This window comes from Papaver somniferum, chromosome 2, assembly GCF_003573695.1.
Source record: "Papaver somniferum cultivar HN1 chromosome 2, ASM357369v1, whole genome shotgun sequence".
In the NCBI taxonomy this organism is placed as follows: domain Eukaryota; kingdom Viridiplantae; phylum Streptophyta; class Magnoliopsida; order Ranunculales; family Papaveraceae; genus Papaver; species Papaver somniferum.
The window spans coordinates 125,209,746-125,281,834 of NC_039359.1; the positions used below are offsets into that span (position 1 = coordinate 125,209,746).

Genomic DNA, 72,089 nt, shown 5'->3' on the forward strand with positions numbered 1-72,089 from the left:
TGCAATAAGAACTTAAATGAATGTGTAATACGACTTGTGTAACCGGAAGTTACACATGCATAAGGCACGTGTAATCGGAAGTTACACATCCAATCAGATAGTGTGACTAGCAGTTACACATTCAGTTAATATATCCTCGGACATGAAAAAAAACGTGCCTATGCAGAGGCACAAACTGATACACAAGCAAACCAATACCTGCGCTTACAGTCTCTGCGAGCATCATCAATCACAGCTAGACCTTCCTGCAAATTTTCAACAGATTGATTGGTTTGAAATGAAAACCAAGGAGAAATCATGTCAACTAAAACGTAAATCAAATGAAAACTAAAACGGAAAACTTACTTCGAGTATTCCAAATTAAAGCATCTGTAGCACGGCCGGATGACCAGGAAAAACGCCTCTCTACTTATTCAACGGTCACATAACCTTGAGACTAAGATTACCGAACATTTTAGTACTATATTTCTCAACCATAAAACGTACAATACCGATTTTATAGCCACTCAAATATATATATCTTATCCAGAACAAAATTCATACAATACTAATATATTAAATATAGGCAAACCATTGCATAGTCAAGTACATTATATCCCAAAACAAAACAAAAGGGGGAGAAAGAAATTTCTATCAGAATCTCGATACACTGACTAATGTGCCAGTGAACTTGTTTGTAAACATTAAACTTTCACCAACCGAACAACGAAGTTTAAGATTTCCCGACCGTATCATATCCTGAGTATCCCTAGGAAGTTAACAATGCAACGCATTTTAGTTGACAAGTTATGCTGACAATAAAAAGGTAAATACGTCTGAGAAAATAATATACAGTCATGTTCAAACAAGCGAATTGAGAAAGACCTTGTATGAGCAGCTAGAAGGGAATGACACAGATATAGTGCCTGTAGTTCTCGTCACATTGGTGGACTTATAGTGTCTGTAATTCTCGTCTCAACCTTTATTTCCTTTCAGTACCAGATAAAAACCAACAAAATACCATTTGAAACCAATAAATAGTCACCTGAAACCAGTATCAACTTTTGATTGTTCAAAATGCTCTAGCAAGATCATGTAAAGTATCTCCAACTTACAGTGTACAATATGGCTCCAACATCCATACCAAACTTCTCAGCTTCATATCAAAACACCACCACTAACTCCAAATCCAAATTATCCTCAAAACCTGATCCACCACCACCACTGCCTCCGCATCCTCTTCCAAAACCTGCACCTCCACCATCAACACCACCACAAATTCTTTAATCAAACTGCATATTTGTAGGCCAAGATTCAAGATAAGGAAACTAAAATCGAACCAGAATGAAAAGAATGCAACCTTAATGGAAAGAATGCAACATTTTCAAGTAAAAAGTCGAACAAAGATATTCTGACTATCGTCTGAGAAAAAATACACAACTCACTGGTTAACAATGTAACAAAATAATTTTACACATAAATTATTAGTAGTAACAACCATTACTATACGTAAGTAAAATCTATGTAAACAGAAGTTACACATTCAAACAGTATGTGTAAGTAAAAGTTACACATCTAATTAGCATGTGTAACTAGAAACTACACATTTATTTAGTCTGTGTAACTTGAAGTTACACATCCACTTAACTTGTTTAACTAGAAGGTACACAACAATATGGGTATTTCAGTAGAATTGTGGTTACCAAGGGATCTTGTTTCCAGGCGTTTCCTCTTAGATTTACCGATTCCAGTGAACTTCTATTTTCAAATAAGAGACAAGACAAGTTAAAGATCACCATCATTTCACCTATCAATTTGTTTACTTCACAGTCTTCTCGGTCTTCTCGAAATGAAATTGAAGTTTTCAGTTTTTGAGATTTATGAAAATATTTTTTGAATTCCATATTGAGATCTATCACTTAATTATTTTGATCGAATTAAAATGATTGCAACATAAGAAATTTACATGTTCAATAATTTCTGGTGATGAAGTCTTCTCGATCTTTCACTGCTGATGACTTTCTCGATCTTCTTTACCTCAGGAAGATGGAATTCAGGAATATTTGGGCGAGAACTGGAAAGAACAATAACAAATTCATAGGAAACAACTCCAGAAGAAAAGAATCCATTGGAAAACTTGCAAACGCTCAATCAATCGACTCACTTTTGGATGAAGGTAGATGCATTCGACCACAAGAACAGAACAGCCAAAGTCAATATAGAACAGTGGAAGACCAAAGTGAGCAAGTGATATTCCAAAAATTCAAATAGAACCCATGTAACAGTATCTCCACCAAGAACACTAGCCGAAATCTTCTTGTTCCTCCATAAGAAAACATCAGCAGCTGCAGCAACAGAAAATTCACAACATATTAATCATAACGAAAAATCTAAGCATTCACAAATCAACCAATCAATTTTACTAAAATAATTTTGGGCCAGATCGTAAAAAAATAATTTCTCAACTCTCAAATTCAAAAAGACATGTAGGTGGACTGTAAAGTAAACAAATTGATATGTGAAGTAATGGTGATCTTTAACTTGTCTTATCAATTATTTGCAAAGGGAAGTTCACTGGCATCAGAAATGTGTTTGTTGGATAAGCTACATGTTATGTTTCGTTAGCTATTGCGGTAATTCTATTCTCTTATGATGATTGAAAAGGAATACACAGATGCATGTCTTGAAGTTTACCTTCAACAAACTTGACTGTTTCAAATTTCAGTAACAATCTTACTCAAAAAAATAAGCTACATGTTCTGTGATTCTCATTACCTTAAGTCAATCTATACTTTTATACCTTCGCAAAAGATAATTTAATTCAATATAATCTTATAATGCTTGCCCATGAATGCAAGTTTCTGATTTTCAATTGCTAAGACATGAAGCAAAGTATATCTTCAGTGTTTCTGTTTTCAATTACTAGGACAGTATTGACCAAATGAATTTTCAGAAAAATAAGGCTCTTAATAACTATATACATTGTTTACGTGTATGTGTGAATTGCAGAGAGTGGTGTTGTTGATAATGATACCAAAAAAATGGTTAAGCAGATGAGAATGGTGTTGTCGAGTGAGCTTCAGGTAAACATGACTCCATAAAATTTGATTGTGATTGCCACATTTTTAGGTATCTATATATGTTGGCATATGGATGTCTAACTGCTAGTTATTCGAAACCTTTAACTAGCAGGATGTGTAACTGCTAGTTACACATCCTGGGATATAAATTTTATGTTATGTATATTGCAAGTTCTTATGAAAAGGTATATCATGCATATTAGAATGACTAGATAACATTGTTCGGCAATTGCTTTATGGCCAGCTTGTTCTCAGTAAAGGACCATCATTCAGTTTGGATGATGATCTAGCAGTAACTACCAGGATGTGTAACTGCTAGTTACACATTCTGGGATATAAAGTTTATTTTATATATATTGCAAGTTCTTATAAATACAGCTATAACAAGCTTGGTAATACCCAAATTCCACCTTCGTAAATCTAATCAGATCCACGAAATCAATCAGTTCAGCTACAAAGTGAGATACCGATCAATATAGCTTCAATTTTTACATGTTTAATATTTAATTGATTCATACATCCTAATCTAAGTATACAAAAAAAACAGAAATCACAGCCACTCAAACCTCGATAAGATCACAGACAAGCAAAACAAACTAAACATCTAGGAATTGACATCAACTTTACATACAAACCCCAATCAAGTGCATCGATCATGAAATTAACAGTAAAACAAATCATTATCCACCTCCAATAACATGCAACTAAGTCCACTAAAACCAGATCAGAAATTATTTCGAATCCAAACAAAATCAAACCAAATCTAGAACTTCAAGCTCAAAATTCAACCTCAAAACACCTAGATCAACCACCAAACTACCAAACAAATCTACAAAAAATCACAAAAAATCACAAAAAATCAGTAGTGAGATTCTTACGCTTTCCACCACCAAAGACATGATTAACAAGTTTCTTCCTTCCCAAGAGGCGATTAATAGCAGAATGAACACCTTTTGCTGATGAAGATTTAGGTACTGACTGATGTTTAACTTCTTTTTCATTATCAGAATCGGATGAAGACGATGATGATAAATCATGTGAATGAATCTTCTCTGATATCTTCTCCATCAACGATGAATGATTTTTACGAAATCTCCATTGAATCAAATCAATTCGCAAGGTGGAAAATGAATCTCAGAAAACCCTAGAAATTGTTTCTCCACAGACGAGAGAGAGGCAAAAGAGAGAAAGAAAATTTAGAAATGAAAATATCTAGACGAGAGAGAGGCAAGAGAGAGAAAGAAAATTTAGAAATGAAAATATCTACTGATTTTATTCTTGTTTAAATAGAAAAGGGTAAAGTTGTCATAGCGAAAAAACCATTTTCATTATGAAGCCCTAAAAATGAAAGTATTGGGCCTGGAAATATCAAAATATGAAAATATGGAGTTGATAGTGGAGGATCCATTTTGTGGGGCTTCTACATATTGAACCCATACAGTAGGGTGGTTCTAGTATTTTTCACTTCTTAAAAGTCTAAGTGCAGAAATCCAAGACAAAAATTTGATACAATCTATACAAAATATCAATGCTCAACGTATGCCCTGGTATACAAGTTAACATTAGCCGAAATTTAAACCGTCTATGACTAGACTTTGCAGTCATTCTCCAGATATATATGTGTACAGTTTTTTTCCAATGCTCACTTGATGGATTACAATAATGCCATGGCTTCTGCATATTCAGGATCTAACGTTGCTGCTGGGTAGCATCTAAATCCTTGGGAAATACCTGACTCGCTCACCTGTTCATTCACAAAAACGTAGCAAGAGAAAGGAATATCTACCCAAGGAGAAGATACTATAATCCACCGCACCTGTAGCATCAGTACTCTGTTGAAGCTTCTTCAGCTCTTCAATTATCTCAATGACTGATTCCCGTATACAAGATAACGTGACGGTTGAGAGTCAGCACTGGTATGCTTGGTCAAAGACAGTACAGACAATCAAAAACACAAACATGGTAAAGCAGCTGGAAACGATAGATGCAAATGCTAAACCAACGAGTACTAAACAAAGAAATGAAAGTCATAGTTGTATGGAGTGGGGACCAAAGTATACAAGGGCAGCTAGCTAGCATGCGACAACAGTCAGTCAAACCATCCTTGAGGAGCACAGTAACAAATGTCAAAGAATCCAAGACTACAGAAAGCGTTATCTGAAGGCATACGGACATCATCATGGGTTACATATGGTTCAGGAATATAATAATACAATTATTTACTTAGTAATATCATAATGATTTTCATGCTAAAAGTTTGCCAAAGCATGATAAAGACTTATTCAAAGATGATCAAACAACAACGATACGCCAATACATGATGCATGTAGTTCTAGAAGATTCAGAATATAAATCTAGAGATCATGGCAGTCAAACAAATGAATGAGAAAGTGATACTGTGAACTGTGAAGTGATGCAGGCATACTCCACTGATCATCCACCTGGACCTTTTGCTGCTATGTAAGAAAAGCCAACATCTGGGAACAAGCTAATACCATTTTCAAGCATCGAAACTGTATGCTAAGAAAGGCACAATAACATAACATGTTGGAGTGCCAGTAACAAAATATTTGGACAAAAAGCAAGATTTTTTTTTTAAAAAGCTTTTTATTAACTGGTCAAGAAGTATTTAGAAAACTCAGCCTTGTGGAGGCGCTCATATGCGGATGATTCAAAGACCAGTACTTTGTGAGGTCGCCCACAAAAATATTTAGGATGTGGAGCACCCCCATTTGGAGCAAACATGACCGGTGCTTTAGAGCGTGTCTTTTTAAAAGTCGATCTAAGAACCCACTCGAAACGGAAACGGGAAACATGTAATAAAGAATCTAATTGCTCTATGTATATGACTCTGTCAGGCAAACAAGACTACCTCAGTGATGACAGGATAGCGACCATGCCCAAATAAACCAATTCCAAAACCCATTATTATTCCATCCCTAAAGGAAATATATGGCACTTTGAAGTCAGAGATTTTGCATATCAGAGAATATTCTGCAGTAAACACCTGCAATAGAATTGTAACAGGAAATAATGTAAAAAGATAATTCAGGAAGACTGAATGCTTATTTATGCCCAAGTACATTAATGACCTTAATGTGCACAAGTGGAGTGCACGTGCGTTGCACGTCGGCAAACCATCATTTTTTCACACTCATCTTCCATGTTTGCTGAATAATGACACTCTGCTACCCTTGTTAGCCAATATTGTTTCTCTCTTACATAAAAATTAGTAGTGAATTAAAATGCAAAAGCAGATTGTTCAGCAAGATAAGAAACACCCAATTGCCAAATTAGATAAGTTTTTCTGTCACCTTTCATAGAAACTGAATCCACCGTATGGAAAACCTAACGGAACTGGATGCCAATAATTAAAACATAACCTCGGTATAAGAAGAAAGAAAGAAAAAAGAAGTGAATCCAATCAGCAAGTTGCTTCCATAACGCCAACTCTCCCGCGATCGGCCACACCAAAAGACTTCACTTCATGTATCCTAACAATGTGTGCCATTCTTTCTATCAGTAGCACGTCATTGGGTAAACAATATGCAAATCAACCATGAGCATGTAAAGAAAGTGCAGACTACGGAAAAACTCTTATATGCTGCGAAATATACTGTTCAACTGGAGGGGATTTGGTGAGACATGAGTACCGAGTTTGTTTGGTGAATATATTAGTTCCAACTTCGCAGGCATTTTCAAGAATAAATGTATACATCTGCATATAATATGCATTACGTCTTTCATTGCCACTGCAAACATATCACTCGCAGGGTAGTTTAGAATAACGGGACATCACACTTTTTCTTACTAAATCCTGGGAACTATAAACAATGCTAATGGAAGGAAACAAAAGATACGTAGAAATAATCAATGAACAGACGCAAAAAAATTCATTTCAAAGTGAATAAGGGGGTGTAAGTGAGAGACATATTACCTTATTCCAGCTTTATACGGTCTCATGGAAAGAAGAGCAATGGACATCACAGTTTCATAAATTCGTTCCCGGTCACAACCAAAGATTATTTCAGAACAGGACTAACGGCAAGTGCAATGCATGGTTATTGTTGCATTCTTGGATTTTGGGAAGCCGCAGCGAGAAATGTTGTTCTCAAAGAAGTCTTCATATGTGGATCTCAAAGAACAGAAATTCTCAGCCCTGTGGAAGTCCTTCCTACACGGATGAAACAGTGCAACAAATTTTCTCTTCCTCTTCCTCCTCAATGTTTACTTCTGTCATATGAAGAAAAACTTGGATTGACATATTTTGTTAAATTCACATATGTATCAGCTGTTAAATTGACATCCACATTAGCAATACCTCACAATTACCAATATGAAGCCAGTTGAAGCATCACTAACTTGAAAGAGTAAGCATCACTAACTTAAAAGAAGCATCCGAGATGATATATGTTTATAAATCAGAAGAACCAAAATCTAGCAATTCCTTAGCATTCTATCGCTGGAAGTTTTACTTCTTAAGCTTCTCATAAACAATTCCCAAATCAAAATCATCACCACAAATTTAAGAAACCCCTTTTTCAATCTCAACTCATTGATTTAAAACCTAATACTGAATCTATCAATGACCTAAAAAACTTTATTTTGACTCCCCAAACAATGAAAATAATTTCTCAAATTAAATTGAATATCAGTATGAAATTTCGAATCAAAATCAAACTCAAAGTGTCAATACAAATTTATTAATATTTGAGTAAATTAGTGAGAATCTTACTGTGAGGGAGAAGAAGAAAGTGAGAATCACACCACAACCTAATTTGTCATCAATTATATTATTTCGGAACCATTATCATCATCTGAAAATCGATCGAGAAAACATCTGATTTATTTTTGAAACCAAGCTCTAATTTGAGTTCTAGGGTTTTTTTCCAGACATGTGTTAATGGAGGAGTTGATGATTTCTTGCTGTGAGATCGAGTGAGGAGAACTACAGAAGAAAAGGAACAGAAATGTAATTAGCAGAGTAGTTGAATCGAACGTCTTTAGTGTGAAGATGAAGAAAATCCAACGGTGCCTGTCAAAACTACGTGCGGGAGACGAAAAATACGTGCGGGAGGCGAAAAAAACGTGCGGGAGGTGAAATTTTGTTAGCGTTTTCGGGAGATTCCTTGCTGCTATTAAAGGGGGGGAGATAACACAACTGATACACGAGACAGTGCCTACCACAATGAGGAGCAAAACTGTAAGGAGATCCGCATTCATTTTTAACATTACAAAGGCAGTACATCAAAGTTTATGCACAGACTGAAATCTGTTATAAACCAAACGAGTGAGTTATTCTACAACAGCATAAAAAATGTACAATATGTTCGTCAAGGAATCAACAATTATATGGCTATTAGCTTATCCAGATAAGCTATTTGTAAAAAGAAAAAAAAAATCAAATTCAAGAATGATGTAATGAGAAAACCTAGATTCATGGCATTGAGAGCTTTAGGACGATCAAGGACAGCAAGTCCATTAGGGAAAACACTTCCTTTTACTAAATCTTCTCCCATGGTTGCAAATGTTCGTGGAGGAGAATGCAAGAAAGATTTGAAAGGTTTTTTGATGATGAAAATATGAGAAAATCAGAAAATGGGTTTGATTTTGAATACGAAATCCAGGAAATAAGAGATTTTGATGACATAAGATTAACACCGTGTTTGTTTACTCCTGACTCATTTGAGTCGTCTGGATCTGAGTCATCTGGATCTGAGTGAAATCACCTGACTCATCTGGATCTGACACGATATGTTTGTTTTGAGTCAGATCTGACTCATCTGACTCAAAAATTTGTGAGTTAGAGGTTTGGTACCATGAGTCAGGAATATTTTGTTACCTGACTCAAATGGGTCCGAGTCAGGGGTTATGTCTGAGTCAGAGGTCGAGTCAGATCTGACTCAAAATGGAAAACAAATGGTCTGACTGCTGACTCGGCCCGAGTCAGGGGTTGATTCAGATCCAGACGCCGAGTCAGCTGCAAACAAACATGTTGTAAATCTGTTTTTAGTGTGAGATAGGAGATGAAATGTTCGCATGATGATTTGCTCAAGTTTTAAAGAAGTAGGGAGACTGGGTTGTTGACTTGACAGTCCCTCGGTTTGAGGAAAATTGATATTTTTTATTGTTCTAATTTGACATATAATTTTAATTTTGGGCAAAAATAAAACGGTGAAATATAATTTTTTCCTGAAACCGAGGGTAGAAAAGTTTTACTCCATAAACTGTGAAAATATAGGGAAAATACGCATTGGAGGACAACCTCTGTAGTTACGGGTTGCTGTTGCATTAGCAGTGACATTTGATAATGCAATTGCTTCCCGGTTTGCTAGTTTTCTAGTTGAAACATAAGTAAAAAGTTTTGAAGAAAGAAGAGCAACCAAAAAATTTGAGATCATATCTTCCTAGATAGCTTTTGCACGCCAGTCAATACTGCTTTGAAGACCTTGGAGGAGTCTGATCAGGTTGGTGTTGTGAGTTTCAATGTTGATAGAGGAAGCTTGAAATTGTAGTCCCCATTTCCACGCCTCTGTTGCTGCTGACACCTCTCCAACATCCTTATTCAGAGCCAAGATTTCCATAGTTCGAACCTCCCTGCAATAGCCCAAAGTATTTCTTAGAATCATAATTGTAGTTATCGTGTTAGTTGTTTGGTTCCAGTTTGTAGCGAAGTTGATTTTTGCAGTTCCGCATTCTGGGTTCTGTCAACTGTTTGTTTGGATTGGTGTCGAAGGCAGGTGCGAACTCGGTCTTATGCTTCACTTGGCCTGCACATTTTCCAGCTAGAACTGTTTGGCTCTAGAAAAAGTATGCTGGGGATTGAGATTGATTCCTCTAAAAGCTTTATCACATCTAGCTAGCCAGATGTACCAAATTACGGCCGCACAAAGAACATTCCAGGGATCCAATTCGTTATTCCAACCAACTGGATTGGGGCTCCAGCTAGTGATTCATTGCTGCAAGGACAAATTAGGGATGCCATGCACAAAAGGGTTTGCAAAGTAAGCAAACCACACACTTATAGCAAAAGGACAGTCCAAGAAAAGGTGTTTTATAGTTTCATTGGGCTGGGTACATAATGGGCAGATGTTTGGCAATACACTTGGTAAGTTTAGCAGCTATCGGAACCATATTATGCATACATTTGAAGACGAATAAAGCTACTTTTGGGGTTGTTTCCATACACCAAATCTTCTCCCAGAGGGAGTTGATTATAATATCAAAATGTTTAATACTATGATAGAGGGAGGCAGTTGTAAACTTCCCATTTGGTTTCAATTTCCACTTGAGTATGTCGTTCCTACTAAGCCAAAGGGGTATGTGACATATGGTTTGGACAGTTCTGGGTTCGAACAAAGCATTTTGGGTGTCAAGATTCCATATTTGATGTTCGACATCTATCATATGACTTACCAGATAAATATTTTCTGTCAGTCGGTTATTTTTAAGTTCTCGAATACCTGGATACCACTAATCCTCCGTAATGTGGATAGTTTGGCCATTGCCAATTCCCCAAATACAGTGAGGTTTAATAGCCTCAAGCTCTTTTAGAATACAAGACCATATTTAAGGCCCTGTGGTGCTAACTTTTGGGTCAAGTGGATGTTGGGATTTGCTATAATGACTGGATTTCAGAGTTTTTGCCCAGATAGGATCCGGGTTATCTAAAAGGTTCCAGGCTAATCTTCCTAGTTGCGCAAGGTTGTTTGCTTCTAAATCCCTAAGCCTAATCCTCCTAGTGCTATTGGGATGTTGAGATCAGGCCAAGCTTTTAAAAAGCAATCATTTTTACCATCCTTCTTTCCCCACCAGAAATTTCTTTGAAGGGAAACGATTTGGTTGGTAATATTTTTCGGAATCTTGTAACAGCCCATCTGGTAGATGGGCAGAGATTCAAGAATAGTCTTAACTATCACTGTTCTAGAAGTTTGGCTGAGATATCTCCCTCGCCAATTTTGCAGTCTACTCCGAAATCTAGCTATCATTGAGTCAAAAGTTTTTATTTTGGGTTTCCTATAAAAAGAGGTGTACCTAAGTATCTATCAGTGATATTAATTTTCTGAACCTTAAGAATTTTTATTATCATTTTGCCAAATTTATTAGGAAACCTATTACTAAAGAAAATCTCAGACTTTTGAAAGTTTATCATTTGGCCAGTTGCTAAGCTAAAGGTGTTGATGATGTTTAAAATGTTTTGCGCATCACTAATCGAGGCTTTAGAGAAGATGATGCAATCATCGGCAAAGAGTAAATGGGTGATATGAATACTATTTTGAGATACTTTTATTCCTTGTATTTGGCCTTCGGCTTCTTTATGCCTTAAAAGTCTAGTTAGTCCTTCCATGCACAAGAGGAATAGATAAGGAGATAACGGGTCTCCTTGTCTAATTCTCCTAGTGGGTATAAAATTTTTCCAGGTGAGACATTACAGAGAACATCAATGGCTGGCATGCTGATGCATTGATGAATCAGCGAACACCAAAACTCACTAAATCCTAATTTCTGCATTAGTTCCATCAGGTACTCCCAGCTGACCCTATCAAAATCCTTACTCATATCAAGTTTTATTCCCATTAGGCCACCTTTACCTTTGTATTTTTTTCATTTTATAGACTACTTCCTGAGCCATTATTATGTTACCTGTGATTTTTCGATTCTTCATAAAGGCATATTGGAAGGGGGAGATTATTCTAGAGAGAATTGGTTTGAGTCTATTTTCTAATATTTTGGATATTATTTTATAGTCGTTTTACACAGACTGATTGGACAAAAGTCAGCTGGGGAGGAAGGATTAGAGATTTTAGGGATGAGAGCTAGAAAGGTAGCATTTATTTCCTTGAGGAGATGACCAGTACGAAAGAAATGTTGTACCATGGCAACAAAATCCTCTTGCACAGTGTCCATTGATGCACAAAGAATCTAACATTGAACTCATCCGGGCCCGGAGATTTTCCAGTTGTTAAAGCTTTGACAACTCCAGCAATTTCAGAGCAGCTTGGAATTGTTGTTAAGGTTTGGTTTTCCGCGTCTGAGACTTCTGACTCAAAGAGGCTAGTGACAGGTTGAGAATTGAGGTTCGGATTTTCCGTAGAGATGTTTTTGAAATGTTGGGTGAGAATTTCATATATTTCCTTATGGTTATTGTGAGTGGTTCCATTTAGATCAGTAAGGGATGAGATTTTATTCCTCCTATGTCTATTGAGAGTACAAGTGTGAAAAAATTTGGTGTTCCTATCCTCGAATTTGAGGTTGTTTTCCTTTCATTTTTCTTTTCATAGTTATTCCTCTTGATTATAAAGGATTATTAAATCATTGATTTTCCTTTGGATGAGATCATCCTTGGTACCATCAAGATTGGAGTTGTTGATAAGGTTTATTGTTTCTAAATTATTTCTAATGGTTCTTTGAATTTTTCCAAAAACTTCCTTGTTCCATTTGGATATGTCTTTTTTTGACTAATTTAAGTTTGGCTGATATTTTAAAAGTTGAAGATCCTACTATTGGTTAGTTCCAGCATCTCTGAATAATTTCAAGAGCTTCGGGAATTTCCAACCAGAGGTTAAAGAATTTGTAAGGGATAGGGTTAGAATGTACATTGTCTTTGTAGTTGAGAAAGATATGGGAGTGATCCGAGCCTATATGGGGGGGAGATGGGTGAGAGTAGTGTTGTGGTTTTCCGCCAACCAATCAGAGTTGGCTAGGACTCTATCTATCCTAGCCTGAATTCAAGAGGGGGAATCTTGTTTATTTGACCATGTGAAGATTAGTCCAATAAAACCAAGATCCACTAAACCACGGCTTTCTATGATAGCTAAGATATTCGAAACTGAGTCCTGGTTGAAACGATTTCCACCAGATTTTTCCACCGCTGACAGAGTTATATTTAGGTCTCCAATGATGAGCCAGAGATCGTCAATTTGGTCAGCTAGTTCTTCTATATTAAGCCAGTATTTTATTCTTTCATTTGTTTTGGGGTTGCCATACAAGAGAGTAACGAAAGTTTTAATATGGGAATAATCAACAGGGTTGACAGTGACATGAATCATTCTTGGAGTTTTAAGGAGAATATCCACAAAGATGTTTTCATTTCATGCTAAACCTAGTTCCCTGAGAGCCCTATAGGGGAAACTAATGTAAAGTTACTGAAACCACATGTTTCCAGGATTTTGGAGACTCTATCGTCCTTACATCGAGTTTCCGAGAGGAAAAGAAAATACGGTTTGGCTGAGATACACAACTTATTTAAATGAGAGGAGGCTGTGGGATTGACAATTCCTTGGCAATACGATATTCATGAAAAAAGGATCAAGAAGAAATCTTTTAAGGAGAAGTCACAAGGGAGCAAGCATAGAGACTTGAGAAACTATAGGGATTAAAGAAATCTTTAAAAAATGGGTTGTTGAGAGAACTATCGAGGGAGAGAGCCTGAGCAGACTAAGAAGGTCATAAAATTAAGCTAAGAGAGAGTCAAGGGGCAACAAATTAAGCTAAGAGAGATTCAAGGATCAACTACAAAGTAAGTACTGAGAGAGGTTCAACAGCTAACAAATAAAGCAAATAAAGGAAACCTAGACTGAGTGGAAATTTACTCAAAAAGATCCTAGGCTAAGTTTAAAAGAGGTGTCTGACATGAGCAGACTTGGAGGACCAAATAAGAGCTAAGATCAAAACACTAATTAATAACCAGAAGTATATGTAGGAAAAATGTAGATAGCAGGGCGAGTAAATAGTTGACGAAGTGCTAAAACAGATACGCATAAACAAGTTGCATAGATAATCAATAGGGAAAATTAGAACCAGTAAATTGAAACATATAACCTGTAATTTGAAACAGAGAGAAATGTGTTAGAGCATAGCTCGGTCAACCTCGCATGCATTGTTATATCAAGCATGTTTGTCAATGTTAGTGATCAAAACTATAATCCTTGATTTCTAGCCTATTAGCTAAGTCTCGGACTAGGATAGGAAAAGTGTAGCTGAGCTCAAGGACTTCATGGTGATTCAATGACAACGATGAATATCTACACAAGTAACTGTGGAACTTCATCAACAAAAAGGTATGTGAAGACTTGAAATTATCTATCACTCAAAAGTCTATTTATTCTATCTCCTACTTCTTATGAGACAAAAGTCGTGTGCTATATAGACTAGATCATACACATTTGATATTTCGAGTTGAGTATTCATTGCTTATATTTTTCTCGAAATCATGTGTTGGTAAAGCATTTCGCTTTGATCAGGTTTATCTTCACCTAGTGACGCAAGTCATGAAAAGTTTCAATCTCTTTGAGAATTGCTCTGACGTGAAACGATCTTTTAATAACGGTTATATAACGTCCTCTGAGAATGTCGCAGTGGTTGGAATGAGAGTTTAGATTACATAACCATGTATTCCTTGAACCGAAGTTTTCGAACTTTGTTGATCAAGAGAAATCGGAAGGATTGTGGAATTGGCCTTGCCAAGTCTGCGAACTCAGTCCGCGAACTGTCGGAAATTCTCGACCGAGAATTTCTGCTGGGATTTTCCGAAACTCGTTTGTGTGCTAAGTCTGCGAACTGGTGGAAGTTCTCTTCCTGAGAATTTCTGCTGAGTTTGGAAAACTCCGCCGGTTTACTTAAGTCCGCGAACTTGTTTGTGAGCTTAAGAGGTTATGATCTAAAGATGTGCTCTGAACATAAACATTGAATTACTAAGGAATGCTTTATACAAACCGTGGCTATAATGTTCATGAGCCGATTCAATCGAATCGAATCATCTTTGATTCAATTGTGTCTTGTGTAGTTACATAAGATCTCATAGCAATTGAACAACTCTTTGACTAGTTCATTTGAGTCAACTGAACTAGTTATGGTGAAGAAGAACCAGGTTAATATAAGATGCTCATATGGTTAACCTTTTGGTTACTATGTTGAACCAACATAGGCGTACACGTTTGGGCATGGTTTTCACAAACCCAGTAAACGTTTACCAAGCGTGTATGACAAACTATGTTTTTCGATCTAACGGTTGAGAAATATTAGTTTGAATCTAAATCAGGTTTTCATCTAACGTTGGATATGGATTGCTTTGTACCTAAGGAAAAACCCTGATTTGAAGGCTATATATAGGAGACATCTAGTTTGAGCAAAAACGTAATCCCTACACGTCTGTGTAATACTAGTGCGCTCGCTAGAGTCGATCTCCATTAACCTTTGATTTTCTTCTCTCAAATCAGGTTAACGACTTAAAGACTTCATTGGGATTGTGAAGCCAGACCGATACTACTTTTATCGTAGTTATGTGATCTCATCTTGCATCTTCTATCGTACGAGTACAATCGATTGATCGGCTTGAGATCATGAGAGTTCTCCGATAGGCAAGATAAAGAAGTCACAAACATCTTCGTCTCACTGTTTGTGATTCCTTGACAAACCGCCTGTATAGTCAGAAAGGATTGTTGAGAGGTGATTGATTAATCTAGGCTGTTCTTCAGGAATATAAGACCGGATTATCAATTGGTTCATGTTACCTTGATTTCATATCTTAAGACGGAACAAAAACTAGGGTTTATCTGTGGGAGACAGATTTATCCTTTGATAGACTTTTCTGTGTGAGACAGATTTGTTTATTGTCAAAGCCTGCGATTTTGGGTCGTAGCAACTCTTAGTTGTGGGTGAGATCAGCTAAGGGAATCAAGTACGTAGTATCCTGCTGGGATCATAGGCGTAGGGGTGCAACTGTACCTTGGATCAGTGGGAGACTGATTGGGGTTCAACTATAGTCCAGTCCGAAGTTAGTTTACAGTAGGCTAGTGTTTGTAGCGGCTTAATACAGTGTGTATTCAATCTGGACTAGGTCCCGGGGTTTTTCTGCATTTGCGGTTTCCTCGTTAACAAAATTTCTGGTGTCTGTGTTATTTCTTTTCCGCATTATATTTTATATAATTGAAATAATACAGGTTGTGCGTTAAGATCATCAATTGGAAATCCAAACTTTGGTTGTTGATTGATATTGATTGATCCTTGGATATTGGTCTTTGGTACCGTCCAAGTTATTCCTTGTGTTTGATTAAAAAGACTCGCTATTGTTTTAGCTTGAGTATTAATAAAACAAGTGAGAGATATTAACTCCTTGAGATACTTTATTCTAGATTGAGTCAGACTGTCTAGTTGATTCTCTAGCAAAGTATTTCGGAGTTAGTCCATACAGATTTCTAAGCGAAATATTGGGTGGTGTTGTTAGACCCCTGCTTTTTCAAAATGGATGCAAAATTCTAAGATGGATGTAAACTAGTTTGAATGAACAGTGTTACTAATAGGCAGTGATATGTTATGTGTTTAGTATGAGCAAAAAGAGGTGACAGCGGGATAAAACCTAACTATGTTTTGTGGCTAGTATTGTTAATCCTAAGCTAATTCTAATTTTCAAGGATTTTTTGAAATATCCTTAGATTGCACCAAAGGAAATTGAAATATGTTTTGTGGCTGTTGTTGTAAATCCAAGTCTAACTATGTTTTGTGGTTGTTGCTGTAAATCCAAGTCTAACTATGTTCTGGCTACAAGGCGAGTCAATCCTAACTATGTTAGGTTGTTGCTGTAAATCCAAGTCTAAATCAAGTCTAACTATGTTCTGTGGTTGTTGTTGTAAATCCAAATCTTACTATGATGAACACAATATAAAGACAGTGATGTGCTAACTCGGGTGAGTCAAGCTCTGCAACTCAAGCGACTGACTCGGTGAAAATTTTCTTCATCAATCTCATTTTCTGTGTTCAGATCCATTAACTTCAGGTGAAAAATTTAACAAAATCCTTCTTGAATTAGAATTGTCTTATGATTAATAGTTATTAATTGGTGGTTTCATGGATTCTAGTCCTAAAACCACTGGTTATGGAGTAATGAATCCAGATATGTTAGGTTTTAGCAAAACTCAAAATTCACATGTAATACCATTAATCGAATTGCCCGATGATTTATTTGAGGAGAGTTTAAATCCTTGGAAGTTCTCGTTAATTGGAAGATTAAATTTACAACAAATCAAATTTGTCGATGCTGCTATTCTTCTTCGCCAACAATGGAAATTAACTGAGATTGCAATCTTATTCCATTGTGAAGGGGTTATTTTACAATCAAGCTTGCTAATGAAATAGATCGTCAACATATAAAGGAAGGTAAATGGGAAGTCACAAATCAGGTTCTGCAGTTTAGGAATTGGATATCTAATTTTCGACCAGAGAATCAAAGAACTTCTAAAGCTATGGTATGGGTTAGATTTCCAGGTCTTGGATTGGAATTTTGGAGTGAAAAGATTTTGTTCAGAATATGCAAGAAAATTGGAAAGCCTATTAAACTTGATGCTGCTACTACTAAGTGTGAGACTGGATATTATGCTAATGTTCTAGTTGAAGTATACTTTTCCAAATCTATTCCAAACAAAATTTGGATAGGTACTAAATATGGTGGGGTTTTTAGAGTATTTCAATTCCAGATTGTCCAAAGTTTTGTTCTACTTGCAAGATAGTAGGACATCTTATCATTGGATGCAGAGTTGAGAAGAAACTTCAGTCAGGAAGTCATAATTACAGTGTTACCAAAACTTCATCAGCATCTATTCAGCAACATATTCCTAAAGCTTCCATTCCTCATATCCCTTTTGATATTTGTGATAGGTCTGAAAATGAAAGTCAAGGTAATAATAAGGAGATGGGGCAAGCAAGTACTTCTAATTCATCTAGTAATACAAATCAGTTAGTCAATGATTCTATAATTTAAAGTATAGTAACTCCACAGAGTATTCATCATATTGATAATCCAGTACTAATACAAGTGGATGGAGGAAGATTTAGTGCATTAAACCAATTTGAGCAAAAAGAAGATGATGTAATTAGTGTTGATGAAGAAATCTTAGCTGAGATGGAACCTCAACAACTTCTTCAAGTAGCTGAAATAACAGAATTGGAAAAGAGTGTTGTCAAATTTGTAAATGTAAATTCAGGTAAAGTTACAGCAGAACCAGTATCATTTATTACTTGGTCTACTGTTCTTAAAACTCCAGGTAAAAAGAAATTATCAAATGAAGTGGTTAAGAATATTCAGTCAGTTAATAATAATTCAGCAGCAAAACCTCAAGCAGCAAGTAAATACAATTTTACGAAAAATGTTGGTAAAGGAGGTCCAAAAAACCTCCAACCAAAACAATGAAGGTTCTTTTTTTGGAACATAAGGGGTCTTAGGAGAGCTAGGGCCCATCAGAAGTTACAAGATTTAGTAAGACAATTTAATCCATCTTTATTGTGGATTGCAGAACCAAAAATTAAATGTTCTTTTTCTTTTTGTAGTAAGTTAAATCTTTCAGGTATGCAGAATATGGTGATCCATAATGCTTCAACTAATCATAAAAGCAACATTTGGTTATTTTGGATTAATTCCATTGCAACTCCTTCAGTTATTTCTATCACAAGTCAAATGATTACAGTAGCAGTGGGGGATGTTTTCATATCAGGAGTTCATGCTAGTGTAAATATGGTTCAGAGAAGATTTTTGTGGTCAGAAATGCAAGCAATCAGTGCTCTTAAAAAACCTTGGTTAGTAATGGGTGATTTTAATGCAGTTTTCACAATGGATGAGAAAGTAGGTGGTAACTCTCCTTCAAGAAGATCTATGTTGGATTTCAATGAGTGTTTAGATGAATATTATGTAACTTGGACAGAGCTGTCAGCATGACAGTAGAAGAATATTATGTAACTTGGACAGAGTTGTTTTTAACATGGAGTGGTTAAATCTTCACAGTGATTGGGGGTACAAAGTGGGTGTTAGGATTGTTTCAGATCATTCTCCTTTAATGGGTGGCAGTGTCAATATTCTAAAACATAAGAATGTTCCACTAAGATTTCAGAAAATGTGGATATAGCACCCTGAATTTATCAATGTAGTAGAATAGAGTTGGAATGAACCATTACAAGGAGATCCATCTTTCCAATTGATGCAAAAACTTAAAAGATTGAAAATTATTTTGAAAGATTGGAATTGGAGGGTCTTTGGAAATGTTAAAGAAAAAATCAAGGAAGTTGGGGAACTGGTGAAGGAAAAAATGTTAGTTTCAGATAGTGATCCTCATAATGAAGTGGCTTTAACAGAATTAGTTTATACTCAAAATGATCTCAATTCAAGAGAAACTCAATATAGTATCACGATGAAACAAAAATCAAGAATTCAATGAGTTAAAGAAGGATCAGCAAATAATAAGTTCTTTCATATAAATATCAAAATCAGGCAGACAAAGAACTTAATTTGTGAATTGGAGGATACTAATGGTAATATAGTCACATATCAAACACAAGTAGTTGATATCTTAGTTGATTACTTTCAAAAAAAAAAATCAATATCAAGAAGTCACTATAGATGAATCTTTATTTGAAGTAATACCTAAGATTATTACTGAAGATGATCAAGTTATGTTAGAAGCCACTCCAAATGCAGATGAAATCAAAAAAGCTGTTTTTGAGATGAATGCAGAAAGTGCTCCAGGTCCAGATAGTTTTTCAGGTATCTTTTATAAAACATGTTGGCATATTATACAAGAAGACTTTGTTAATGAAATTCAGTATTTTTGGAGGAGGAAGTACGAACCAAGAGGACTAAATTCTAATTTCCTTATATTATTACCTAAAACTCAAAATGCCAAGAAGCCCGGTCAATTCAGGCCTATTAGTTTAAGAAATTTTAGCTTCAAAGTGTTCACTAAGATCATCTCTACAAGGTTGAGTGGTTTTATGGGTAATTTAGTCTCCCCTCAGCAAGCTGCTTACATTAAAAGAAGAAGCATACATGAACAGGTGATGATGGCATCTGAGCTAGTGAATAAAATGAAACATACAAGAAGAGGAGGTAATGTATAGCTTAAATAAGATATTTCACAAGCTTATGATTCAAAAAATTGGACTTTTTTATTTCAAGTTCTTCAAAAGTATGGTTTCTCTGCCGCATGGTGTGATGGTTAAAAACTTTATTCTCTTCATCCAAAATTTCAGTTATGGTTAATGGTGGTCCACAAGGTTTTTTCTCAACGGAGAGAGGGTTGAAGCATGTTGATCCACTTTCTCCTATTTTATTTGTACTAATGGAAGAAATTCTTAGTAGAGGATTAAAAATTTTGGTGGAAAAAGGTAAATTACAGCCAATGGTGATCAGAAAAGGATGTTATCCTACTCATCTTTTCTTTGCAGATGATGTTTTCATCTTCTATAATGGTTCAAAAAGGAGTTTGGAAGAAATACTTACACTACTCAAAGATTATCAAGAAAATACAGGTCAACTAATCAACAAGCAGAAAATTAAATGTTTTGTGGATGGTTGTAATCCATTAAGGAAGGATCAAATATCAAATATGATGCAAATGGAACTTACAACTTTTCCTGACAAATACTTGGGAGTTATCCTCAAACCTGTAAGAGTTAATGGTGCAATTGTTTGTCCAATGGTGGAGATGATGCAAAAACAATTATCTTCATGGAAAGGTAAATTACTATCCTTTCATGATAGATTGATTCTTATAAAGTCTGATCTGAGTAGCATACCAGTTTACAACATGGTTGTACATAGATGGCCAAAATCAGTAATTAAAGTGTGTGAAAAATAATTAGGAATTTTTTGTGGACTGGTGATGGTGAAGTAAGGAAATATGAGACTTTAAACTGGAATAAAGTGTGCACTCTATACAATGAAGGTGGCTTGGGTATCAGAAGATTAGAAGTGATTAATAAGGCCTTATTGATGAAAATGATGTGGAAGTTACTAAATTCAAAATAAGATTGGTCTCAGTTCTTTGCAGCCAAATATAAAGATAAAAATGGACAATGGACAGATCAGTGGAAACTATCTTCTGTATGGTTGTAGATGGTGGATTTTCGACAAAGGCTAAAATCTTAAAACCATAATTATACATACTTTTTATCCAACAATCAGATGAGTATTGAGTCTCATGTCGCTCGTCGAAAGCATGAAAGCTCGTGCCACAAGAACCTCTGACTGAGAATACTGTCTCTCAGAGAATATGTGGATGTGCAGTCTCTCAACTGAGGCAACGGCATATCTCATAAATACTGAGCAATTTTAGTAATTACTTCTATATAGAATCGAACGATTGGACGGCTCCTAGATAACTTTCCAGCTAGTATAGAGCAACAACGTCTTCAGAATGCAACAATGTTTTTCCTGACTATATAAAAGAAATATGACGCTTCAACAAGCTCATATCTCTAAATTATCAAATAATTAATGCTCCTAGAAAGCATGCCTGCTAGTATAGAGCCATCAATTAATTATTTCTAATCGTTAACTGAATATTCAGAAATATTCTACGATTCTTCATAATATTTCATTACTTCAATTCATGGTTCTTCCCAGCAGAATTCCATGGGTTAGTAATAAATATTCAACGTACGGGCATCTGAGCCGCTATCGAGTAAGCCCCGACCAAAATGGTGTAAGTGTACTCAGCAATAATACACTAACGAGCACATGAATGCACGAACGAGCATTCCAAAACACGAAGGAACGATGAACCTATACAAAATAGGAAGAAAAATAATAATAATAATAAAATATTAGCTAAGGCGCTAGGGGACTGGGCCCACCGGCCGGGCAGTTACGTCGTGGCCAGTCCCACACCCAATTCTATATTTTATCATATTTTCATTATTTTCCTTGATCCCATGAAAATCCCTTCATTTGAACAACTATCCTTCGTTTTAACGAAACTCCTCAGTTTCATGGTGTTTCCTTCGCATCAAGGAAATAACATAAAATTGGGAAAGATGTCGTGGGACCACGTCTACTAGCCGTCCGGTTATGCCCTAGTTTTGGCTGGTCTCACACCTCATGATTCCTCATTATTTTATTATTATTTCCCCCATCTCATGAAAACTCCTTAATTTCATGATATATCCTTCAAGTCATGAAAAATAATATAAAATTAGGGAAAACTCGCGGGACTTGGCCCTAGCCGGCCGACCATGCCCTGGTCGTAGCCGGTCCCACATATCTCTTATTTTATTATTATTAATTATTGTTTTCCTTCATCTCATGGAAACTCTTTGGTTTCAACAAACTCCTTGATTTTATGATATTTCCCTAAAATCATGAAAAATATAATAAAATTAGGAAAGTGCCACGGGACCGGGCTCATTGGCCCTCCGGCCATGCCTTGGACATAGACGGTCCCACACTTCATGATTCCTTCATTTTATTGTTATTTATTCCTTCATCTCATGAAGTTTTCCCAGTTTCAGCAAAATCTCTGATTTCTTCGTATTTTCTCAAAATGTCGCTCAAACGCACACCAGAAAATATCAAAATTCTCAGGACTGAGACACAGACACTTTGGCAACATGAGCATGTTACCTTGACCGGCCAAGGTTGGCTCTTTGGCTTGCAAGGAGCCGGTCCCACGCATTTTCACAATTTGACCGAATTTGCGCAATTGCACGTATTAGGTCCAAAACTCTTCCAAGCAACTTGGAACTTCATAAAACGATCGTCAGTCGATACCATGACCAACCATGGCCGGTTTCATGATCCCTTGGTCGGTCCCTCATTACGTCATAATTAGGTTTTAACACCTAAGGCTTCAGACGAGCATTATTTTAATAAATGACTAAACCAGCATTTAATCATCCTTTCACCAACCGGTCTTCAAGAGACTTTGGTATTTTTCTCACTTGAGAATATGGGAGCTACATGGTCGATTTATCATCCCATGTAGCCGGTCCCTCCTTCACTTCGTGGATGATTTTCAATAAATCATCAATTCATCATCAGTTCATCAATTGATCAAAATTAGGGTTTCGAATCCAAGGTTCATCATAATTCTAGATTCAAACACTAATAATTTTACGTTGATCCCATGATCAACACCCTAATTAATTATAGTCGGTTCAGCTACCAGTACTTTAAATTAATATTTATCTTTGTCCTGTTACCAATGATTCATCAAATGAGCAACATTCGCTCAGATGAGCAATATTTTCTCACACTAAGGAATATTGGTTCAACTATCAATATTCAAAAATTCATCAAATGAGCAACATTTTCTCACCTTAACTATCAACATTTATTAGAGAATTATACCTTTGTCTCAACGGACGCGTTCAATTCGTGAATTTCAGAACATTAGCAAATCACGTTCGACTCAGAAATACAAGGACTCATCGTCCCATGAAGTCAACAACTGACTAAATAAAACCACGATACATCAATCGTGTCACATGGGGGATATTAACTAGGGTTGGTCTGGCAGTCTACGGCATGTGTGTTCATACACACGATGATAATGTGAGCAAGTCGTGCAATCAGTTGGAGGAGTTAACAAAGTAGTGGATGGAAAATCAACCAAGTCTCTGCACGATGAGAAACTGGTTTTGACACGATTTTCCACTTCCTCACTCTTTGACTTCAACAACTGTCACACTTCATGGGATCAAGGTGTCTATAATTCCAGCAATATAAAAGTCTCTGAATCATGATTGAAAAGGACAAGAATGTTCATACAGACAACCTTTCGTCTACAACAACTCATCGTCTGAGAAATCACTCTCAAATGAGTAAACTCAATCATTCAGAACTTTCTTACGCAGAATACACGACACACCTATAATCTTCGATCATTGATCTCACACATTTCTCAGCTTCCCTCCTACAGATCGACCCATCCTCTCTTGTGACTTAATTGACTCTGGAACGGCCATTGTCTTGGTTTAGGTCGGAGTCCTACATATTGATCTCTCGAATTCAAAGCACTCCCTTCTTGCAGTGTATCTGTGTGAGGTTTGACAGTTCGCTCGATTCAAGGAGGTTCCTACGCACGGTCATCTCCTCAATTCCGTAAAAACCAGCATCTCGTTTTGCCCCATCTACAATGGCCAAGATTAAAATGGGCTTGGAAATAATTGAAATTATACTTAAGATGGAATATTGGTGATGGAGGAAAAATATCATTGTGGTTTGATACATGGATAGGAGAAGGTCCTTTAATTAATACAATTGCTTACTATGATACAGTTAAAGAAAATTTGTACATGAAGGTGAATGACTTGTTGGTAAATGGTGAATGGCAAAGACCAAGTCAATTACAAAATATTATTTCTTCTACATTGCTATCAGTCAGTGGGGGAGAAGATATTCTTGTATGGATTGGAAATACAAAAGGAATTTTTTCTGCAAGTGCTGCAGTTGAAAAAATTAGACACAAGGAACCATCACTACACTGTCCTTCAAAAATATGGAAATCATTTCTCCAGGAATTGCCAGCAATATTTGGAAGATCCAACATGGAGTATATATGGATGATGTTAAGATGATAAGTAAAGGATATTCACTGGCTTCAATGTGTTGTATCTGCAGGCAAGAGCAAGATAGTATGAATCATCTTTTGTGGTTCTGCAAATTTAGTATCAGCATATGGCATTGGTTAGTAAACATCTTCTTCTTCATTTAATGATATTCTGAAGTTTGCAAATCAGAAAATCCCCATAGTTAAAGAAGTTTGGCTTACAACAGCATGTGCCACCATGAGAGAACTACGGTTCTCTAAAAACAAGATGTTTCATGAAAATATACATTCAAACTTGGAAGATTTTAAGAAAAGAATATTGCAACTTGTTTTTTATGGAGGTTACAGAATGACAGGAACTAGATGGGGACAAAACTATGATTCAATGGTGCTTAATTTTTTCAAGTTGGGTCCCAGAGATATTAAGTTCAAGTCTGTGATGGAATGTCAATGGAGTAATCCTAAATGTGGATATATTCTGTTTTGCTGCAATGGTACTACAGTTGGTGAACCAGTTAAAGCTGGTTTTGGTATTATGGCCAAGAATCATGAGAGTCAAGTCACTGGTTCTGTTTCAAGAGGAATAGGAGTTGCTACAAAATAATACAGAAGATGCACTCTCCATTGTGTGGGTTGTTGAATGGGCAATAAAGATGAAATTTAGCAAGATTATCATTAGAGATGATTCTAAAACAATAATTGATGACTTCAGAAAAGAAATAGTACCATGGTCTTTACTTCCAAGATGGCTAAAAGTTAGAAATGTGTTGTCTGAAATCCAGTACGAGCACTGCTACAAAGAAGTTAATTTTTCAGCTGCTGAGCTAGCAAGAAAGGGTGCAAGACTTGATCCAGGTGAAGTGATAATTCATAAAGGGAGAACAACTTCTCAGGTTTCAATAGAAATGCCTCATAAAAAGTATTACATATTATATTAGCTTGAAAAGCTTTGAAAAAATTGTTGTAGTTTTTTTTTTTTTTTGTCTTAAATTTTGTAATTGGTTGAGTTTTTCTTGTTAATAAAAAGTGTGATTCAGCAAAAAAAAAAGGCTGCAGGGTTGTTCTTGTGACCTAAAGTTTCAATCAAAGTTCTTGTCTAGGTTGGGCAAATCAAGGATGTTAACATCTCGATAAAGCAATGGAAGACTGAAATAAAGGGGATTAAATAGTAAAAATTAATGAAAGGATCACTCTTGGCTATGAATTGAAATTAGAAATTTAGGCAATAGTGGTTTACCATGGAGTCTTTCACCTCTTCTTTGTTGATTGGTTCTTTGCTTCTGCAGAGCGTGATTCCATATTCTCATTATCCAAAAATTGCTCTTCATCACCTTAAAATTCGATCCGTAGTGATCAATGGCTAGAGGAATAGAAGTGGGAGAATTAGAGTAATTGCTAGAGTTTTTTTAGTCCAGTTCTTATAAGTTCTATCAACATACGAAAGGATGGTTTAGAGTTAATCAATTGGTTCGGATTGTGAGTCATAACTAGAGTTTTCTGAAATGTAGATTGATTTAGAAAATTTAACCAACCATAGTGCTTGTTCGGAGAGTCAAATGATACACAAGTTTTTTTAAATATAGGAATCAACATATAATCCTCCCATCTTTATGTTTTATCAACTAACACTGAATAAACAGTTAGTTAGATCCCTACAGAATACTAGTACTAACGAATGTATCCTCTTTTTTGTTTATAAAGATATTCTATCAACGACCCAAAAAATAAAAAAAATCATAAATTTTAATACTATCTTCATTTTTGGAAAAGAGGTACTTTTATTTTTTCAAAAACGGAAGGAGTATTTTATTTTCTAGGGCTAAAAAATATGGGATGTGATTAGAGGGGGAAAAATTTTGATACATATCTTGAATCCAATCCTCCAAAAAAAAAATGTGTTAATTGCCTCATAAGTTATCCTTCTTCAAATGCTAGGCTCTTTCTTCAAACTAATTGTGCTTTATTCGCCAAACGTATTGATCTTCTTGGTCCTTGTTGTGCAATGTGCAGCTTGTTCTTGTACTCTTCCCTGAATACTCCTTGAGTTGATCGGTGACAGTACACTCCTCCCAACATAAGCTTCTATATTCCATCTATATGTTAGAATGTGGTGGATCCCGAAAACTTTACATTTTTGACTCACCAAGTCATATAATACGAAACAAGAATCCCAGGGACGTAATCCTTTCGATACTGCGAATAAAACTTCACCATTCTTGAATTCCCATAATAATTTCACACGGTGGATGGGTTTGGAACTACTGGCAACTGGGCAATGAACAATGTAGTCCAAGATTCTGTCACATTATAATCATTTTTTACGCAAACCTCAATATTATAACCACCATATGGTCGTAATAAGCAAAGGAATCCTCCTAAAAAAACACCCAGTGACTTCTGTTCACTATCATTCAAATCATTCAACGATTCATCAACTCGTTGGGTTAGCACTACTTATTTGAAGTTCTCACCACAAATATCGTAAAAAATGATACATGTTTTCCATGATTTAGAACGCGTTGCTATCCAGTGAATAGCTCCACGTACATATATTGCTTCAACCGCATAGTACGCACTTAAAATTAAGTAAGGGAGGACATTGGGTAAGGTTTTGCATGATTTGATCTTAATGTATAAACCTGAACTTGGTAACCACTTAGGCTACTGTAAAAGTTAGCTACCACAATCACGTAATCATCGGTATTACAATTATAACCAATGCCGCATGCAACACTGTGTACTGGTCCATCTCTAATTTTTGGAATTACTACTTCCTTAATATATGGGTTCCAAAGCTAACAATTACTAATCCGATAATCTTTTGGATCATAGCTTCTCATCAAAATCAAACCATTACAAGAACCAAGAATTTGACTATCTAGACTTGTATCTTTAAATGGTGAATCCTGCATCTTAACATACTCACAGTGATCATCTTTTGTGATATTATGCATGGAAAATCTATGTGCATCACCATTTTTTATTGAAAAACAATTTAATCTTTCGCTTTCAGTGATGTGCTTAAGACGATTATTAATAAAGTGAGGGTCTTTGAATAAGTTGTTGTACTAGTATTTACAAACACACCTGAATTTGCATATTGATTTTGCAGGTAACTTCAATAATACGTAGACAACGATATCATCCGGGAGGTTGATCGGCATGATCTTTTTTCGTCTTGTATTCTCTTTCTCGTGGTATTATTCTTCATACATCAAACGGTGATTATGAGATGCACAGAGAAACTAAGGGTTTTGGGTTTTAGGTTTGTCTATACTCGGTGACTTCTAACGTAGTGGGAATGTTATTATTACCCCTACTATCCATGGGCTTTGCACAAACACCCTCGAGGGGTAAAAAACAAGTCCAAAACAAAATCACAATTTGTTGAATTCCTGTTTTAACCTCCTACATCTTTTATCTCTTCTTCTTCATTTCTTCGATGAAACCAACAGAAGAAATATACCACCACGGTCTCCTCCTCTGGCTTAAACCCGCCGTCGAAACCAGTACCACCATCACCACATCTACGACACCACAATCACCATTGCCACCGTATATAATCATTATCAACAGTTTTAGCATCATCATCATCTTCTTCTTGTTGTTCTCGGTTTCTCACTGATTTACAATATGAGATTCAGTTTCAGGAGATCGGGAGATCTGATTTTAGGTTTCATTTTCAGGTAATTTCGATCCATCATGATACAAATTGATATTTAATCTTTGTTCGGTTCTAAAGTGGTGGTGGAGATCGAGATTTAGGTTTTCGATTTTAATCAGATCTCAAAATCAAACTTTCATAAGCATCTGGAAATCAAACTTCATAAGCATAATCAGATTCAGGAGCTCTTATTCTTCTTTTTCTTCTCGTTTTAACTGTAATTTCTACATCAGTTGAAGATTCAAAAGGTTGAGATAGAATTTTAGGTATTGGATTAATGTTTTTGAAAATTATAGATTTTGATTTGGTTCATGTTAATTGGAATTTAACAACTATAGATTTATTCATGAAATTTTTGTTACGAATCTTAATTTAATTACTTTTTCTTGATTTTGATTCAGTTGGAAATCAAGTATATGGGTTCGTTGTAAGAGGTTAGTGTGTTGAAACTGGAAATTGCAGATGGATTGTGGAGTGATGTTGGAGCTGGTGCAACTATGCAGTGGTTGCAATTGAGGTGAAGCTGGGGAAATAATGGTTATGAATTATTTATTGCAATAAGATGGAGGTGTTGGTGTCCTGAATTTCAAGAATCGAGTTGCACGGATAGATGTATGTTATGAGTTAACATTGCAGCTAGTATTGATGTGTAAGCTCTGCAGTTGAATGGGTTGAGATGATATTGATGATTAAAGTTAGATGATGGTTTTGCAGTGTCCTGATTGAATGTCAGAAATTGTAGTTCATAGAGCTGAGGTGAGGTGTTGTTGAGTTACAATTGCAGAGACTAAGCTGGTGAATGGAATTGGAGTAGTGAGCTAATTAATGAATGATGGAATGCTTGTTATTACTAGGTTTGTTGAGGTTATAGTGCAGTTGCAGTTAGGAGGTGTAGTTGATGGCCGTGCACTGGTGATGTTGATGTTAAGAGGCCGAGAAGATGATATTGCAGGTTTGTTGAGCTTCCAATTTGATTTGTTTGCACCAATGGTGGTGGTAGTGGATGTTGCAGTGGACTTGTGTTGGATGCGCTCAAACTATTGGATACAACTTGACCAAGTTGCTTCCGCTATTTAATACAACTTGAGCTAGTTGCTTCCTTTTTTTAGAGACAACTTGAGAAAGTTTCTTTCACTTTTGGATGCAACTTGAGCTAGTTGATTCCATATTTGAGGCAACTTGAGCTAGTTGATTCTAGTTTGGAGGCAACTTGGTTAGGTTTTTGGGTCATTCATTCATCTGAAATTATCTTATACATATATCTTAGAGTAGTTGTTGTGTTGAGTTGTTGATGATGGTTGTGCTGCTGATGCTCATGAAGCTGTTGCAGGTAGAGTTGCAGTAGCAGAGATGGAGGATATGGTGTTGTCTGGTGGTGGTTTGAATTGTTGGTTGAGCTCTGATGGTGTGGTGAATATGTGAGTCTGCTTACTGGGTTTGTAATTGAAAATGTGCTAGTGCAGTAAAGAGATATGAAGCGGGAGATGCTGGTACGTGATTTTGATATGTACATGTTACAGAACATGAACATCTGTGTAGTTTGTACTATATCTATTTGGATGTGATTTTGTATGTCATTTTGCATTAACAAACCTGTGGTGCAACGGTAGCACGACTGACTCCATATCAGATGATGCGTGTTCGACTCACGCCGGGTTCATTTTTTGTGTATACTTTTCATGATGTGGAGACAACTTGTCCTAGTTGCTTCCATATGTGGAGACAACTTGATCTAGTTGCCTCCATTATTGAAGACAACTTCAGCAAGTTGCCTTCAGATTTGGAGACAACTTTCAGCAAGTTGCCTCTAGATGGTGGTGGTGGAATTGGTGGTTGCTGGTGGTGATTGGTGGCGGTGGATGAAAGTGGTGGTGGTTGGTGGCGGTGGTGGGTCGTGGTGGTGGTTGTCGGTGGTGTATAGTGGCGCTAGTTGTCAGCGGTGGTAGTTGGCGGTGGTGGTTGGCAGCGGTGGTGGTTGGTGGTGACGGTGGTGGACAGCGGTGGTGGTTGGCGACGATAGTGGTGGACAGTAGTGGTGGTTGGCGGTCGTCGGTGGTGGCGGTTGTTGGTGGTGGACAGTGGTGGTGGTTTTTTCTTTTTCTTTTTTTTTTGTTGAATAGTGGTAATGGTTTTGTAGATACATTACATAAAAGAGAGTATTTTAGTAATGTATTATGCTTAGGGGTATTTATAAAGTTCAAAAGGGTATATTTGTTATGGGTCTCATAGTAGGGGTATATAGATAATGTTCCCCGCAAGGTAAGGTGTGCATTTCCCCCGTAGCAAACATTCTTTATAGCACTGGCCGCGGGTTGCTCAAGGCAGCCGACCTTGGGTTATTACAGCAGTTAAAAGACTAAAAAAAAAGTCGCTGCACACAAGGCAGCATACACATTCACTTCTTGGAATAGTACGTTCTATGCAAAACTAGATTGATGGAAAGAAGAAAATTACAGCATATATACGTATCAATCCAGTTTCCAACTTGCCTTTTAAAGAAACTGAATGTTTTGGTAAGACATGAGCATTGAAATTAATTTCTCTATAAGCATGCTCATATCTGACAGAATCGTAATTAGAGAACAAACAGCTAACCATCTCTGACGAATAGACCAAGGAACGTTATTGCCAATCAAAGCCTGAACTGCACTACGAGAGTCAGAATTACATTCTCTCGGGACAAAAGAACAGTTTCAAGAGGTAAAATTTTCTAAAAGTTTTAAACTGTCTACGACTAGACTACAAGTAGTCCAATTACGGCACTCCTTCCATTCGCAGCTTCACTAGATCTTGCGTCATTCTCCAGATGTGTATGTGTATAGCGTTTTTCGAATGCTCACTTGATGGATTCCACTAATGCCATGGCTTCTGCATATTCAGGATCTAACGTTGCTGCTGGGTGGCATCTCAAGTCATCGGTAAATTATCACAATTCCTTAAGTTGCTACAAGAGGGTTCTTTTGAAAAAGATAATGTGAAGATTGAGAGTCAGCACTGGTATGCTAAGTCAAGCACAGTACTAACAATCAAGAAACACAAACAAAGGTAAAGCAGCTAGAAACGATAGAAGTAAATACAAAACCAACGAGTACTAAACAAAGAAAGGAAATCATAGTTTTATGAAGTGGGGACCAAAGTATACAAGGACAGCTAGCTAGTATGCGACAACAGTCAGTCAAACCATCCTTGAGGAGCACAGTAACAAATGCCAAAGAATCCAAGACCACAGAAAAATGTTATTTGGAGGCATACGGACATCATAAACATATGAGCATGGATAACAAGTTGTATATGATGAAGACTTATTCGAAGATGTCCAAATGTGTGCTTAAGTAAAAAGTTTGTTATTTGATCAGTAGTGCTCAAGAGGCCTCCAGTTAGTTAGAGGTTAAACAGAATCCTGGGCCAGAAAGATGACTGTATGATTAACTTGTAAACTGTCGAGAATCAAAGCAGCAAATTGGCTTTGTAGAGGCCCTACTCCCAAGCTGCCCCTCACCAACACTGTCATACTCAACCACCACCACAATCACCATAATGAGGAACTTTCTCAAAGGTCTCAGTGCTGATATATCCAATCAATATTTCATACTCCAGTCATGGCCATGCATCCACTTCAGGTTGCTAGGACTAAACTGAATCAATCACCACTCATTGATGTCATAAGCAACACAATCAAAGATACGCCAGCGTCATGGGCATATGGGTCCTTATGTGACATTTAAGGATCTAGTTTAATTATCCAACTAGTTGACTAAAAATGAGAGATTTCCTACTCAAAAAGAGAAAGTGGAATGACAGTAAGTCTAGTCGAATCTCATCTATTTCTTCAAGTTAAGTATAAGTTGTTATTGTTGGAAGAGAAACCTAAAACCTGTTTTCAAGCACCTAAACTTTTCATTAAAATTTGCAAGGCAAACAACGATACGTCAATACATCATGCATGTTGTTCTAGAAGATTCAAAACATTAATCTAGAGATCATGTCAGTCAAACAAATGTATGAGAAAGTGATACTGTGAAGCCATGCAGGCATACCCACTGATCCTCCACCTGGACCTTTTGCTGCTATGTAAGAAAAGCCAACATCTAGGAAGTAGGAACAAGCTAATATCATTTTCGAGCATCGAAAAAACTGTATGCTAAGAAAGGCACAATAACATTACATGTTAGAGTGCCAGTAACATTTTTGGCCGAAAAGCAGGATTTTTTATTAAAAGGGAGATATTTTTTATTAACTGGTCAAGAAGTATTTAGAAAACAGAGCCTTGTGGAGGCTCATGTGCGGATGATTCAAAGACCAGTACTTTGTGAGGTCGCCCACCAAAATATTTAGAACCTGTATCACCCCCATTTGGAGCAAACATGACCGGTGCTTTAGAGTGTCTTTTTAAAAATCGATCTAAGATCCCACTCTTGAACGGGAAACATGTAATAAAGAGTCTAATTGCTCTATGTATATAATAACTCTGTCAGGCAAACAAAGACTACCTCAGTGATGACGGGATAGCGACCATGACCAGATAAACCAATTTCGAAACCCATTATTAGATGACTCGAATATAGAAGAGGTGAACATGATAGGAATATTAGTCGAGTCATTACCAAACACTTTGTTAGAAGATCCATTAGAGAAATGCCTAACTCACTTTGGGATTGATTTTGATAATGATAATGTGATTAATGAGGTGAATGCTTTGTTAGATTCAACCCCTTTGTTAGATACTAGTAATGGATGGAAACCTAAGTTCGAACCACTACCAGTTTCTAAGTCTACCCTAGTTCTTTCTTTAGAAGAGCCTCCTAAGTTGGACCTAAAACCATTGCCAGATACCGTGAAGTATGTGTTTTTAGGCCCGTCTGAGACTTTACCTGTGATTGTTTCTTCCGACTTGGATAGAGATCAGGAAAGTAGGCTAGTAACCGTCCTTCAAAACAACAAGGAAGCTTTAGGGTGGACCATAGCAGACATTAAGGGTATAAGTCCTACTATTTGTATGCATCAGATCTATTTAGAAGAAGACACAAAACCTTCTAGGGAGATGCAACGTCGACTAAACCCCAATATGAAAGAAGTAGTTCGAACTGAGGTTCTTAAGCTACTAGATGCAGGCATTATCTACCCTATCTCAGATAGTAAGTGGGTTAGCCCCGTTCAGGTTGTTCCCAAGAAATCTGGTATTACTGTAGTCCAGAATGATAACAATGAGTTAATCCCGACCCGAGTGACCACGGGTTGGCGTGTTTGTATTGTCTATAGGAAATTGAACAAGGTCACTAGGAAGGACCACTTTCCCCTTCCCTTCATCGACCAGATGCTAGAGAGATTAGCTGGACATAATCACTACTGCTTTTTAGATGGCTACTCTGGATATAATCATATCGTTATTGCCCCAGAAGACCAGGAGAAAACCACTTTTACATATCCCTTTGGTACCTTTGCGTATAGACGCATGCCTTTCGGGCTATGTAATGCCCCTGCGACTTTTCAGCGTTGCATGATGAGCATATTTTCTGACATGGTAGAACGGTTCTTAGAGGTCTTTATGGATGATTTTTCAGTGTTTGGTTCGTCTTTTGATGAGTGCTTGCATCATTTGTCATTAGTTTTGACTAGGTGTAAGGAAAAGAATTTAGTGCTTAATTGGGAGAAATATCACTTCATGGTTCGTTCAGGAATTTTTCTAGGGAATATCGTATCTTCGAAGGGTATAGAGGTAGATAGAGCCAAAGTTGACCTTATTAAAACTTTACCGGTCCCAAAAACCGTAAGAGATATTAAGTCATCCTTAGGGCATGCTGGTTTTTATCGTCGATTCATTAAGGATTTTAGCTTGATTTCTAGACCTCTTTGCAATTTGCTTGCAAAAGATGTTAAGTTTGTCTTTGATGATGCTTGTTTAGAGGCTTTTGAGAAGCTTAAGACTTTACTCACTACCGCCCCCATAGTCCAGGCACCCAACTGGAACTTACCCTTTGAGATCATGTGTGATGCTTCAGATTATGCTATTGGTGTTGTGCTAGGTCAGCGAGAAAACAAATTACTTCATGTGATTTACTATGCTATCAAAACTCTGAATGATGTTTAGTTGAACTATACCACTACCGAGAAGGAACTGTTAGCCATTGTGTTTGCCTTAGACAAGTTTAGACCCTATCTCTTAGGTTCTAAGATCGTCATATATACTGATCATGCTGCTTTGAAATATCTTTTGTCTAAGAAGGATACGAAACCTAGATTGATTAGGTGGATACTTTTGTTGCAAGAGTTTTCTCCAGACATTAGAGACAAAAAGGGTGTCGAAAATGTAGTAGCACCACTTGTTTAGGCTAGTTGTTGATTCCCATGATGAATCCCTTCCTATAAGGGATAGCTTTCCTAATGAACAACTGTTCTTTGTTACCCAAGCACCTTGGTATGCGAATATAGTGAATTATATTGTTACTGGTCGAATGCCCCAACATTGGGGTAAACAAGATCATTCTAGGTTTTTAGCCGAGGTTAAGCACTTCTTTTGGGATGATCCTTATTTATTTAAGTATTGTCCAGACAAGATTATTAGGAGATGTATATCTGAGAGTGACCAGTCCAGTATTATTTCCTTTTGTCATGATCATGCTTGTGGAGGTCACTTTAGTGCTAAGAAGACTGTTGTTAAGATATTGCAGTGTGGATTCTATTGGCCTTCGCTGTTTAAAGACTCTCACAGTTACTGTGTTACTTGTGAACGTTGCCAGAAATTAGGAACCATTTCTCATAGGAACATGATTCCCTTGAACCCGATTCTAATTTTTGAGGTCTTTGATATGTGGGATATTGACTTTATGGGTCTGTTTCCTAACTCTTTTGGTAACCTATACATCTTTGTCGCTGTAGACTATGTCTCTAAGTGGATTGAGGCGGTTGCGTGTAAAACCAATGACCATAGGTTTGTGATTGAGTTCTTGAAAAACAATATACTTACACGTTTTGGTACACCGCGAGCTATAATTAGTGATGGAGGGTCGCACTTTTCTAATGGACCTTTTAGGCTTCTGATGAAGAAATATGACATTACACATAAGGTAGCTACCCCGTATCATCCGCAGACTAGTGGTCAGGTAGAGGTTTCCAATAGGGAGATAAAACGTATATTAGAGAAAACAGTTAATCCTAATCGGAAAGACTGGTCGTCTAGGCTTATTGATGCCTTGCGGGCTTACCGTACTGCGTTTAAGACCCCCATTGGAATGTCACCTTATCGGCTTGTGTATGGCAAGGCATGTCATTTACCTGTTGAGTTTGAACATAGAGCTTATTGGGATGTTAAGCACCTAAATTTTTCACTTGACAAGGCAGGAGCCCATAGGAAACTCCAGCTCAATGAGTTGGACGAGATTCGTATAGATGCTTACGATAGTGCGAAGGAGTATAAGAACAAAATGAAACTTGTGCATGATAGAAATATTTTACGGAAGTCATTTTCTCCAGGTCAAAAAGTTCTTCTGTATGATACCCGCTTGCATCTTTTCCCTGGGAAATTACGTTCTCGGTGGACGGGTCCTTTTATTGTTCGCAGTGTCTTTCCTCATGGAGCTGTTGAAATTGAGACACCGGATGGTAGTAGTTCTTCGAAGGTTAACGGTCAGAGATTGAAACCATTTTTAGAACCCTTTCCTACAGGTGATGTTAAGGAGGTCCCTCTGGAGGACCATGTTTACCCTTGATTGACCATCGAGGCGATTGTATGTTGTATATTATATTTTGATTTCTCTCTTCACCCAGGTACTATCTTTCCGACTTCTCTCTTTACTGATTCCTCGTGTTACTTTACTTTTTGGTATTGCTCTTTCATTAGAAACATTGAGGACAATGTTAGATTTAAGTTTGGGGGTGGGGAAGAAACTTTTTAGCTTTTAGTTGCAATAAATAAACTCCAGAGCCTAGAAATTTATGCTTATTAAGGTTGGCACTAACCAATCTAAGTGGATGGGAACATCTTGGTTGTAGGAGTTGAGGAACCAATCTGATTAGATGGAAACATCTAAAGAGTCCATTCATAAAAGCACAGAACTCAAGTGTTAGAATTTAAAAAAAAAACATGGTAGTTTCGCCATATCTCGTTGACACCTAATCCTTCTGTTTTGATTTTTTAAGTGATTTGGTGGGGCACACGATTCAAGTTGTTACCTTTGCTAGGGTGAAATAGGGTGATTGAGATACCAACAAAAAAAATAATAAGAGAATTAAGACCATACCATCAGACCAACCGGAATAAATTCAATAAAGTCGACCACTGGTCCCCTTGTATATGCCAGTTGTGTTGATATTAGTCAAACCGGTATCTCAGTCCATTAGGATAGGTCCATCTTGACAGAGGCCTTCAGACAGATATGGGAAACACCGTTCACTTTAAGCCATCGATTTTTTCTCTTTATCCATCTTCTTAATCTTTCCATGTGATTGGTTGACTCCGGTTTATGATGTCCAGAAACTATCTGAGTAGAGCTCTGTCACTTTATATGAATTTTAGTATGCTTGAGTCCAAACTCGTGTACAGCAATTGGAATTTCGCATCAGGATACTTCCTCCTGTAGTCAGTGATTGTATGCCAACCAAGGAGATTCTTTAGTGCCTTCCAAGGTTCTGCGTAGATAGCTAGGGTCTGGAGTAATGGTTTTGTGGGTACACCTCTGGTAAACCCTCCCGAGATTAACTCGGTTTTATTTTTATTTTTTTAGTTTTGCTCGAGGTCTAGCAAATAATAAGTTTGGGGGTATTTGATAGACGCATTTATGTGTCTAATTTGTCCTCAATGTTTTGTCTTGTTAGTACTCGTTTTCGTCCTTATTATGGTGTTTTGTGTGTTTGTAGGTATTTTTTGAAAATAAACATTTTTGGAAAATTCGGCTCGAAAAGTTGATTTTGACACCCGGAGGACACGTGTTATTCGGACTCCCCTGCCTTGATAAGTGGCACCTCAGTTTATAAGGGGCACCCTAACTGGACAGCTGATATTTACACTCCACGGACGGATAGGGGGCAACCCTTTCTTCCTCATTTGAACGATGAAATTGGCGGGAAAAATAACTTTGAGCTACTGTAATTAGGGTTCGCGATTTGAGCATGTTACAGTGAGACTAAAGGGCTGGAATTTATAGAACATGTTCCTATGGACGAGACAGGAATAGTAAAGGTGTTGGTTTCGGCCCAGTTTGGTTGGGTAGCTCGCAAGAAGGAAACAGGGGATCACATCACGCTGGACAAATATTCACGGGATTTCTTGTGTCTAGCGTATATCTGGAGTGAGTTGGACTCCTTCTGAAGATATTTCGAACGTGTTGGAGTGTGTATATGGCCAGGAAACAGCGTGATAATATCAAAAAGGGAAATTATCCCGTGGAAGATATTTCATTCAATGGAGAATATACGGGAATTATATGGAGTAATGGTCGAGTATTTGAGCTTCTGAAGTCTACATATAGTGTGAGGGGGACACATAGCGCGACACAGAGAGTTTGGGGAGAGAAATAGAGCACCACAGAGTCGAAACACCAAGTTGCAGAGAGACCTGCTGCTGCTGCTGCCATTGAATAACACGAAGAACTGACCATTCAAGACCGTCGTTTTCCAACAGTAACAACGACTCACAGCCGAGGGTCGTACATCAGAGGCAGACTTATTTGCTACAGCGTTTGCGACACAGAATCATGGGTCTTAGAGCAACAGTAACAGTGACACATCCTCTGTATCGTTTTTTTGGTTTGTAACAAATAAAATTGTTACAAACCCGGTTTTGAATTATTTCTCCATTTTCATCATTTGTAAACACCATCTTTGAGCATAAATGAAATCAACTTTTGAGCGTGTTTCCAACATGATGAGCGGCTAATTCTCCCACAAGCAAGGCAATGAGGAAGCTATTTACGCATGAATAATTGGTAACTATTTTATTTTCTCTAATATTTAATTATAATTCACTCAATCACTGCTTTTGCAGAGTTTTAAATTGTTTGCGTAATTTTCCTAATCAGTTGTGATTCAATTAGATAGGTTATGCTTTGTTTAGATAATCTATGCTTAAGGGATACAATTGATGTTTGAGAATTTGCTTGATTATTAGTGAGTTAAGATATAAAGGACTTAAAAGATAATTAGATTATTACCATCATTAATTCATGTGTAATAGTGGAATCAGTGTCTTGGTTATTTGCTATATTTTTATTTATAAAAATTAAGTTTAAGAAAAATCTTCCTTCACAAGTCTCAACGAACCTTTTTACTACAACATTATTGAGATCACATCATTGAACAATCAATTTTTTCAATTTAGAATGCCATTATTTGATCGCTACAATAGCTACAAATAGTTCATCAAACATACCTCCATTGCTTTTAAAGCTAAATTGGTTATAAACCATTATCCATTCTTTGCACACCAACAAACAAATCAGCAACCCCATTGCTCCACACATCGATTAATCTCCCTCAATTTTATTTCATTGGAAAATAAAATTTTGCTCAAGTAAATGAATTTTCACCTGTGACAATCATTTACATGTGAGCATTTGGAACCAAAAATAAGTAACGTATGCACTTACATAATTACTTAAAAATCAATCAAAATATAGTACTCTTTGTTTCTCTTGAGTGTCAAATAAAGATTCAAAATTATATAGTTATACCATCGTATATTTATAACTCTCTATCAAGCATTTTATCAAACATATGTGGTGCACTAGTTTGATTGCTAACAATAATCTTCCTTTTCATTACCAAAACAAGAGTACGAAATAATAAAATCAAAACATGATTTTTGAAGTAATTTCTTACATCTCTAATCTCTAATCTCAAGTACCATATACGTCTTATATTTTGGAAAAACATACACAACGATTTTAAAATCACTACGTCTCTCAAACTAAAAATCCAAATAGAAAATATCAAAATGGGTTTTGAAGATAAGTTTCTTATCTACAGGTTTCATATTATACACAAATACAAAATATTAACACAAAGATCATAAAAGTGAATTCAACAAGGACTAAATTTCTGCTCGTCAGAAATTTTCAGCAACGTTGTGCAGTTTTATAAAATACTTTAAAAATAGTTTTAGGACTCCAAAAATTCTGAAATTTCGCATGGATGACCCTCATGATGTCTAATATATTAGGTTAAAATTTAAAGACCCAATTCGTTTCCATATAGGAGATAGAAATAAAAATCAAAAGCATGTTTAAAAATATTTGTTTATCATCAATAACATTTTTCTATGTTAGGTTTTCATGATGAAAAATATCATTCATAATACAATCCTAGTCCATCAAAATTAGATATAAAATTAATTTTAGGTACTGGGTTACCTAAAATCTCAAGCATCATGTTCAATCACTAAATTAAAATTACACCGGTTATAATTCTATAAAACAAAACAAATGATACTTATCGCCTTTTAGCAATCGTTTTTCTTTTTATTTCCATTGCAGAAAAAACGTCTTAAAATTGTTTGGAAAAATTGCCGAATCATGCCTTCACAACAAATAAAATCAAACACGAAACAAATAACGTTATGGCTGAGTGGCGGACTAGGTCGCTATCTTTAAGACGTTTCGCGGCTCTGCCCAAGATTCTGCAAGCAGTTCTTCAATGGCGCGTCGTCCCCAGGATAAAACAGCCGAGATTAATCTCTTACACAATCGCTCTTGCACGGTGAGAGGATGTGAAACTTCTACACTTTATTCTTGCTCAGAAACTCATTTAGAAAAATAAGAGATGTTCGCACACTTATTTTTCTTTCTCTAAAAATCTTTTCTTTTGTAAACCCAAGTCATAAAAGAAAAACTCTCTCACAACAAAAGAATTTCAACAACTCTCCAAGTTCTTTTTAACACCAAAACATAAAAGAAAAACTCTCTCACTAAAAATGTTTCAACTACTCTCTCAATTATTTTCATCAAAATCTGATTTATAATAGTCAAAGAATTAAATAAGATTAAATGAAATGCATTAATAAATTGATAATTAGCATCATTAACCAATTCAACAAAAAACGATTTTTGACATTAAAAACGAAATTAATTTATTCTTTAAAGGAAGAATAAATGTCACAATAAAACCATTTAAATGAGACACTAATTTATTAGGAATTAATAATGTTTTTAAAACATATAATCCCAACAACTTCTTACCAGGTCACCAACAAAGCCTAACAACACGATTGAGTATAGGCTGTATAGCTGACTTATTTTGTCTCTGATATAAATTTAAGTGGGTAGATTGCTCATTAACAAAAGTGAATCTCATGCTCTTTCTCACATACATGACGGCACAAATTCAATCAAACAAATCTATCCGTGCTGCCTCATCTCCAATTCCTAATCGTCTACCACTAGCAGCATGCACTGCTCGACCTGTCCCTTACCTTAAACATAATCACGTCATTCTCTTAATACTTAATTTTATTTGTTTCCATTTTTTGATCATTGATCCATGGTGATTGATTTACATTAATGTTGACATTTCACTGTATATAAAGTTTCCATACTTTAATTTTGCGTTGTCCATGCAATGGGTTGACGTTGCCGGGGTCCGGCTACGATGGGAACGGGGCGCATGCTAGAAATATGCGACCCCTCTTTTCTGTTTGACACCTAGCGTTTCTCTACAGCTCTTAAACACTGTTTTTCGAAGACGATGGTACCCTTGATTTATGAGTTAGAAAGTGAAACACTGACACACTCCTAAATTTTTGTCAAGTCTTTACTATCTCTACTTTCCTTTTCATTTTATATTCTTCCCTCGTCTTTATCGCTCAATATAGATGCCATTGTTGATGTCTGGTTTTCATCATCGACTAGAGAGAACCGTTCTCTTCCACTCAACTTAATTGATGTTGATCCATCTATAGCACGAGTATAAACGTTGGCTGCCGCTAATTCTATTTTGACGTTCATCCATTGAGTGGGTTAATGTATGTGTTGACTTTACTTTGTAGGTGATTTATTTATATGTAAATTGTGAAACTTAGATGGGAAGCTGATCTAAATTCACCATTTACGGTACATATTTTTGTTGGCACACATAATTCGTTCTGCTTAGATTCAGTTCCAAGCTAATTTATTCCAAAAGCTCACCATTCAATCTTCTTTTCATGAAGCATATTGTTAATCCAAGAACAGAACAAATCAGAAGGATTTCCATTAATACAAAAGATATGACAAATAAATTAGATTTAGTTAATTTAGGCAATAATTGTGGGAGTAAATCCTGGCCCAAAATATAAACTTAAAAGGAAACTTAAATAAGGGTGTCATGGTAAATAACAGAACGCTAAGGTTAATCTATCTTTGGAAACCGTACATACAGATTTAATTGTTGTTGAAATACTAGGTGTCAGACAGAGAAGAGGGGGCGCATATTCCTGGAATGCGGCCCGTTCCCATCGTAGCCGAGCCGACATTGCCGTGATAATGAGGTTTCCATATTTTAACCACTGCCAATTTTATTATCTCACCATTCCACATTTCAGTTACTATATTGAGGATGAAATCGATATGTATAGCAATATTATTAGTATATGGATTCCAAAGCCAGTAAATTGGAAAACAATTTCAATTTGCATCGTAGCTTTCCATCAGAATCAAACCATTACAAGAACCAAGAATGTGAGTCCCTAAACGTGTATGCTTAAATGGTGAATCCTGCATCTTGAAATGCTCACAGTGGCTATCTTTTCTGATATTATGCATGTAAAATCCAAGTGCATCACCATCTTTTATCGAAATACAATGTAATTTTTCGCTTTGAATGCTGTTCTTAAGACGATTATTAATAAAGTGAGGGTCTTTGAATAAGTTGTTGTACCAGTGTTTGCAAACGCACCTGAATCTACATATTGATTTTGCGTGCAACTCCTATAGTATGTCGACAGCTATGATCCTTTTTTCGTCTCTTTGTCTCTTTCTCGTGGTATTACTTCAATAAGGGTTTTTTTGGCTTTAGGTTTGTAGTTATACACAGCAGATGTATATATAATGTGAATTTGAGAAATACTGGGTTTGGTCCGTGGGTTGTTAAGCTGTCGGAGTTTAATTTCTAGTTTAAGATTATGTAGGTAAAGCGTGAACAATCAGCTAGCAGACCGGCTTGCACGTCGGGTTAGAAAACTTGGTCTTAAGGGTCTACGGGTCTCTTTTCCTTCTTTTTTGAACTCTTATTACGAAGGAGAACCTAAAAGAAATCTGTACCTCTCTGCGGGTTGTTAAGCTGACAAAAAAAAAAACTCGGTGTTCAGCCTGGGATAGATTTGTTTTGGATGTCCCGGATCAAACATGCTTTTTGGATTTGGAAACAAAAGTAAAGCCGGAGAGGCGTGTTTCTATAGAATTTGAATGTGACTTTCGGAATTTGAATGCGACTTTTGGAACGGCTATATTTTACTTTATTAGGATCTTCCACAACTTTGAAAGACCATAAGACTTGCTCTTAAGAGCCCTGGAAGTCTAAAATTTTGTTGGGTTCCAATACAACATAGGGTCATCTTAGCATAGAACACCACCAATTCTCTTTGTAATGCAGTGTTAAAGACTTAAAGATAAAGTTTTTGACAATCGTGTTTAAATGCAAGAGTTCTCCTGTACCAAATCTCTTACTGGACAAATTTTGTCAATAAACTAGAAACAGGTAAATAGAGCAAAAGAAATTTATATTTATTTTTCTATTTGAGTAGAAGGATCAAGTATTTGAGTAAAATGATCAGGACCCCAACCCTCAATCACTACATGGGTTTCCATATGAAAAAACAGTAGATGGGTTTGAATGTGTTGTTCTCCACCTATTGATTTAATACACACAACCAATCTGTTTACAACAAAAATATGGAAGACAGAAAAAGAAAAAGCTATAAGAAAATGAAAAATGGAAAAAACAGGCTGAATCGGCTATATATATATATATATATGTTGTTCTTAGAATGTTACATCTCATAACTATGAGCAGCAAGGTTACTCAGCAGCTAACCAAAAACAAAATTTGGCCGCGACACTCTTTCCCTTTCAATTGCTTCTACTTTTAGGCTGAAAGTGTTCCGTCGTTATTCGGATCCCACTCTTCTTCAGCCTCTTTACCACTGACTAGCACAGCACCATCAATAGAATCGGCATCCACTTCAACAGCGTCTTCTTGTCCCTCTTCTTCTCCATTTTCTCCATTCTCTTCTTGTCCTTCTGCTCCGTTCTCCTTCGCCTCCTGAAAAGAAGATATAAGTAAATTGTACCACAAAGAGTAAATTAAGAGTAGGTTTATCAAATAAACTGTAGGGAATTCCATACATCATCCACAAATTATTAAAATAGACGGGAAAAGAAGCATTATACATGCAAAGGAAAGAAGGTACTACTATTACAATGAAAGATGGACATGTGCATACCTCATGATCCACATCTCCGTTTTCTTGCAGTGCCTCTTCTTCTTCTTCTTCTTCTCCTTCTTCCAGTTGCATATTTTTAAATGATTCCACAAGGTTGACATTTGTTCTTTCAGAATAACTTACGTATTCTACGGCAGGAGGATAAGAACCCCTATAGATAAACCAAAATGTTAATATTCAAACACAGTATTAAGCAAACATTGTACACATACAATATTAGCTAGGCAATTAATAGCCATATTTCTGATTTCTGATACTGATGCAACAGATATAACATGTCAGCAGAAATCTTTACACTACGATAATGTAAAAGAGCCTGCGCTATCTATGGCTCTCGTGTGGGGGTAAAGAAAACACATGGGGTAAAAACCAATCAGCTGCTACATTTTTCACAGTGTTAATGGTTCTATGCAGGTATATCTTTCCTTGTATCTCTGAGCAACTTGTAGAAAATGATAAATATTTGGGGGTGCCGATGAGCAAAAGGTACGATAGATCCAAAGACTACCTAGTTTATTGAAGTCTCTGTGTTTTCTTGGATGTAACATCAACTTTCAAACTCCAAGGCCCCATAAATGTGATTATGATATGCATGACAAACTTGCAGGCATATTCTTAATTTTTCATTATTAGTAACTAAAAGTCTAGAAACACTTATGCAGCACCTGATTAAAGCGTCGTAGCTTGACTAAGCAATCTCAAAACATGAATCCCAAAAATCAATGCCAAAAATATCAAAAATTCAAAATACAACGAAATGAAGGTGAAAACTAAAGAAACCTTTTCTCTGCAACTTTGGTTTCAACGGACAAGGCTATTTGCCAATCCTCGAACAAGTTAGAGTATTCCTCGGGATCAGCCAAGGACTCTGCAGCTTTTAGGTTAATCTGTGAACAGAACAAACCAGTTTGTTTACCTTTGCTTCATTACGGATATAATTTAATTGCAGCAACAAGACAAATGGATAAACCCAAGGAAAAAGAAAACATCTTGATCATTAGAGAGAAAACATAAGATAAGAATATCAAGAGCTTTTCCATCAAAGTCAAAGCAAACCTTATTCAGATCTTTTCTCCAAAGTGCTACTATCTCTGAAACCTTGCTAGGAAGATATGATCGCGCCATCAACGCAGCCTCAGGTATACGGTGACTGTAATAAGTAAACACCAACAAGAACATGAAGTTAGAACTGTTGCGAGTATTTTCTTGGTTTTCATCACAAAACAAATACAAGGACGAACACTTACCTGTCGACCAATAACTGGAGACACTCTTCTAATTTACCAAGCATAAATAGGCAAAGAAATGCTACATTGTTCTTCCCTTGCTCTTTAGCAAGTGATGCAAGTTCTGTTATTCCCTTTGAGTCTCCAAGAGAAGAATATAAAAGCAACAAACCACTCAAATCCATGGCATACTGCAAACATTCCTCAGCCATTTCCAACTGCAACAGGAAATATAAATTTTGCTCAAGACCAAGTGGAACTTTACAGAAGTGCAAGAGAATGAATCATAGATTTCACAGCCTAAAAGCCAACAAGAGTAAAATTCAGATGACATAATTATCCACCCTTGGTAATTATGTTTTGTAAAGTATTATTACAGAGGTGCAAGAGAATGAATCACAGATTTCACAGCGTAAAAGCCAAACAGTAAAATCCATATGACATAATTATCTACCCTTAGTAATCATGTTTTGTAAAGTATTGTTACAATTAAACAAAGGTAACTAGATTATTTTATAACTTCCTTCCTCAACTGCCACATTATTGGAATTACACTTTGAATTCAGTTTACCGTTATATATCTCTGAAAGATAATTTCTAAATCCTCTGAATTGCAACGCTGCCTCTGGTCATTTTTCATTTTCAAGATATCTAACAAGATATGAAATTGGCAATTAGTACCTTTCCGGAGGACATAGCTAATTCTCCCAATTGTTTCCATTTTGATTCACTCTTTACTTCAACAGCAATGGCCTACAAAACGAAATTTTGCACTTTATCACGATCCAAAGTAATGACCGCACAGATTCATTGTGCCAAGGACAAATGGCAATTTAGGCAATAGTTATGGTCAACGTATAAATAGTAACAATAGAAACTAACCTTTGCAACATCTAGTTTTCCAAGCTGAATAGCTAAATCAAATCTGTAATTTGGATCAGTAGCTACTTCCAGCGCATCCTCTAGCATACCACGAGATTCCAAGAAATGAGCCACACTGCAGCGTGAAATTGGTTCATTAGAAGCTCAGAAAAGATGACATACCTGAATTACAGGAAAACTGAAGATTATTACCTATTATGATGCTCCTTGGGAATAGAAGGTAGAATTTGACTGGCCCGTTCCAGATCTCCACGCATCACAAGAGTCTTGTACTCAATCAAACTGAGAAGTAGGGTATATCCAATAACACTGCATGTATAAACCATGAAGACAAATAATGAGCATGAGAGATGTCACAGATTTTCCAAGAGTCTTGTACCCAATCAAACTGAGAAGTAGGGTTATATCCAATAACACTGCATGTATAAACTATGAAGGCAAATAATGAGCATGAGAGATGTCACACATTTTCCAAAAAAGGTTTGCAATCCCACTCACTTGAACTGTTTGTCTATGAGATAAACCCGACTGTGACTTGCAAGATAACCCAGCAAATACATAGGACGATCCAGGTGGAACATGGTAGTTACCTGAAATAATTATAAAGTGAATAATGCAACGCATCATTCATGAAAATGAAAAAACACCCAGAAGGTGTATGCATAAGAAAATCTAGAGAAATTAAGATGTTTATAGTATACCTCGCCACCAACACAGTAGTTAAGTCTCCAAGTAGAGTTACTGTATATAAAACAATCCCCAACCCATAATCCTGTTCTGACCCGTTCATTTGTTTCGTGGAGAAGCTCAAAAGCATCTTCAACACCCTGATCATCAGTTGGTTTTCCACCATCCAAATATGAAGATACAATATCTCTCTGACACATTGAATGAATAAATCAGTTTAAAAGCCAGGATACTGAATCTTATACTACACAATAAGTGCTAAAATAGTGAATAAGAAACTAACAACAGAAAAGTGAGATCACTTAAATAGGGGGCAAAAGACAGGTCAGAGTAGTACATTGTACTTGAGGATGTAGAACGAAGCATCACTAGCAATTGCCACCAAGTCACCACTATCAGCCCAGTAGACGTTCTGCAACAGCCAAATTAATAAATGTAACATCAACATTAATGCAACTTTTCAGAATTAAGCACAGATATTTGGTGCAAGCTTCAGTACGTACTTTGACATTGACATCAATCCGGCGAATTAACCTGCATTCAGCCCAATCATAAAAGCAGATAAAGTCATTTGAGCACATCGCCAGCAAAGTTCCCCCAAAAATACGCTCAGCAGAAAATGTTGGTCGAATACTTTTCTTTTCCTGAAAGATAATAGCTTCATTAACCACTTCATGACTTCCGTTGCTTAGCAAGCACAATTATGGCAAGAATTGAAGTGCTTCGCCAACAAGAAAACATGGATTTAAAAATATTAATGAAACTACTGATAATAAAAACATATTTTGCCCATATACAAAGATGATTATTAGTGTGAAGCTGGATGCTTTAAACTTATCTTCAGTACTGCATTGATGAGGAGTCTTCTTAAACTGAAAACTAGGTGATCTCATGAGACATCTTTCTACAAGAGGAACATCAGATGTTCACTCAAGAATGAAACTTCCAATCCACTTAATGCAATGGAGGGACACATGATATATAAAACATCCAACCATTAGAGAAGGAATGGAAGGAGCTCCATTTTCAGAACAAGGTAGACGCTTCATCAGCTGAAGTATACAACATAAAGAGGAGGAGTGGGGAAAGTCGAGAACCATTTGATCTGGCTAACTCATCTACCACCTGGTCACTGCAGTATCCAGTCTTAGGAGGCTACAAACAGCAGAATGCATGATTGGTCTCGATTTTATAAAGCCTAATATTAGCCATAGCCTTTCAAGAATCTCAACTGTAAACACTAAGGATCTAGTGATGTAGTGGCTCAAACATCTGCCAACAGAAGACTTCGCTAAGGTCCATTAGTTACGCTTGTAGTCTTGCATAAACAAGTATGTGAAAAGCTACTATGTAAGTGGGACATTTTACGGGATCACTTAGCCATTTAATTTTAACTGATTACAACAAAAAAAAAAGAAGTCAGGTCTGTTGGGACACTGTATGGAAAGGTTCAGATGGATCTTCATTTAATAGGAAATAATTCAATATACTGGCACTGCTATACAGGACATGGTTGTCATAGGATGACAGACATCAAACCCAGGATCTAACTGAGAAACGAGATTCTGAGCAGATCACGCATGCAAAACTTTGAAAGTGTAGTGAATAGTTTGCCAATTACTTGTACAATTAGAAAGAAACTAAATTAGCAGCAACAAGAGTGTAGGCAAGATTTTGACATTCTTGTGCTGCCTTCAGTAAACAACAACCTCTCAAGTGACAGTCCTAAGCGAATTAAATACTAAATAATAGTATTAATATAATAGGAGCCAAACCTGAAAAGTTTTACTGAAGATCTTAATCCTTGATGTACTTTCTCTGACACAATACTCGCCATCTAGTGACCAGGCAATTTCCAATGCAGAGCCAAAAGATCTATTTCTCCATGCTAAAGCTGTATATATAATATACTCTCCATCCCCGCAGACAACAACAAACCTCCCGTTTGGGTTGTGCTTTAAGCTCTGAAACAAAATAGGGGGATTCCAATCAGTATCCATTACCATAATCATTTTTAATATCTAAAAAAACGGTCAATCTTATCATAATATCATCTTACAAACAACAAAAACATGATAGAAACTTTCAATCAGATACCTACCCAAATATCAAGATATTATATTTCATTCTACAAATTTTATCATGCTAAATCCCAGGAATAGCACAACTTAAAAAAAAAAAAAAAAAAAAAAAAAAAACTAATCTTCTATGTGGTGGCTGGCACCCAAATTATGCTATATCATCCTGCAATGACGATCATCATCATACTTTAAAGGGAACATGTTAACTAATGAAAGTCACGAAGAACTATGTTAAAATATTCAAAAAGACGTAGCTAAATTTATTATAGGAGACGACACTAGAAAAACTTACTTGGGGGTAAAGATCACATGTTCCCAACTCTTTTACAGCCAGAGGCAATCTTTCTCCATCAGTGACCTATAAACAGAACAGCAACACCAATAAGTCAAGTTCAAATAAAAGCATTCAGGTCCATAGCACATAATATATGGAATAAGTTGGTTGAATTAGTTTGCCAGACCTCAACATCTGCTCCAACACTTTTAATGTTCACTGTTTGAATTTCATTATGCTTAGCCCATATGATCTTCCCGCTACTGTCCATACTTGCAACTGGTACTTCTTTTCCGATCTTTATCATAATGGTGCCTTCATCATATCCGATTACAATTCTGCGCCACAGGAAAGAGGCTGAATCAGAATTATTAGGTACTATAAGAAATGGGAAGATGACTTCATTGACAATTTCATTACTTTGATTTTCCACAGATTCAAACTAGTAATTAGAATTGTTCACAGGAAACTGACTTCTAAGTCTCCACTCATCTTTTGTTTAGTGACTGAGAAGGAAAGTAGGTTAAGTGAATCTCAAGAGTTGACACTCAAAGACTGCTTAAATAGTGACATTGGGTCATTTTATCACTGGTGAAAACTAACAGGTACAAACAATAATAACAAGTTAACAGCCAATATTGAACACGGGAATCTACTGCTCACAAGTTCTTTTTTGTATGATATGCTTACAAGTTCAATGAATGGCTTGAAATACATTTTTATCCTAAAGACTTAACACATTGTATTGCTGGGATTCGGACGTATTATATCCTTCTGGAATTTAAGGTGATTCGTTTCACATAACTTGTACTTGGATACAGTAGAAATTGCCTTGGTGCTTTCTTATTTTCTGGTTACTTTTCTCATCAACTAGCAAATACTCTGTAGAAGTTGTGTCTCCATACTCTTCCATATACATATTCTACCAATTAAAATATCCAAAAATATGAACCACTTACCTCCGTGAATCTTTCATACACCCAACGGCCCAAACTCGCTCAAAACCATAGTTCAATGTGTTCTCAAGCCTGCAAATTTTAGCATGTGAAGGTATCAGCAAAACTGGATATGTACAAAGTACAAACACGCAAAAGCTCTGGACATGAACTTCAATCTTATGAAAGAACAACAAAATCATTGTTACATATTTAATGAATTTTAGATATGAAAGATAAAGATAAGGAAATTATATTATCAGTCTTCTGGATATTTATTTGATGAATATCTTGAGCTTCATTTTATGCTTATGAATTCTGATCTTGACACGCGTTACTACTAATATATGATAACAGTGGGAATCAAGAAAAAAAAAATATTCTGGAGTAGAAGCCTCTGAATTATCCAGATGTTGTTGGTGACATTTCAGCAAGTTCACACAACCAGGACTCTAGATGGTTCAGATTTTTAGATAACCATGAAGATGTTATATTCAGAGAAGATCCAACTCAAATTGAAACTATAAGGATTCTGAATAGATAGTTGTAATTAACAAGTGCAAAGAAAATTATACCATAGGACAACTACCTATAAGTGGTCGCATGCCATATCCGGACCGTCCCATCCTCGGACCCTGTAATAATTATGGGAAGTTCCGGATGGAAGGAAACGGCCGAAACATTGTGAGTATGACCTTCTAGTGTCTGGACACAACTTTTTGTTTGGTAATCCCACACCTGACGGCACAAAGCATCGAAGAGAGTGGTCAGAGCAATGACAGGAAAAGAAAAAATACGAAAGAAAGAGTACGAGATTTAGATTAGCAGACCTTTGCAGTTTGATCATCAGAGCCAGTAATCAGATACGGTTTATCACCGCCAGTGAAATATTCAACACAATTTACCCCTTTCAAATGTGCATCCAGTGTAAAATTTGGATCAGGAGAGCCAAGATTCCAAATCTGGATAGATACACGTCTTTCAGGATCATGAATAGGAAGCCGAACATCATATGTCTCATACAAAATAAAGTACAGTTTGGAACAAACGCACATTAAGCTTTTCAGTCAAACCTTTATTGTGCGGTCAAGGGAGGCACTTGCAAAAGTGTTGGTGTCTTTTGGATTAAATGTTACTTGCATCACATAGTGTGAGTGCCCCTCAAAAATCTGAGTGCACATCCAACCTTTCTCCCAGTCCCAGAGCTTTATGAGCATGTCATCAGATGATGATATCACATATGGAAGTGTTGGGTGGACGGCCACGCACCTAATGTAGTCAGTGTGTGCTTCAAACACCTTAACTTTATCCATTGTGTTATAATTGTAAACACGAATGTACATGTCATCAGCCCCAGCAACAACCCATTGCTTACGTGCAATAAATTTAGAAGATCGAACTGCAAACATAAATTGGTAAACATGTTAACAATATCAGTACAGTGCCAAATTATAAAATCAACGAAGTAACAGGATATCCTACAATACCTGGTAACTCGGTAACCTCGAAAGATTTTACCATTGTCTGCAGCAGAATTAAGCATTAACGTAAGTACAAAAAAGGTCAACATTTGTGTTCATCGGAAAAAAAAAATTTACCTGGTAATAACATTTCACTTTCAGGAAAAGATAATTTACAAGAGTTCAATGCTTTACTGCATGTAAATTAACTAAGAGCAATACTAAGATTTGTGATGGGACCTGTGGAGATGTCATACTAAGGTTTGTTACTATAGAGTATAATATTCAAACCACATTGCAGTTGCACACATACTAAGGGATGTTGGGCGTGATTGGTTACGCAAGGAGAAAAGGTTCCTGGACGAACCACATTGCAGTTGCACACATATTGTGTTATAGAGGGCAATACTATAAACCCTCATCTACATTTGAAACAACAACAGATCCATACCTGTGACTGGTAGTTCCAGATACAGACACTTCCTGAATAAAGACTCGCCAGAATCCTGCAAAAAAAAAAAAAAAGTTTGATGTAGTTGACATTTGGACTTGAATCATACATCATACCGAAAACACTTCATTAAACAAAAACAAAATCTCAAATAAAGATCGTAGTTACCATGGTTCACTAGGATGCAGATCAACAGACTTTACTCTTTCAGATCTCTGAGCTAGTTTTTTCTGATCCGAAAAATACAATCATCAGCAAAGATTCAGAAATTTCAAAAAAAAAAAACAGCAAAATGAATAAATTGAAGACCATTACCTTAATATCTAGTCTGAGAGGCTTCATAATCGCCAAAACGCAGAAAATTCACAAAAACAGATCAACATTAATCAGTGCCAACACGGATCTCACAGTAACTCAACAACTTAAACTAATTCAAATTCAATTACTCAAACATTAACCAAAATACATTGATATTATTACCACATTGGCATTTACATAGCCAGAAATTCACCAGATGTAGGAGAAGAATGAAATTACAATCATTGAATATAAGTGTGTATTAGGAGTCTTACCATTTTTTCTTCGGAAACTGTAAAATTAAGCTAGTGGTGATTGTAGATCGAGAATCAGTAACCCTAGAAATGGAGGTGAGATCAGAGAGAGAGAGATTGATGAATAGAAAACTACGGTTGGAGAGCCATCACTGGGGTTGGGAGGGAGGGAGGAGGGAGAAACAAAGGAAGGACTGAAGAAAGGCGTTTTTGCTTTGTAGTTACGTAAAATACACACGTTTTTTATGTATTTACGGAAAAGCCACTACCGAGATGCCAAAGGCAGCATCATGCTTGTCATCCCAGACTCCCGGTGAGTTCAAGCTAGTTGACCAACCTTCGGGACTCCCCATACACCCATTAGCAGACATGAAAAATAGGGGACGAAATTCTTCTTGGATGGAGTTGCTCTCTGATAGCGTGTTTGGACACCAGAAGAAGAAGAAGTTATAAGCAAAACATTTTGCCTCACAAAAAGTTAATTTTTCGATTTCTAGAAGTCATATTAAAATTGTGTACTCGAACTAATTTCTGACTTTTTTACTTCCAGAAGTCAAAAATCAACTTCTGGTTGTGTATCCAGACAACCTCATAGCGCGTTTGGATACTAGAAGCGCAGAAGTCAGAAGCAAAGATATTTTGCTTCACAAAAAGTTGGTTTTTTTGCTTTTAGAAGTCGTTCTAAAATTTTATACACAAACTAACTTCTTGCTTTTTGACTTCTAAAAGTCGAAAAGTTATTTCTAGATGTGTATCCAAAAGCGCTACAACAAAAAGGGGTGGGTTTTATCGCTAAACTAGACAGTGGAGCTTTACGTCATTACCGGGGATCCTAAAGTATTACTCTCTCCGTCTCTGCAAAAGTATTACTCTCTTTTGTATACCAAAGGTAGTATTACATAACTTTTTAGTTTATTTGAGGAATACTCACATGTTGTCACTGTTGTAACAAAATCAATATCACATATAATTTTTTTTACTGCTTAAAATTAATTTGATGGTTTTAAACAACAATCAAAACCTACAATTGTACAACGTCGAAGTCAGGGGGAAAATGACAAAAAAAAATAAAGTACTTTGATGTATCGTTAAATCACTTTTTAACATCAAAAGTGAATCGGGTACGAAAAATCCGATCAACAATAACGATTTTTATCCCCATTTGTTGTCTCCAAATATTATCCCTTGTGAGGTGTCATAAAGATATCGGTTCATGGATATTCAGATAGGACCCGTCGCGGACCTCTAAGAGTTCACCATTGTCTGATGAAGGATTTATAAGGATGTCCCCTCGTGGGGTCAAAATTGGAAAATGATACGGGAGACATCTAGCACTTCTGAAAAATCAATCAGATGCATAGGAAATGTAATCAACTATAAAATGTTTATCAAGTTGAAAATGGTAGCTTGTAAACTCATCATTTCTTAGAAGTTATACCTTTCGTGTCACTCATATTACGCTTCCTTATTGACCATGCACTCCCAATTCCTTGTGTATGAGCTTCATGGTTGCCTTTCCATAAGTTAGCAATGTTCGACTGAGCCTGATCTTAATTATTGTATATCAGTTTAACAGATATACAACATGTATATAACTGAGTATCAACATGTCGCCCTGGCCCAAGCTTACGCGTTATAAAATATTGTCTTTGCAAATCTACATGTTTCATACTTGGAAGATCCACTTTCCATGATCATAAATAATAAATTTCTTAAGATGATGTGACTATTTGTCTGATCACGTGTCTTTGATAATTGTATTTATGTGCTTATACTCTTAGTTTGTCAATTTTTTTATAAGAAGTCTCATGTATGTAAATCTAACACAGGTACTCTGTTGTTACTTGTTACCAAAGTCAAGAAGTTCATAATTGAAGACCAAGAACATTAGTCCAAGCTCAAATTCAGAGTATTCCACACTTGATTCAACCTTAATACAATAAAATGGTCTTCAACTCCAATCATATAAATGGTTAGACTATATTTTAAATTGTTTAGCATTTTAGAGTTAAAAGGGGTTGCAAAAGAAAAGAATAAACAATGTTAGAGTTACGTATATCAACGTTAAATTTTAAAAACATAATGACTTTTAGCAAGCCTACGTGCAAGGTTCTTAAATCCTGAATCATGGAGTGACTTTTTTTTTGCATTTTTAAGTATTGAATTGTATGTGGAATTGTGCATTGGAGATTCATGGTCAATTTTATACATATATACCTAAAAGAAGTATAAATGTATTGTATCTTAATATTTGTTGGATTTACATGAGAGAATACAAAAAATGAATGTCATGAAAGAGTTGTATTCATCTTTAATGTCTAACAGTAACTAAATATCTTATATGCATGATATTTGACATGAAAAACATATGCAGGCCACTAGTTCAGAAGTTGACTTTTGACCTTAGAGATCTTATGTTTCAGCCTTGTTATTTGACATGAAAAACATATGTCGGATAATAAATCAGATGATTCATATAGTGACTCAATTGATTCAGTTTAAAATATATGAATCTTAGGAAAAATGATTCAAGTTTGCGAGTCAACTTGATTTGTGGATTATTGTAGTAACATGTATTAGTCTAAAAACCATGTTTACATGACATGCATCAGTGTCGGAATTTTGTGGTCGATGCAACACAACATAGATGTTGAAGGATTCAATATCGATGTCGATCATTCCAGAGGCATAATCTCAGACATGCATTGTAACATTGTGTGACACGAAATCTTAACTCAAAAAACAAGTATTTTCTTACGGCTCAATATTATAAATACAATCTTAGGAAAAACTATAAGCATGGAATTATCTTAAAGAATCATTTATCTTTACAACATCCCCTTAAAGAGAAAAACCTTAATTTCTTAGAGGTTTTTCTAAACTAGGTAGACTGGCTTTATATTAAAGGTTAGTAGACTTATAATATAAACTTTAGAAACCCCTTGTTGTAAGATCCTCGTTGTTATATCTTGTGATCAAGTTGGTGAGTAATTTACTAAGGATTAAAAAGAAATGAAGATTCATGAAGGATCCAAGAGCAAAGAAGACTCGACAGAAGAACAACGAGCATAACTCATTTCGAAGAACATGTAAGTACAACATGGCTGAAGGTGTTATAAAAAAAACCAAAAGGCATGTAGGTTTGAAAGATGCTTGTCACTATAAATCAAAGGTCAAAGCAGATGCAAAAGCAATCAAAAATTTCTTGTCGGGCAAAAAAACAGATGGTTGAAGTTTTATGAATAAACTAAGAAGCATGGTTGGATGAAACTTTTCAACTGATCGAGAAGTACAGTTCGTGGAATTTTGAAGCAAGACGGATGAAGCTAGTTACTTTGCTTTGTATGAGTCCATATGTATGAACAAAGATAAGGATTACTAAATATTGTTAGTTGCTAGGGTTTTTATAGAAACCTTGTTTATCTTAGGGACTTTTCAATTAAAATAAATCTCAAGGGTTTTCTCCGCAAAGTGTTTTTCTCGTCAACAAATCTCATGTGCCGTTTGAAATATCATGACATTAGTGTAGTTTAAAACGTAAAAGAAATATTATAACTATCAAACACATTACCATGAATATCAGTTAGGATTCGAAGTTGTATGTGAATGAGATTTCGTATAAAATTAATATTTAAAATTCATATCATATTAGGAATTCCCAATGTGATATCCGAATTGAAAGTATTTATTTTGTTATCCACAACATTTTCAATTGGTATTACAGCATCCAAATGTGCTTAGGAGTTAACAACTAGAAAAAGGGTACCAAATACAACACCGACTTTTATGATATATAAAAATGTGAACTAATGTAATGCCTTTTTTACCAATAAAGAAAAGCTTTAATGCACAAAAGCAAAAGCACACATGGAAATTTTATGAACGGGAAAAACTATAAGTGCATAAAAACCCCGAGACTTCATCCAGCTTGAACCTACATTATATTAAGACGCTACAAACAGCCTATTATTTGACTTTAAATTGGAATGTAGTTGATACATAATAAACCCTCCAAGCCACTATGCTTCAGTTACGCCCCTACATCTCTTGATTCTCGCAAGAACCTAGGCACTTAATTCCCCTAGCTAAAGACCTTTACATGTCTAGGAGTTGTTCCACATGCCTTCATGAAAACTAGTGTTACCCTTCCTCATATAAGAAACCTATTGATCTCTTATGTCATGATTGATCAAGGTGACAGAAACCAATTCCCTTATTTAGACGAATTTAAGTCTAAAAGACTGGGCTTTATACTCTTAAAAACTTACTGAGATACCTAACTGCCTCGAAAGAATATCAATCTAGATATTTGTCTAGGATGATTTCTATGACAAACTTCAAATATGGATTTCAATTGATAAAAAGTTATATGCAATCGAGCTTGAAGCTTTTATCAAAAGCCTGATGTGATCAATAATTCATAAATGGGAGCACAAGAGAATAACCTTAAAATAAGCAAGAATTATTAGCATATCAAACCTAGATACATGTTACAAAATTATCAAAGAAATTAAAGATATCGAGCATGTACTTCACGAATTTCCAAGTGAAGTCTTTTTAAAGTCTTACCTTAATCCTCTATACGAACCTACGGTATTTAAGGTAAAACTTTGCAACAATATACACAACGTATAAAGGATTTATTTATTTATTTATTGTATCTGATATCTCCAATTTAAAGTAACAATCAAGTTTTGGTTGCTTAAGATGTAACCAATGAATTTTCTTGTAACCCAAGTAAATTCTCAATATTGAAAAGTCTAAACTCTTTCTTAAAATACAGAAAGCATGTTTCTTAGGATAAAACTTGACTTTTATTGAGGTTCTTTTCGTAGTTTGAAGTAGTAAATAAATTAAGCTCAATTAAATTACCTAATTCAAGATCAAAAACTTGGTTCTCAAAGTGAAGTCAATATTTAGTAATTGCTAGCGCGCGAAGCATTTTCCTATAAGTTTGTTGGGTCAGCCCATTAGTAGTTTATGTTAATAAATTCATAGAATAGGTTTGTGAACTCAAAGTGGACAAAGACATCCGGAGAAACTTTAACTCACGTAAGTTCGCGAATCCAAAATATAGGTTCGTGAGGTGAATCAAAACATCGAGTTTGTGAACCTTATTTTTAGGTTCACGCATACGTAAGTAAATAGTTTAAAAAATAAATCTAAGAAGAAAGTATATCTAAAAGGAAAATAAATCCTTTCATGGGTTCGTAAAATCAAATAGGTGGGTTTGCGAACTTAACATGGAAAAACTCATTAGATTTTAGACTTGAAAAAAAAGGTTTATCGGTGGTAAACTACGTGACTTAAGTTTGCTAATCGAAATAATGAATTTTTCTAACTCAAAATTGCATTCAATTCTCATCGAATTACTCTCTTGATCCTTGATTTCGAAAAGCGTATATAGAATTACGAAATATTCCATATACTAAGAAAGTTGTTAGTCTCAACTAAAATTATTCTTTATGATTATTAATTCTTGAAGTCTACCACTTTGTTACGAATGATATAAGGGAAAATATCTGAAAAGATACTCAACCATCGTTACTTACCTGTTGATGAAGTTTTTCGAAACGACGTCTTCATGTGATCTTCGGTCTTCAATATACTAACTAATCGAATCTAGTATGAAGCTCGACTTTAGTAGGATAAATAAAAAATAATTGTGGCATCTAATTTGACAACATACTTGTGAGTTCAATCGAGCATTCACTCTAACAACAACATATATTAGTTTCAATCCATAATCGTAGTTTGCTATAAAATTGAGATACCACAACCATTTGAATAACTCATAATGACAATCAATGATTCAATTGAAGATTTCACCATGTTATTTAAAGATATTTTAAATCTGGCACTATATCTTGGGGAAAAACTGCTTTGATTTTTTCCTTTAGCTTGTTACGAGGAATGACTTCTCGATATGTGTCAAGAAGGAAAGTATTATCTCTGATTTAATCACGACAACTTTGCCTTGTAATATTCAAAATCTTTTGAGAACTTTGCATGTTTGGTTCAAGGAATTGGATTCCCAAGAATCCAATTCTAGGGGAATATGACCAATTCCTTGAACCAAACAACCCAAATCAACTATATGTAATTGAGAATTTTGATTCCTAGGAATCCACTTCCTTCCAAAATAATAGATTTTCGTTGCATTGGTCTAGTAGAGCAATGGAATTGGATTCCAGGGTAAAAACAAAAGTAACAACCGAACGCTAATTCTTTGGATTTCAATTCAATTCCCTGGAATTCAGTTACAGCAATTGGATTACCCCATAATTCAACCAAGCGTTAGGAATCCAATTCTTCCAACCAAACCAGGTGTAAGTGGCAATTAATAGACATACAATGCTGGTAGTTAGCTACTCACCCATATTATTTAATTATTCATTGATTGCAGTAAGTAACTTAAAAACCAACAAAATTACTTATAATTTCATTAAATGATTTCATAGCAAATCAACTAAACCATATTACTATAACTGTATAAACTCAATAACGACACAAATGTGGAGATGGCACATTGTGTTTTGGTTTGTTATTATAAAAAAGAAAGAAAGAATTATCTTAGATATTTTTGTTGCATTTCATGTTGTTGTAGTATTGGAGGCTTGTGGGGTTTTGTCATTTTAAATGGATGTTTTAAAATGAATTTTTTCTTGAAAATATTTTCGATTAGCCGGTCTTCGTATGTACTTATGATTGATATTGGTTTTTCGTCGGGGTAATGTTTATTTTTCCTTATGCATTCTTTTGTTAACGGGTCTTAGAGAAATATAGTTGCATACCGGTTAACGATTAATACATGGATTCCAAGTAAAAAAAAAGTTTAATCAAGGAAAATAAGTGGAAAAAAAATACCATTGTCATGTTCTTTTTTTATCTCTAAAAATACATACACAAGTATATCGTATTGCTAGTTGGGTCTTTTTGGTACTCACTCAAAACACGACTCATAAAGTTCGTATTATAATTCCTCACATTATTAATACTTGTATAAGGATCATTTCCTACGTTTGGGTCGGCCAACCACTTTCAGATACAACAACCTAAAACACAAATTACAATTGTTATTGTTTTTTTTTTATCCACTATCTTTTTTGGGTTGAATAGGTTGGGTGGTGGTTTTGTTACCATGTGACTCAACATCTGGATCTGACTGAGTCAGGTCCTTTGAAACTCAATCTTCAAGTGTCGTACAATTTTTGTTCTTTGAAAATGGGTTCTTTCTTAAAATTGGGGTTTTGATTTCTAGGGGTTAATATTCATTTCTGAAATACGGGTTCATATTATGATGATGTTCTCGTGTATGGGTTTCTTTTTATTTTCCATATCATGAAAAGTTTTAGTTTTACTAGTAACAATACTAGTAGTAAAGTATATCTTAGTGAGACTAGGGTATTTCTTATAAAACGTATTAACAACTAATATTTATTATATATGTCTCACTGAGACAGGCTTGTTTTACAAGTTCTTGTGTATCAAATTATTGTCTCACTGAGACAGGCTTGTTTTACAAGTTCTAGTATATCAAATTATAGTCTCCTGAACATCCTCAATAAAACAAAATATTTCATTATCAATCAAAAAAAGATGAAGGCATAAAATGTGTCTAGTGAAAGGAAAACTGAAATCGAGTATGTGGATAGTTTCTTTACTATCTTCGGTAGCCTCGACGAAAATAATGACGATACTTGGTAGTCGTTTATATAACAAGTGGGCGTTCAAGCATTTAAACTATGAAGCATCTAAAAAACTTAAATTGGCATATCATTCGGCGACAATGGTGTAAAAAAATGATGATTAAAAGATGAACCATACAAGGAAGGTAGTAAGCAGAATCAAGAATACAATGGTTCAAAGGTTAAAAAATTCTAAATATATTGTGAAAGTTTTTTGATATATTTACAACTTATGAAAAGTATGAAGATGATATAGTGTATTTTGAATTCTCATGGAGCGTAAATATGACCTAGTGTCAACGTTTCACGAATATGCATAGTGTTAAAGGTGTAGAAATTTAAAGAACAAAAAATACGGAGAGAGATATGACTAACACTTTTTTTATTAACATAAAATATTTTAAATAGGCATTATAATCTTGCCTGGAATCTTAACAACTAAACCACTAACACATTAATTCCTAGCTAATAGGAAACATACTCCCACTTTCAAAAACTTCCGATTACTTCAAAAATACTAGGCATGTACGTTACTAATCCTTTTTTTTTAAATGACATTTAAATTGATGAAAACCACGGGACCTAAACAATCTACCCTTTACAACTACACTCTTTTTCTTTTGAAAACTGCCTTGATTAAGTTCTTACTTAGTCAATAGGTGAGCATCTCACAAAAACGCTCAAAATCATGTTATACAAGATAACAATGTTTCTAACAAAATAACAATGTGTCAACGTGTGTTTTTGTGGATGTACTCTTGTGTTTCCCTTATTACATCTTATTAATTGGTTACAACTCTAGTTTGTGACAATGTTGATAAAACACAAAATAAAATTACTGCATGGCTAGAAGCAACAAAATATCACTTTATGTTTAATTCCATGTCTGAAGTGTGCGCTTCAACAAATTCCAAATGCTCAATGGCTTCAGCACGTTGTCTAGCTTCCTTTCGATCACTAAAATCTTTTTTGCACTAAATACATTTGATTGCTGCCTTGTTAGATGGTATGTTATCATCAATTCCAGAATTCCTAGCAGGTTATATAGTCAACAAACCAAGGGCCTGACGGTGGGTACAACCAACACCTCTGTTTTTTCCTGGAAATAATATGCGCCCAGCTCGTGCTCCAACTCCAGGAACCACCAACACCTGATAGTGGTATCTGTTACTAATCCTAAATATTAGGATTAATCTCATAATTTCTGAAAAATAATGACTATATAGTCCTAAATTAACGTGTTTTGGAATCTGGCTTACTGATTCCAACACATTCCCTTAATTCAAACATGTTTAATTTTTCATCGTCTTCATTATTGCATCATCTATCATCGCCATCATAAATTGGCAACATCTTTGATTTGTTGTTGCCACCATCATCATCATAAATCAACAACATATTTGATTTGTTGTTGTCACCACCATCATCATCATAAATCAGCAACATCTTTGATTTGTTGTTGTCACTACCACCATTATTATCATCATCATCATCATCATCACCATAATATCATCAAGATCATCGTCATTACGATCATCATCACAATGATCGTCTTCATCATATCATTATCTTTAACATTGTTATTCAATCAACATCCCGCATAATTTAACTAACATAACATTTTTGAACAAAATTTTAGAATCCCTCTACATATTTTGAACAAAAATTTCACCAAAAATATTATCATTACAATTTCCTCTTATCAACAAAAACTGTAATCAAATATTCTTTATAAAAAAAAAATTCTTTCTCGAAAGACTTTTTTTTTCTTCGATGGAAACCCATGTTTTCCATAAACCTAATTCGTAGGATTTTTTCTTCATCACACTATTTTCTCATACTTGGAAACCCTTGTTTCCCAACTTTTTCTTCATCACAAGTAGAAACCAATGTTATCTAAATCAATTTTTTTTAATGGAAACCCTTGTTTTCCAAATACACAAATATCATTTTTCTTATTCATCAAACAAATAAAAACTTCTTTTTTTAAAACAAAATTTTCAGAAACTTTTTTTCTTCACTCACAAAAACCTTTTTGCCCGAGGATCACCTGGCTCTTGATGCCAAATGTAGAAATTTTTAAAGAACAAAAAATATGGAGAGAGGTATGACCACATTGCTAATACACTCTGATACACTTTTTTCATTTACATAAAATCTTTTAAATAGGCATTACAATCTTACCTGGACTCTTAACAACTAACCCGCTAACACATGAATTCCTAGTTAATATGAAACATACTACCACTTTCAAAAACTTCCGATTACTCCCAAAAAAACTAGGCATGTAAGTTACTAATCCTAAATATTAGGATTAATCCCATAATTTCTGAATGACTAATGACCATATCAATTAACCTAGTCCTAAATTAACGTGTTTGGGTTACTAATTCCAACAAAAGGAAGTCGTCATATGGGAAATGAATCTTTGCATCAAGGATGTAATTTTTCAATCAGACAATATCCGGTAGAATTATGGAGTTATCCTTTAAATAAAACATCCTCATTTGTATTTTAAATCATGAAATGATATATATTAAGAAATTGCGGACATGTTAACAATATTTGTAATGAATTGTATGTAGAGACATACTAAATACACATAAATTACGAAGTTATATGTACTAGTAGGCTAGTAATCATATCGGTTTGATACAATGTGGTATTCAAGTTGGACGAGGTCCATTTTTTTCACAATATTGTAGTTTCCACGCTAACAAAATTTGATAACAAACTTGACATTACAAACTTGTGAGTTTGACCGAGCGATGCGTAACAATTCGATAATGCTAGGAATTCTTATTTATTACTACCTCAGTTTCTGGAAAAGAGATACTTTCACTTTTTCATTTTAGCCTAAAAATAGGCCAAATTGAAAAGGTGAAAGTATTTCTTTTACAGAAACGGAGGGAGTATAACTTAACAACACAAAGCATACATGCATTGATCAACTACGAACAAAAAACTCCAACCCCAGTGAATATAAGAAAAAGTAACTCTTTTCGATCATCGTTATACTTCTTCTATTAGAAAAATCGAAAAAGAAAACAAAAATCCCAAAATATTTCTCTTTTCACTATTTCCTATATACACTTCCACTATATACGCTTTCTCCATCTTAAAAAATTTCCTCCACACTATCTCCTATACACCTACACCGACGCTAAAGTGAATATATTAATTATGGAGAAGACATAAAAATTATATGTTAAAGCAAGTAACTACATTAATCATGAAAGAGATAATACAAATTACATATGATTTCCTATATTGCCTTTAATTTGTTTATTTGTCTAACTGATAAATTTTAAATTTGCTTTGGTTAATCAAACTCGAAACGTGTACACTGCTGGTGAGACAGATCGCACAAGGGCGAAATTGGGTAAATACATGAAGCTGATGTTCATAAAATATTTTATACCATATATTAAGTTGTTATTGAATGGTAAATCCGTTTTTTTTCTGGAGGCATCCAAAACTATGTTAAGATCCTCAAAAAAATATACAAGGATGTTTCATTACCCTTACTATAATTCCAGAGTATAAATCTAATATTTGATCTTAGATACTGACCAAATCCAACTAATTTAAAATAAATAAACATACAGGTCAACACATAAGATTTATCGATTTTTTAGCAAAAATCTTTCTCCGGTAAGATGTGAGGATTAAATGCAAAGGAGATGTGCAAAAAAATTACAAAGACATCCTTTACGTTATCTTCTAATTTCAGAGGTTTTTTTAGAGAATTTAAAGATCCTAGTCACCGTTATATATGGATACTAACAACAAGATCAAATACTTAATTTTAGAATTAATGGTTTAAAAAGTTGGTTGGAGATATTTTTTATTTACCTCCTTAATTTAAAGAAGCTTTGGTCTCACATCCGCAAAATAAGACTGATACTCGGTGGCTTCTCTTTCATTGTCGGAAATGATTGGTTTTGATGCCAAATTGATAATCTTTTTGTGGCATTATTACCAGCCCCAAATATGCTTTACTGCAAAAAAAAATACTAATTTGAACGAAGTTAACTCCAGTTTATTCATTATGTATGTCTCGCCAGAGGCTTTGTGGATGCAAGTCATTTAATGCCATTTTTTTAAATTTCTTTTATTATGGTTTTATGAGAACTTTTTGTTTCAATCTGCATCTTTCTGCCACTAATAGGCATTAGTATTAGCCCGAATTTCGTCCTTTCACTATCAGTTTACGAGGTATAAACTATTTTATCTAAATACATTTCCCCATAGTTTGCATGAATAAGACATAAAATAAAAAGTCGCAATAAAAGAAGTTTTTTTTTATCTTATTCTTATTTGAATAAAGAAGCGAATTGTAATTGGATACATTTAAGTTTTAGAGAACCGTTTCAATCAAGTAATAATCAAACCAGTTCTATATAACTCACACAAACTTTTATGTAGTAGGTCACGTCTTCGATGAAGATGCTAATGTGAATGAAAAAATGCTCATTAGGCTAAGTCATATATATTTCGTGAATTAATTACCAAGATAAACTTGACTGGAAATTCTTGATATGCTTGCAATAGTCTAATTAGTCATGCGACATCGTCTCATAGATAGAAGGATGAATATAACTTGAGAAATAGGTGGTTCAGTCTTCACGTACCTTTTGTTGAAGAAGTTCTCCAAAAGCTTCGATTGACCTTCGACTTTAAATGGTAGAACGCAGTGATGTCCGATTCTCAACTACACACTTATATCCTAGTCAGAGACTTGACTAATTGTAGACTAAAAATCAAGGTACAGTTTTGATCAACTAAATTTGACAACAAACTTGATATAATAACACTTGTGAGTTCGAACGAGCAATGCTCTAACATCAGTGGATTATACAAAACCATATATCCGAATAAAAAGAAAATCCAGAACCGTCACCATAAAAAATATCGAAGTTCTTATGACGCACCGGAGCACATCGAGAAATTGTTACCCAAAAACTAGTACCTTAAGGACCCAAAGTAAGAGGAATTATAACTTCTTTGCTTATGGAGGTCATTTTTGCTTATGGAGGTCATTTTCAAAATGAATACTTACTTTTTCGCTTCTAGAGGACGGGAGTAATTTTTATGGGGTAATCCAAACACGCTCTTAGCTATTATGGGTTATTATTACTGAAATACCCTCGTTGGCGGGAGCGAGGCACTCTTGTTAAAACCTTCTAAAGGTTTTTCATTTTCTAGGGTTGGTCGGAAAACCAACGTTTCTCTGGATTTCTGTATCTTCACTTTCAAAAGGTGAAATCATAGGTTGAAATTCGATGCCAATCTACAAAATCAGGGGAATCAATGTCGATTTCCCTTTCGAGGCATACGATTGTCAAATTGTTTACATGGAGAAAGTCATTGAATCTTTACAAACTGTAAGTTATTCAAACTAAACCCTAATTGTGTTTTTGAGCAGATCGATTTTTTTTTCAGTAATAAGAAGTGATTTGTATTGTTTTTCTTGTTTTTTTTATGTATAGAAATCTAATGCATTATTGGAGAGTCCAACTGGTACAGGGAAAACATTATGTCTTCTTTGTGCAACATTAGCATGGAGAAAAAGCTTAGGTACCTTCTCTCATGGGGTTTCTGCATTTCAGGGTAAAGGAAATAACCAAGTTCACACTCTGAAAAGAAAAAGACTGGTTTACCTACTATAGTGTACACTTCAAGAACTCATAGCCAGCTCCAGCAAGTTATTCAAGAATTGAAAAGAACTAATTACAGGTTAGATATATGATTTATTAGTTTGAACTCATAAATTAACTCGCATTGTTTATGGTTATTGTTGCACTATGCAAATGATTTTGGTATCACCATGTATGTGTAGTCTTCAAAATTGGTATTCTTGCATACCTCCAAGATGTTGGTTCTATGTATCGTGCCACTTTTTACAACGAGTGATAAAATGCACAACCTAACATTTATCTTTAGCCAATGGTCCTCCATAACATTTGTCCGATGAACGTATTTGGCTCTCCTGGTGTGCGGGATCATGATGTGGAGCAAGAGAGATAGTGATCCATTGGTTTAACGCATGGTGCTAGATAAGGTGATATGTAAACCAACGAGGAAGGAACTGTGGATAGATCCAATAGCTTTTGCTTATCAGTCTTTCATACTTGATATAGCATGAATGCTAGATGCTAACATGCGCATAAGCATTTTCCTTGACCAAGTCTTGCTGCAACTCTCTGATAAGCATTCCTTGTAAATCTGCTGTACAATGTGAAAGTTCACCACCTTTTTCTGTTATATCTGTTCTATGAGAACAGCAGACCAAGTCAACGAAAATAACCCTGCCTGGGATTGGTTCAACAGAATCGTCTTTGTAGCATTTTAACTCGATTATTTTCGGTTTTGACATTTTGGAATTGGGATCATAAGATCAACCAGTCTTTTCCTTCCTCTCCATTACTGCACAACTGAATTTCAGCCACTTATACTCTGTAGCATAATGTCTAGTGAGGTTGCTTAGTATTCTGATGTTAATAGGTCTTAAGCAGATAAGTCTAGGGGTGTAAATAATACCCGAAAATACTCGTCCTGCCTGTACCCGCCTGACCCCGCATATACCCGAAGTAGCCCAAAACCTGTTATGGCCCGTCATGGGCCACCCGGCCTAGCCTGGATTAATTTATTGGGCGGTCTCGGGCTTTGCAATTAATTATGATGCCCGGCCTGATACACGGCCTGGTGCCCTGCCTGAAAGCCTTCTATGTGTCATTAATCATTTAATATCCTCTTAAAAAGACTTAGAAGTTACCATTTTATAATTGTCAATTTCTGTCAAGAAAAATAAGATATAGAGTTGTTTTTACTTATAATTAGCCTTTTAAAAACATTAATGGTAATAAATTTTCTTATTAGAAAGTTTATTGTACTCTAATTAATTATTTATTATAGGCTAAAATTAAAAGTTTGTCATTGTAACTTAAATATAAAATAATACTATCATTTAGGGTATGCAATGTTAGAAAGGAAAGGATATTGTATTAAAAATAAATACATTTAATACCATTCATTTGAAAATTTAAACTTAAAATAAAAGAAAAAAAAATTCAAAATAGTGGCCTGTCCGGCCCTATCTGGCCTGCCCGTATAAAAAACGGGCTTTGGACGGTCTTTGGGTAGCAAATTATCTACTTTTACCCGGCCTGCCCGGCCTGAATTTGTTTACGGACTCACAAATGTTAAGCCTGGCCTGCCCGGCCTGTCTTAGTTTTTGAGCCGGGCGGCCTGGCCTACCCGAATTTACACTCCTAGATAAGTCGCAGTACCTTTAACCGCTGAATAAGAGTTTTGTTTGTTTTGATGCTTTATCTTAGCCTGCATGAAATCCGAAGATTTTAAATCCTTTAATGTTAGAGAACCTGCAGGCCCAAAATGACTTTGCTAGTTTTGCAGGAGCAGTTGTGCATTCACGATAATGTTCCGATGCTTCGGAAGAAAGCTCAAACAAATGCCTGTTATTTCATGTTGTCAAAAACTGCCAGTACAAGCATCAAAACAAGTTCCAGGTTTAGGATTGTCCCTCGTTTATATGATCAAGATTTTATTTTATTTTGATTTACTCTCAGTTAGTTGAAAGCTTCTTCGAGTTAACTTGAACTTTGATGTTTTTGACTCTTATGCCACTTTAAATGCCTTTCTTGTTTTTTTCAGTTTTAAGTTACATGTGCGCACTCATCTTTTTCTTATAGACTATTTAAAGATAATCCTTATCTTGGAGATGAACTTGTTGAATAGAGGACCTGGTCAAAATGGGAAGAAGGCACAGAGCGTATGTTATCACTCTCTGACATCTTTGTCTTATTATAGGTTCATTTTTAAAATGTTCTAAATAGCATATTCTTGGCCTATAGTATGTGTTTCCTTTCACTGAAATATGGAATCTTGAGCTACTTCACAGGTGCCCTTATTATTTATCTCGGGAGCTCCACAAGGTTGTCGATATTGTATTGCTCCTTATAACTACCTTGTCGATCGTGGTAACCACCAATTATCTTACAGTTGGCTTTAGAATAGTGTACTTATATTCGACGAAGCCCACAACTTGGTAAGACCGTTATTACAAATTTTTTTCTGTGATGATAATAAGATCAATTACTTTATGTTTCCCTTCTCTTCTACATGAGTACTTAAGTCATACTAATTATTTCTATATTGAACAACAATAAAAAGAAAAAAATAAATAAAGAACAAACAAAAGAAAGGATAATATGCTTCAAAAAAAAAAAAAGGATAAAAACATATCAATTGTAGGAAGGCCTGTGCTGTTGTTCATGTCCTGCACTCGACCTTACTTCTTATGTTAGGTTTATATCAAAGAAGTGTGCAGACAGAGAAGGATTACAGGGCCCTTTGTTGCATACTCATTTTACAGTTCAGTTAAAAGACTTAAAGACCTATTGCAATGATTCTTGTAATCATTAACACCATACGGGTGTCCGTGGAAATGATCCAATGGATACTATTGATCTAGGTGATAACTGTTAACGAGATTTTCCTGATGAAAGAACCCCTTTGCATTATCTCCACAAAATCAAGCTTAGGATCTCTTTCATGATAGTGTTGCAATCCAAAATTCACAGGATTAATAAGATTGTTATGTTGTAAACTTTCATTTGATAATCCATTTCTGATGTGTCCACAGATTTGCACATTCAAGTAACAAGAGGCAAAAGTCGCTTTGGATGCGACCTAATATCAAGGTCCGTTAACATAATTTGTTTGAAACAATTTGGTTCACAAATCCTTATCACCAAACTCAGCTGCTATTTTGACGGTTCTACTCTAAATTTGGGGAAGCTGTCTTCACATTGACTCATTTTTTTTCTCGAGATACAAGGAAATCTAGTCCTATGAAGCCAAAATCAACTCAGAAGATACTAGTGGGTAAGTATAATGTATCCAAAGCGCTTTGTTGTGTTCTATTTGTAATTTTGTATTTTGTTTTGCATGTTCTTTTACTCGAGTTGCTTTTAAAGGATGCTGACATCATTTGATTTCTGTATGCCTGCACGGGATTGGTTCCTAGTATGGTGTTCTAGAGTAACCCAAAAAACTGATGCATCCATCCGCAGTATATTATAACAGTATATTGTTGCAAAAGAAGATAAGTAGTACGCTTTCTTTTTACAAAATAGAAACAATATTCGATAATTGACAAAATAAATGACATTTTTATAATCCCTAGAATGATAAGTATTACACTTTCTAGTATGGTGCTCTAGAGCAAACCAAAAAGCTGATGCATCCATCCGCAGTATATTATACTAGTACTTCAATATATTGTTGTAAAAGAAGATAAGTATTACACTTTCTTTTTGCAAAATAGAAACAATATACGTTAATTGACAAAATAAATGACATTTTGATAATCCTAGACTTGCGAATCATTCCTGTGTAAATACCAGATGAATTTTCGACAACTCTGCTCAGAAACAAATAATTTATGAGTATGATATTTTGCTAATGGATGACATAATTATGCGTGGTTCAACTTTCTTATCTTTCCTTCTTTCTTCTTTTAGTTAAACTACTTATCAGAGTTAAACTGCGTTGTTTTTAACAGCAGGCTCAAAATTACTGGAAATTGTCTAAGAATCTTTTCATTTAATTTGCAGTTTTCGTTGTTTATTAATTTGTCTGAGAAGAATGAAGAAAACTATCCCTCTATCAGGCTTTGGGGTTTTGGAAGAAAAACAAATTTTTTAAACGACACATAAGTCTACAATCAACAATAACATTCACACCGGGTTTACTCCTTCTCGTTGTTTATTTCTTCTAAGCAGGCTTTCATGCTTCAAGCTCAATTATTAGAATATATAGCAGATACAAACAAGTAGCCGAGGTGCAGAAAAGGACCGAGGAAACTATATGGTGAAGTGAAGACTAAATCAAGTAACTGTGCAGTAAGACACGTGAAGTGGAGGTTAAGTCAAGTGACCGTGATATACATGGCACGTGAAGTGAAGACCATACAATATACAAACTGAAGTCAAAGTCAAGATGAAGTGATCAAGATTCAAGTTACCAGAAGATCGACGGAGATTAAACAACACAAAAGATCGAGGGAGATCAGTTAAGTTTCCAAGAATAAAAAGATCTCGTGTAATTTAGGTAGTTTTCTAGATAAGTCAAATATCTAGCTAATTTCTGTTGGAAAAAATTGGGTTTCACAAAGGATGAATGAATCAGAGAAGAAAGTGTTGCACTCCAAAACTTTCAAGGCTTGTATAAATTTCTTTTAGACAAATATTTCTACCCTCCCAATAACAATTGGCGATTACAACAGGTATGCGAAATATTGCCTTCAGGATACAATGAAAGCCCTGCAACGAAAACTGAATTCAAGGTTTGTACCCCTTGATTCAATCAAGAACACACAAAGAGATTTCTGATTTCTGATGATGCTTTTTGAAACAGAGAAAACAGATTGATTTTTCTTATATGTTAAACGAAACTGGGAGAAGCTATTTATAAAGGGTTTTGCACCTGTTGGGAATAGGTTTTTATTCGCCAACAGGTTTCTATTCACGAAACGTCAGGTTCCTTCATCAACAGACATCAATGGTGTCTTTTGGATTCGAAATTTTCGAACAGGCTTTTATCGGCCAAATAAAACCGTCAGTTCAAAAAATTCTTCCGGGGGCGTTGCCCCCTTGAAACCCCCACCAGGTCGACCACAGCCTGGGGGCGATGCCCCCCAGGACCCCCCTTTGGTTAGCGGCGTTGAAAATATTCCAACAATTTCATATTATTCATATTATAGTTAATTAGGATATATATTCTAGAGAATAATATAATATCCTATATTAATTATTCATACTCTATAAATAGAGTGTCTCAATGTAATTGTAAAATCATCTCAGAATGTTCTGATGATCAATATTATTATTCACCCTACGGGGTTGCTTGTGGACGTAGGTCGAGTTGACCGAACCACGTTAAACATCGTCTCCATTATTGTTTTGGTATGTAGATTTATTTATTCTTGATTGATTTATTTAATCATTGATTTGTTTTTATTATTTATCTAACATCAATGATATCCATCTTGAATTTGATCTACATATTTAAGATGGTATCAAAATTGATTTGTTTGTTTTTTGTTGATGTTGTTGTTGCAGCAACAGTAAGTTCAGTTTTAGACCTTTTTGGATGGAAACCAAAACTGAAAGGGCATAGACGATCTCTGATGCGAGACGTAAAAAAATCAACCAACATGTATTTATTGTTGGGTCTGAATGAATTATCGGTCATCTGAATCAATGTTGACGTTGGAACGAAAGTGATGTAAATACACTATTATCTTTGAAAAGAAATTTGAATAATATATTTACTCATAATAATCACAGCTAAGAATATATTAAATATAATGAAGTATATTTTAAACGAAAACTATTCTTGGAACTGAAATCAATTTCCATTATCATGTGAGATAATAAACAGTAGCAGTGATCTTTGATATTGAAGAAAATAATCTTCCAAGAACACATGTGATAACGTTAATGAGGTTCTCATTAAGTTGATAATAATCATACTCAAATAAATCAGAATAGACAGTTTTGTTTGGAGGATAAAAAAACATAACAAAGTCAGACAAAAACTTTGTTAGATATATTCGATCAAAATTTTTGATGTCCAATTTAAAATGAAATTATTATTGAACATTAAAATAGATTGCGGAAGCGATTGGATCGAGAGCATTGCTGCTCTGATACCATCTTAAATTTTGATATGTAGATCAAATTCAAGATGGATATCATTGATGTTAGATAAATAATAAAAACAAATCAATGATAAAATAAATCAATCAAGAATAAATAAATCTACATACCAAAACAATAATGGAGACGATGTTTAACGTGGTTCGGTCAACTCGACCTACGTCCACAAGCAACCCCGTAGGGTGAATAATAATATTGATCATCAGAACATTCTGAGATGATTTTACAATTACATTGAGACACTCTATTTATAGAGTATGAATAATTAATATAGGATATTATATTATTCTCTAGAATATATATCTTAATTAACTATAATATGAATAATATGAAATTAGCTAGATATTTGACTTATCTAGAAAACTACTTAAATTACACGAGATTTTTTTATTCTTGGAAACTTAACTGATCTTCCTCGATCTTTTGTGTTGTTTAATCTCCGTCGATCTTCTGGTAACTTGAGTCTTGATCACTTCATCTTGACTTTGACTTCAGTTTGTATATTGTATGGTCTTCACTTCACGTGCCATGTATATCACGGTCACTTGACTTAACCTCCACTTCACGTGTCTTACTGCACAGTTACTTGATTTAGTCTTCACTTCACCATATAGTTTCCTCGGTCCTTTTCTGCACCTCGGATACTTGTTTGTATCTGCTATATATT

At 35.4% G+C, this 72,089-nt stretch overlaps 2 protein-coding genes and 1 long non-coding RNA gene across 5 annotated transcripts; 1 reads left to right on the forward strand and 2 right to left on the reverse strand.

Annotated features, from left to right (window-relative positions):
• Positions 1 to 4,540: 4,540 nt before the first annotated feature.
• On the reverse strand, positions 4,541 to 8,131 carry LOC113349042. Of its 2 annotated transcripts, XR_003359915.1 has the most exons (4): positions 7,795 to 8,131; positions 6,997 to 7,292; positions 6,677 to 6,811; positions 4,541 to 6,553 (listed from the first exon to the last, which is right to left on the reverse strand). It is a non-coding gene; the product is annotated as an uncharacterized LOC113349042 (long non-coding RNA). The 2 variants fall into 2 exon arrangements; XR_003359914.1 differs by lacking the exon at positions 6,677 to 6,811 and having other exon boundaries at positions 7,795 to 8,121.
• Positions 8,132 to 19,496: 11,365 nt separating this feature from the next.
• Positions 19,497 to 20,680, forward strand: LOC113351891. The gene is made up of 2 exons (XM_026595799.1): positions 19,497 to 19,929; positions 20,073 to 20,680. Exons 1-2 carry the CDS (start codon positions 19,497 to 19,499, stop codon positions 20,678 to 20,680), a joined length of 1,041 nt encoding a protein of 346 aa, XP_026451584.1.
• Positions 20,681 to 42,704: 22,024 nt separating this feature from the next.
• LOC113349043 (coatomer subunit beta'-1-like) lies at positions 42,705 to 52,173 on the reverse strand. Of its 2 annotated transcripts, none has more exons than XM_026592963.1 (24): positions 52,009 to 52,173; positions 51,752 to 51,772; positions 51,605 to 51,666; positions 51,437 to 51,491; positions 51,013 to 51,049; positions 50,599 to 50,924; positions 50,356 to 50,487; positions 50,115 to 50,263; positions 49,550 to 49,618; positions 48,778 to 48,928; positions 48,609 to 48,674; positions 48,011 to 48,199; positions 46,739 to 46,879; positions 46,573 to 46,647; positions 46,250 to 46,426; positions 46,047 to 46,138; positions 45,741 to 45,857; positions 45,549 to 45,663; positions 45,348 to 45,419; positions 44,688 to 44,884; positions 44,497 to 44,590; positions 44,221 to 44,327; positions 43,441 to 43,591; positions 42,705 to 43,250 (listed from the first exon to the last, which is right to left on the reverse strand). In XM_026592963.1, the coding sequence occupies exons 1-24, from the start codon at positions 52,009 to 52,011 to the stop codon at positions 43,083 to 43,085; spliced, it is 2,766 nt and encodes a 921-aa protein (XP_026448748.1). In that variant the 5' UTR covers positions 52,012 to 52,173; the 3' UTR covers positions 42,705 to 43,082. The 2 variants fall into 2 exon arrangements, with proteins under 2 accessions (XP_026448748.1, XP_026448747.1); XM_026592962.1 differs by having other exon boundaries at positions 42,705 to 43,259; positions 52,009 to 52,172.
• Positions 52,174 to 72,089: the final 19,916 nt, after the last annotated feature.

What these genes read in the sequence shown, in the direction of transcription:
- LOC113351891 (XM_026595799.1), top strand. Translation starts at nt 19,497, where the DNA reads ATGTTAGAAGCCACTCCAAATGCAGATGAAATCAAAAAAGCTGTTTTT. An exon ending in GAAACATACAAGAAGAGGAG is followed by an intron (nt 19,930 to 20,072) that starts GTAATGTATAGC and finishes CCAAAATTTCAG; the next exon opens with TTATGGTTAATGGTGGTCCA.
- LOC113349043 (XM_026592962.1), bottom strand. An exon ending in ACTACTGTGTTGGTGGCGAG is followed by an intron (nt 46,139 to 46,249) that starts GTATACTATAAA and finishes TAATTATTTCAG; the next exon opens with GTAACTACCATGTTCCACCT. An exon ending in ACGGAGATGTGGATCATGAG is followed by an intron (nt 43,260 to 43,440) that starts GTATGCACATGT and finishes TCTTCTTTTCAG; the next exon opens with GAGGCGAAGGAGAACGGAGC.